This window comes from Jaculus jaculus, chromosome 4, assembly GCF_020740685.1.
Source record: "Jaculus jaculus isolate mJacJac1 chromosome 4, mJacJac1.mat.Y.cur, whole genome shotgun sequence".
NCBI classification, from domain to species: Eukaryota; Metazoa; Chordata; class Mammalia; order Rodentia; family Dipodidae; genus Jaculus; species Jaculus jaculus.
In genome coordinates this window covers 36,142,547-36,214,635 of record NC_059105.1, presented here as the reverse complement: position 1 = coordinate 36,214,635, position 72,089 = coordinate 36,142,547, and the positions used below count along the sequence as shown (strand labels likewise).

General features: G+C 40.7%; 1 protein-coding gene across 1 annotated transcript; it reads left to right on the top strand.

Moving 5' to 3' along the window:
• The first annotated feature begins 54,119 nt into the window (after positions 1 to 54,119).
• Icos (inducible T cell costimulator) lies at positions 54,120 to 71,662 on the top strand. Its single transcript, XM_012947742.1, has 4 exons — positions 54,120 to 54,177; positions 68,872 to 69,210; positions 70,236 to 70,342; positions 71,585 to 71,662. The coding sequence occupies exons 1-4, from the start codon at positions 54,120 to 54,122 to the stop codon at positions 71,660 to 71,662; spliced, it is 582 nt and encodes a 193-aa protein (XP_012803196.1).
• The last annotated feature ends 427 nt before the right edge of the window (positions 71,663 to 72,089 follow it).

Genomic DNA, 72,089 nt, shown 5'->3' with positions numbered 1-72,089 from the left:
ATTGACAGAGGAGTGTCCTCCCTGAAACATCTCTATCAAACCCTCCAAGGCTCATGCTCCAACGCACCTGTCCTGGCAGAAATTGGCCTTTATATCCATGACCTCGCAATGCCTAGCAATACCTTCATGAGACCCTCCTAAAAGGAGAAAAGGACAATGACATAAAAATAAAAGATAGACTAGTAGAGAGAGGGAGGGAATATGATGGAGAGTGTACTTGTGAAGGGGGAAGGGAGGGACTTATCATGGCTTTTTGTCTGTAAGTATAGAAGTTAGGATGACCTAGAAGGCACCATGGTGCTGAGAAGTGACAGAGGAGTGCTCAGCACTGAAATATCTATCACACTTTCTAAGGCTCAGGGACCATTGTGGAACAGTTGGCGGAAAGATTGTAAGAGCCAAAGGAAGGGTGGGACTCCTTACAATGTGCTCCTCCAGACACAAAATGGCCTGGATACCCATGAACTTACAGTGCCTGATAGAATACCTATTCAAGACTGTTGTAATAGGAGGAAAAGATGATGACATCAAAATAGAAGAGACTAGTTGAGAGGGGGAGGGGATATGAAGGAGAGTGGAGTTTCAAAGGGGACGGTGGGGTTAAGGAGGGAATTACCATAGGATATTGCTTACAATCATGGAAGTTGTCAATAAAAATAAATATAAAATGAAAAAAAAAAATAAATAAAACATGGAAAATGAGGGCTGGAGAGATGGCTTAGCTGTTAAGGGCTTCCCTGTGAAGCCTAATGACCCCAGTTTGAGGCTTGGTTCCCCAGGACCACGTTAGCCTAATGCACAAGGGGGCGCACGCATCTGGAGTTCATTTGCAGTGGCTGGAGGCCCTGGAGCGCCCATTCTCTCTCTGTTGGTCACTCTCAAATAAGTAAGTAAAAATAAACAAAAACATTTTAAAAAATATATGGAAAATGAGCAGTCAAGGGTGGTGTTTATTACATGTCTTGAGATGGAGAGGAAAAGTGGCCAAGGTGACCCCCTGATATCCTGCTGGGTGAGATACCTGAGGTCATTTCTGAGGAGCTCCGAAAAGAGTTGTTACAGGCAAGGGAGCTAGTTAGCCTTGTCTCTCCAGATACATGTGAGGAGTCCAGGGTTCTACTCTTGGCTTGCCTCCAATCTGTCCTGACTGGTTTATAGCAGCCCAGGCCATTGCTGGATTGCTTTGTTTAGCCACTCTGTTCTCTCCCCTGCAGCTCCAGCTCCAGCTGAACTCCCCATTCTTGAATTCATTCTTCTGTTGCCTCCTAATAATGCAATTTATTATTTCTAATGCTCACAATTATGTTTTGTGCATTATTATTATTATCTCCTCAAGCACATAATGAACTCCCTGGAGATGACTTTTATATTACAGAGGCTGTGTGGAGTGTAGTTAGCTCACTGTAGCCAGTGATTGGAGCTTGTCTTTCTCTGTATTGTATGTCTTCGAGTCCTTGTGCGTAGAATGAGATGGCATGAGTTAAATGCCAAAATATCAGTGAGTAGATGCTGTCTAGCTTGATTATTCATGCCCTCTCATTAGTATACTTGGTACAGTGCCTGGCAAAGAGTATTTGTACATTTTTCCTTCATGCCTTTCTTTCTTCATCCTTCTCTTCAGTTCTTTTAGTAGATACTTGTCAGGAAAATGAGAGCCATTGAAATGAGTCCCAGCCTTGTTAAAATGGACTTGCACAGTAGGCTGGGGCAATCTGCTGGTTATTTTCCCTTTGCTGCGTCAGATCAACTCTTAGCACATTCTGTGCCTGGAACACTGACCTGAAAGGACTGTGTACCTGCCTGTCTGCCCTCGGGCAGCAGGACAACCCGTGGAGCAGGAGCAGGAGCTGGGAGAGTGAGAGGCAGTGATTGGGCGCTGCTGGCTTTGACCAGCATGTAGGATATGCCTGAGTCGTTTCTTGAATATAGACCTGGTTAGGTGGCTCTTCATCTTCTGCTATCATTGAGTTCTGGTCATTATTTTCAACCCTTCTCCAGTCCTAGGGAAAGTAAAGAATTTCTACTATTGCTGGTCACCACAGGTCTCTGGATCCAGGTTTTCCATATTCTGGTATTCAAAGCCCCTTTATTCAAGTTTGTTGGGTGAGTGATCTGAAATAAATTTCATTTGGTTGTGAGTTCTTAGCTGGAACATCACATCTACTTGAACGTGTCCTTGTATGCCTGTGACTATCATTTCCTGTAGCTTTAAGGACTTAGTCATACTCCCTATCTCGAAGGTCTCCTGCAGGCTGGACAGTCTATAGAGCTGTCATAGAACTTGAAGGGACCTTGTCAGGCTGTAGAGGTTTTGGTTATAAACACCATGAATTTCCATGAAGAGAAATGTGCTTTGGGAGTGAAAACAAATTGTAGAATATCTAGGTGATAGATGTCCAGCTTAGAGTGAGTTTATCAATAGAATCACCACGGATGAGTAAACTGCAGTGACGGGGGAGGGTCAAGGCACAGGGTGGTCTGAAGGCATCACAAGGCAACTCCCCAGAGCTTCTTGCCCACTGCTCATGCCTGAGACCTTATGCTGTGATTTGGCTTGGCTCCATAACATAAAAGTTGGGAACTTAATAGATAGAAATCTAAAGTTAGATTGGAATTGAAAGATGGCTTATAGAAAGGTCCATGTTTTCCTTCCTTCTCTCCTCCTTTTGTTAAGAGCCCAGTGGTAAACTTAAGGAGCATTCATCATTTGTACAAAGGAATCTCAAGACCTTATGTCCCGCAAATGACTATATTGAATGTCTCAGTCCATGTTTTGTTACCATACTAAAATATTTGAGGCTGAGTATTTTATAACAAAGAGATTTATTTAGCGTACATTGTGGAGTTTAAAACGATCAAGCTCAGGTAGTGATATCCGGTGAGGAATTTATATTGTTTTATAACACGGTAGATGGAAGGAGTGTGTGCTAGAGAAGCCCATGTGTAAGAAATCAGACACCTGACGTGGACCCAATTTCTAAAAGCATGCCTATGTGGCAACCCATCCAGTCCTGAAGCATGGGCATTAATTTCTTCTGGTTATGGTGCCCCTAGTGATGAAATCCAACTTCCTCTTAGAGTTTCCATTACCTTTCAATACTGTGAAGTTGGGGACCAAGACTTTGGCACATAAGCCTTTAGGACAAACCATAACCAAACCATAGCAACAAGAAAGTGGCATCTCAGTTAATCACGTATGTAATTCTAGACATAAATTATGATTGCCGGTAATTAATATACTGTTAGTGGGTTTGTGACTGGTGGCGTTGAAGTATGAATCCATGTTCCTTTTCATGTACTCATGCCCCCGCTGGGATGGCATGGGTGGTGGCACAGTGACTGGCACGGACTAGGTTTGCAGTGAATATCTCTCCTGGAACAAGTGCCTGATTGAATATGGAAGTGAGGGCCTATGAAACCGCATTGTAGACTTAGGATGGGTAGAGGAGGAACTCTGAAAGGAGGAGGGTAGGACATTGACTTTATAAGTACGGATTACTTCTCAGGAAGTAATAGAAAAGCCATTGGTAGTCTGGAAGGCTCATATTTAAAAAATAAATTCCAAGCACAATATTCTATAGAAAGCCTCTCTCAGGTGGCCAGAAGCTGACCTGATTCATGTGGTCCACACCCGAGGAGAGGGCGGGGGGAAGAGAGGGATGGGCAAGGTTCCCGTGTCTGTTTGCTCCGAGATCTGGGGAGGAGGAGGGTGTGTCACTGAGAAGGATGAACTATGGCATGTCTACACGTTTCCCAAAGTAGGTTCCAGAGAAGAATATTTAGCTTTAAAAAAAAATTTAAATTAATTTATTTTAATTTTGAGACAGATTGGAAGGAGAGGAGAGAATGGGCACGCCAGGGACTCTAGTCACTGCAAATGAACTTGAGATGCATGCACCACCTGGTGCATCTGTTTTACATGGGCACTGGAGAATTGAATCTGGATCCTTAGGTTTCTCAGGCAAGTGCCTTTTATCTAGTCTTTCTAATTAGAAGGTGCTTTGAACGTATCTTCAGCATTTTGATGTCAAGCTCTTTTCAATTGCTATTAGGTGATGACAGCCTGGTGTGAAGTTTATTTATTTATTTGAGAGAGAGAGACAGAGGAAATGGAAGAGAGAAAGAGAGAATGGGTATGCCAGGGCCTGTAGCCACTGCAAATGAATTCCAGACGCATGTGCCTCTTTGTGCATCTGGCTTAAGTGGGTCCTGGGGAATCGAACCAGGCAAACACCTTAACCTCTAAACCATTTCCCCAGCCCTGAAGTTTATTTTAAAAACATGCATTTTAAGGTTACTATCTTGGTGTCATAGCTGGTTCACAAGGAGAAATTGGAAAGTCAACAAGGTCTAGAAAGGAGTGTCAGGAAAACAGACAGAGATGGCCAGCTCTGAAGCCCAGCCCCTTTACTACCTGCAGCTTTGTACAAGCCTTTTAACTAGAATTTTCTCATTAACTTTCATTTGAGGAAACACGTCTGTTTTAAAAGTGTTTTTCATGTAAATTAGTGAAATATAATAAAGAAATTCCTTTAACCATTGTAACTGCCCTACAAAATTAGCGCCACAAGTCATGCTCAATGATATAGATGAAAAAGGCTAAGAAAAAGAAAAAGAAAGTTTATTCTACCTGACGTGGTAGCATACAACTTTAATCCCAGAACTGAAGTAAGAGGATTGATGTGAATTCAAAGCCAGCCCAGGCTATGTGAGAACCTGTCCAAGAAAAAGAAACAAAAAGAAATAGATGAGCAAGTCAAGGTTTAGAGATAATAATTAGCTCAGTTAGAAGACAGGATAATATTTGGTTCTATGAATCATGGGATATTTTTCTGGCTCAACCTATTTTTTGCTTCATTTTGTTATGGAAGTGTCTCTGCTGTATTGTGTTCTGATAAGGAACACACGTGCTAATATAATTATTGTAATGCAAGTTTTGAAATTCCAGAGTAAACTTTATTCATCCCACTTGTCTTTGAATATACTTCTTTCCAGAACATTGATCTTTAAGACTCAATAAAAGGCAAGTCAAAATACTTTTTTATTTTACTCACTCATTTATTTCTTAATATTTTATTTTTATTTATTTATTTGAGAGAGAAAAAGAGGGAGAGAGAGAAAGAGAGAGAACAGGGCCTCCAACCACTGCAAACGAACTCCAGATGCATGCGCCCCCTTGTGCATCTGGCCTTGGAGCTTTGCTCTCTGGGAAGTACTGAATATATAAACTCCACAGCAAACAAGACTCGAGACCGTCCACCTGGAACAGTCAGAACGGGTCTGAGTGAGGTCTGCTAACTGAGAGAGGAAAGGAGTACAATTCATTTCTGAATTGGTTATCAAATTCTTCTTGTAAGTGACACGACTGAAACTGCCAATTGGCTTTGCAAACTGCTGAGTCTGTATTTGTACATCTGTGAAAGCTCAGCATGCACGAACTTCTCAGCAAAACAAGAGGGTTTCGCCAGCAAGGACTGTCACGGAGTCTTGTACCCTGTGGCCAACCATTTCTCAAGAGCTCTCTTTCTGTTTCACCTATTGATGTGCAGGGTGATTGACAGGCAGTTTCACTCATTACTCAGACTTGCCTCAGGTTATTTCTTAGCAAATCTGCTCACCGTGATGCTTTTATAAAGCAGAGTCACATTATTAGTATGGAATCATTCAACTCTACAGCTTAAAGGAACTCAATAAGGCATTTAGCTGAAGTCCCTTCACCTAAGAACAGCCATTGAATTTTCCCATGCTGAACCCTAATGTCTATCATAAGGTACTCTTAAGAATGCAGTCTTCATTTCTGTTGAAATATTTCTTGGGAATTTCTGTACAGTTGTATTATATACTGCTATTCAAAAGTTTAGGTTGCCAGCAATATGCAGTGATACCTACCTCAAAATGACCATATAAATAAACAATTGAATTTTAAAGCTTTGAAATCATCTGTAAGATTTAAAATGTTTGTAATTTTTAACGCTGAAGACTGAAGGATTTTTCTTAGACACACACACACATTCATGCAGAGAGTAAAAGAGAAAGACCATTCACAGACTTTACACAGTTGCCATTTTACACAAGTATATCACGTGTTTATTTATATGGCCATTGTGAGGTAGGAATGATTATTTTCACTTGTAAGATGAAAAAACTGAGACATAATGTAGTTCAATAATTTATTTATTATCAGTGCGTTAAGGAGAAGAGGGCGGGGGTTTAGGTCCATGTCCAAGGTGTTTCTAGAAATGATAGAGCTAAGAAGTTGAGGAGAGCACAGCACTAAGACAGATTTAAGCAAGGCTCAGGGAATGTCGCAGAAGAGGGGGTGGAAAGATTGTAAGAGCCGCGGGGTGGGGGGTATGTCCAGAAGCACTGCCCCCCATCACAATGACTGGCTGCTGCTCTCACAGCTCCCAACCCACAACTCCATGGTGAATGCCAGCGATCTCACTAAGGAGGGCCCTCAGTGGATTGGGGGCTGGGAGGAGGGAAATGATGGTGCCAGCACATGATGTGCCCATACAAAGTTTCAACTTAATAAGAAAAAGAAAACAACTTATAGCATTAAATTCACTTCTCAATAGTAATTTTTAAAAAGCTGGACAAAACAAAAAGGGATGGAAGGATATTCTTTGCAACTGGGGCTCAGAATTGGGGTCAGATAGCACACAGACAAGTCATGACCTCTATCACTATGTGGCCATCAGGGAAAAGGAAGCAGTTCTGATGAGAAGGCTTACTATTAAGTGAATGAAGGAAGCATTTGGGAGAATGTCTCCACACAGCAGGCTGAGATTGTGTTTTAATCTTTGCTGTAATATCTCTAACTTATCAGAAAATCTTAGGCCTGGAGTTTCTTTTTTTTTTTTTTAAACTTTTTATTTTTATTTATTTATTTGAGAGAGAGAGAGAGAGAAGAAGAGAGAGGGAGAGAGAGAATGGGCATGCCATGACCTCCAGCCACTGCAAACGAACTCCAGATGCATGTGGCCCCTTGTGCATCTGGCTTACATGGGTCCTGGAGAATGGAACTGAGGTCCTTTGGCTTTGCAGGCAAACGCCTTAACTGCTAAGCCATCTCTCCAGCCTTTTTTTTTTTTTTTCGAAGTACTCTCTTTGAAAGTAGAGCCGATGATGTCTTGCTAGTCATTTAATGTGTGCAAAGCTCTTGGTATTCTTCTCTGAGTTAGTAAAAAAACAACAACAAAAAGCAATGCCATGCCTTCATTCTTCTTTTTCTTTGTGTGTAAACATATATGGCAATCAACAAAATCATGTGCTAAGTGTAGCTAAGGCTTGAAGCAGCAAGAAGACAGGGACCCGGACTGAGCTGTGAAATGGACTCCAGTATCACAATGCTGCCATTTGTAATCAAGAATAAAATCATACACTGTTCCTGTGTTCTTGCTTTACACCCCAAAACTCAAGACATATTTAATATTTTTAAGAGCAAGAGACAGAATAGGGTTTGTAGGAGGTTGGTGAGCTGGAGCCCTTAAAGCAGTGACTGCTAATGAAATAAAATGTGAAATGATGTCACTTCCCGGAGAGCAGAGATGTGTAAGCCACTGTGTGAAGCGTGTTTTATCAGGGAGGAGAGAGCTTGTCAACAAGCAACGGAGCTCAAGACAGCTGCCCCTCACAGCCAGTCTGGGCCCTTCTCTGGATTCATCCTGAGCTTTCACGGGTGGTAGTTGCTACTCAACTATTTCTCACTATAATACCTCCTCTTCCGAATTATCAAAATGGAGAGGCTTAAGAATTACTTCTAAACAACACGAACTATAAATGTGAAAACTAACGGGAACCTAAGGCTGATGAAAGGCTCTTCTCTATTTCGGCTAACACCTTGGCATGCCTGGCTATAGCACAGCTGCCAAGGGCCAGCGTCTCACTTTGGAACATGGCATCCCAAATTTCACAGTTGTTCCAAGATGTCAAAACTGTTAGCACCTTCCCATGTCCTTGTAAAAAAATCGCACACAGCAGCTGCCTGCCTTTCAGGGTTAGCTCTGTAGTGAAAAGGACTGAGTTCTTTCAGGCTAGATGGTTAGAGTACTCTGAGGAAATGGATCTGGAAAAAGAAATTATTAAAGGCCTACCCTTCACTCCCATTTGACTGAATCAAATAGTTTTCTGTCGTTCTGAATTCAAACTAGCATAATATAGGGAAGGAAGGGTGTTGTTTTCAGTATTTCATTAAGAATGCTGGGCATTCAGTAGTAGTGAATAGGCTGCTGTGTGCATGCATTGTTCCCGGCACCTCCAGGACACCTGGTTCACAAGGAAGAATATCTCATGAACAGTCACTGGATTCCCACATGCTGTGAAACAGATTCCAAGTAAATTGCGTGTGCAGAATAAGGCCAACACAACAGGGCAGGTATGGCTTTGAGTGACAGATTATGCATTTGGCAATTTTCTTCATTTTGGCAACCCAACTTCTAATTTTAATTTCTGACTATAAGCTTTATTCTGCTGGTCTAGTGGAAAGAGACCTTAACCTCAATCCTTTCTGGGGTTTCCCCATTTCACTCTAGGATTGTGTCATATTTTTGGATCTTGTGCAATATTAAGCACTGAATCAGGTACTATCATGCCTTCTCGTATCTGTCCACTTCCATATTTCTGCCTTCCTCCCTTTTCAGGAATGGTGACTCTTATCCCCTGCTGCCAGGCTTAATTTGGGGCAGAGCAGTTTTGGAAGAGGCAGCTTTTCTCCCGTTGGCCTGTGGGACTCTGTAGCCAACATTGTTCCTTCTCAGAGAACTTGCAAGCACTCTGGGTGGTCTCACTGGGAAAGGAGGTTTAGGTCCATTCTGCTCCTTGACTTATTTGTTTTTGGAACACCAGGGGATTCTTTTGGGAGACTGAGGGAAGTCTTGCTAAATTCAAACTCTTTGTGAACCACCATAGTTTGTTACATGCAAGGCAATAGTTTTCCATTTTCCATTTTCCTTTTACACCTCTTCCTCTGGTGCAATGAAGAACAGGTGAGTTATAAGGCCACTGAGGAGGAGTAGAGAGAAATGAAAGGGATACTGTTAAGAAGAAGAAGAAAAAAAACCAACTAAATGATTACTTCAAAATATTATTACTCAAAGACCCTATGGGTATAAATATGTATATTCATCCAAATGACAGTAAAGAGGATGAGAAGAAATGATGAACTCAGCTCCTATAGGGTGAGAAGGTCTCTGGTGTGTCCAGGTGTACCTATGCATTCTCACTGGTGCATCTTTAAAACCAGGTGGCAATCAAGTGAGTAGCTTTTAAAAATGATTGGTTAGAGGCTAGAGAGATGGTTCAGTGATTATGGTACTTGCCTGCAAAGCCTAATGGCCCGGGTTCAATTCTCCAATACTCATGTAAAGCCAGATGCACAAAGTACCATAGGCATCTGAACTTTGCTTACTTATAGAGGCTGGAGGCCCTGGCATGCCTATTCTCTCTGTCTGTCTCTCTTCTCTTTATCTCTCTCTGTACTTGTACATAAATAAATAAATAAAAATATTTAGAAATGACTGGTTAGGGTGAGCAGCCCCATAGTACAGTGGGAAATGATCAAATGACTTGCCAAACAATTGGCTTAAGCTGGGCGTGGTGGCGCACACCTTTATTGCCAGCAGAGGTAGGAGGATCGCCAGGAGTTCGAGGCCACCCTGAGACTACAGAGTGAATTCCAGGTCAGCCTGAGCCAGAGTGAGGCCCTACCTTGAAAATGAAAAACAATAACAAAAATTGGCTTCTAGGGTGTTGATGTGGAAAATGAGCAATTGGATGCAAGAAGTGTTCTCTGAAACAACTCCGTTGCGTAAGGCAGGAGCCCTGACTCTGAGGCTAACAGCACCACAAAAGCTCATCAAAGCTTTCAAAGGCCAGGTAAATTAAAATTTTGGTCCGATTTCTCTAGTCATTGTAAGAATGGCTACAAACCTTACTTGGGGGGCTCCCTGTTCGGTGCCTCTATGATGTTCCCATATACTCCAAACATTTAACAATTTTGCCTATTTTGAAAAGAGCAAGCTGAAAGATAACATCTTTGTCAATGGCAATGCAACAGTATACTAATGGGTATCAAATGCCAAGCTCTTTGTTAATATAACTGTTGCCTGTACCCAGGAACTGAAGATGTCATCTAAGGACTTAGATGACATGAAGTGAATCACCATTGTGTGTTCCCAGATTCAGAAGCCCAGGCCAGCTGCAGTAGCCAGATGGCTCACTGGCCCGTGAATGTCTTCCTGCTGGCCTGAGAGAACCAGAAGCACAGTGGGTAGATAGGGAGAAGTGATGGCCAGTCGCTGCTACTACTCCAGCTGCTGGTCTGACTCCAGATATGAGCGCCGTGATGGTCTGGTTGCCACAAGAATAACACATATTCTAGCCAGAGAGAACCGCCAAGGACGGTGATGGTTTGTTTCAACCATGTGTGTTGTCTCGGGAGCTTTCAGAAGACACAGTTTAGCTATTTCCTTTTCAGTATGATTTGAAGAGATTCATTTTATGACTGCGGTAACTTTACTACTCAAAGTGTGGTTCACAGACCGGCAATATTGGTGTCATTAGCAGCAGGTTAGAATGCAGAATCTCAGGGCCTATCCCAAACCCAGGGCCTCAGACTATGTATTTTCTAACAAGATTACCCAGTGATCTGCATTCACTTTCAGACTCAAAAGCACGACAGAAACCAAACCATGTTAACTCACAGTGCAGGGTCAATAGGCCCAGTGAGAGAACTTGGCCGTGGTTATAACTGGGTGATGCCAAGCAGACCAGACTGATATAGGTGTGGTTTCCAGTCCAAATTTTGTCACTTCCTTCTGCGTGACCTAGGGAAAATCACTTCCTTTCTACAGGTATTGTTTTCTTTGTTTTGAATATTGTGAGAATGATATCTTAGTTACTTTAGGTCGTGGTGAGGATCAAATGAGATACTGTACCAGCAAAATTACATATGAAGTGTAGTGCACTTTCTAAACAAAAGGGGACCAAATTGTAGTTATTCGCAACTACCCAAAATGGAACTGGGCTTTTTGACTTGTGAAATGAGTCACTGAGCCATTCTAAGTTAAAATGTGAAGAGCATGATATATATGGATGCGTTCAAAGATGAACCCAGAATTGAGATTGTGAAATGGATTCAGGAAGGCACTGTTGTTGGAGCTAGCAGTGATTCTTATTCTTAACCTGAACTATGATTCATTTTAATAGTAAATTTTGTTGTTTGGGCTGAGTGCAGACCAACTACATCAAAACCCCCAGGGCTGGGAATCATTACTGTTTACTGAGTTCCCATGATTCCAAGCCGCATACAGGGCTGAGAATGCAGATAAAGTGCTAGATCAGAGCCAGTTGCTATGGACAACTGAACTTTTAAAAATAATCATTGCCAACTACAGGATTAAAGACATGAAAAACCTGTTTCCAGACTCCCTTTTAGAGTAATTTATTTTAGAATGTGATATTGTCCAATTTTACAGAAGGTAATGATTTCATTTTATAGCACCATGAACTCCAGCATAAGGAAGTTTTAAGATGTGATGAGGTATGGTGAGACATTGCAGTTCTGGCCTACTGGGCAAATGGGACCCATCAACAGAGGGATGCAAGGATCTATGGATTGGGCGTTTGGATTCAAGGGAAACCCAGGCAAAACCCACACATTATTAGGAAGAAAAGGGCTGAATACTGTGATTCAGGAAGCCTTAGGTGCTTGACGATTCCTCAGGCAACTATCTAGATGGGCAGTATGTTAATGGGTATCAAATGCCAAACTCTTTATTAATATAACTGTTGCCTGTACCCAGGAACTGAAGATGTCATCTAAGGACTTAGATGACATGAAGTGAATCACTATTGTGCTCTCAGATTCAGAAGCCCAGGCCAGCTGCAGTAGCCAGATGGCTCACTGGCCCGTGAATGTCTTCCTGCTGGCCTGAGAGAACCAGAAGCACAGTGGGTAGATAGGGAGGTCTTTGGCGGCCAGGTAGCATTCTGGGTGCTGAGGCCGCAGATTAGGGCCACTTCCTTACCTAGGAGAGAATAGTCCTTGGTTATTTTGTATTCCTGAGGAGTATGTTCAAAAAGTCTCCATCTTTTGAAAATAAGCAAGTTTCGTTAACATGATATGTCCAAAAACAAAAAAGAATGACCTATCGAGAGGGCAGGCCAGAGTATAATGGCCATACTCAGTGTGCTATTTAAAACACTCCACGCTACGATGCACGAGGCATGGGGACATTGACTGAGTCAAGTTCCACCCCCGTCTCGGATGTACGCAGAGAAGGGCTTCACTCAGTGTCCTTTTCTTCAACAGCCTTAACTTATCCCTCCGAAGACCCCGCTGACCCTAGGGATCTACTTTGCTCCTCTTTTATCAACTAGGTTATTTAGTGGGAGGGGACTCCATTCTCTCACCCGTTACTACTGTGTCTTTCTGTTCAAGCCTTCATCTTGACGCTCTCAGAACTGGCGCTGACTCAAGGCACGGGCCGCTCTGAAGGTGACCTGTCCACAGGGATGAGCTGCATCCCTTCCTGCTCAGGTGTTACCAACTCAGCACCTCTGTGTGTCTTCTCTCTTGCACCGGTTATTGTGATACTGCTACGGTGGGAAACTGGAACATAGTTATTAAAAAAGCAAAGGAAAGCTATGGCTTCATTTTCTCTACTCTTTTTACACTGAAAAGAGAAAAGGAATGAAAAACAGATTTGGGGCAAGTTTTTTTGTGGTTTTTAAATTTTTTCCTTCTGTCTCTTTCACTTATTCAGCTCCAAATCTTTTGCTTCCAATCTGCTAGTCACAGCTCAAAAGAAGGTGAAGCAAACGGGATGGCACTTCCGTGGCCTGGAGACTTGGATCACGGTCTTTCTTTATTGATCTATCACTAAAGAGCCACATGCTCAGGTAGGAGAGGGTCTTACACACACACACACACACACACACACACACACACACACACACACACACACCCCTCTTTGGAAGGTTTCCAGGAGCATAAGAAATCTTCAGTCTAGAAGGGTGTGACCAGATTTGACCTCCAAATAGTGACAATTAACTGACTTCTTTTTTAATTTTTAAAAACAGGATATTGCTGCTCAGGTGTGTTAGTCTTGCGGTATCACTGGGTGTTCTCCCCAGCTAGGGCTGCTGGCCCGAGCTGTAGAGTCACGCTCTCAGGGGAGGCTGTCGCCTGCCTGCTCCTGAGGAGGCTTTCTATGCTGTCGTCCGCCCGATGGTCCTCCCGTAGCCTGGGTGATGAACTTGAAAGATACGCTGTGTTGATCATTCGGCGATTCCAGAAGAAGTTTTAGCTCAATCCACTAGTGAAACCACCCCTTCATGAGGCCTCTCTTGGTTTCTTGAAATAGTTCTTCATCTGTCTTTCACTCCCCATTAGAAAGTGCTGACATCACATTTTTTTGTAATCTTTTTACTCTACATGATTTCTATAGAGTTTCTTACTTTTCCTTCCTGTTATTTTTCCCTTTGAACACTTATGGGGTGTTGGGTATCAGTGTCAGTGAGCCCCAACCAGCAGAGAGGCAAAATTCCACTTGATAAGGATGGGTCTCTTCTTCCACTCCGTTTTTACTGTGTCCTTTTCTCTCCTTGCTCCATGGCATTTGTGAACATAAGACTTGCGGGAATGAAATAAGTGGCTCCACCTTACCAAACCTTGAGGGTCCCTGCTTTCTAGAAAAACCACAAAGATGTAGTGCTTCTCTCATGAACCTTTCTGCCTTGGCAAAATTCTGCTTATGATATAAAAGTGGAAGCCCATGTATGACCCTTTAACTCTCTTCCCCAATTTCATTCTTTTTAAAAAGATTTTATTTAATTAATTTATATTTATTAGAGAAACAGAGAGGGAGGCACACACATACAGACAGACAGAGAGAGAGAGAGGGAGAGAGAAAGAGACAGAGGCAGAAAGAGGGAGAGAATGGGCACACCAGGGCCTCTATCTACTGCAAATGAACTCCAGATGCATGTGCCACCATGTGCATCTGGCTTACGTGGGACCTGGAGAATCGAACCTGGGTCCTTAGGCTTCACAGGCAGGTGCCTTAGCCACTAAGCCATCTCTCGAGCCCCCAATTTCACTCTTAATGGCTGGACTTATGTTTCGAATTTAATGTTAAAGGAGTTTATCATCTTTAGCTTTGATTTATCCACCTTCTCCCTCAACTCAATGAACAAGCTCTTCAAAGAGGCCTTGGCATTTCTTCTCTGTACCAAAAATTTCCCTAACTTGTGGGCTTGACATAGTTGTCAAGGATCGATACATTGGAGCTCTGTGTCTGTTTTGCCCAGATCCAGATGTCTAATGATGACAAACCATGATGACTAATTGTATGTTATAACTTGACCTGACCTAGAGTGTGTCTGTGAGTATGCTTATGAATGAAATACAAATTTACATTTGTAGACTGAGTACAGCAAGCTGTACTCCTTAATGGAGGAGGCTCTTATCCAATCAGCCTGCATAGGACCTGAAGGCTGGGTGCTCACCATGTAAGAAAGAATTCCTCCAGCCTGACATCTTTGAATTGGAAGCAGATTTTTTTTTTTTCTCTTGTTGTTGGACCTAAACAGAAATCTCAGCTCTTTCTGAGTCTCAAATTTGCTGGTTTTCAGAGAGAAATGATACCATCAGCTGTCCTAATTCTCAGGCCTTTGAACTCAGACTGGAGCTATACCATTGCTCTCCGAGGTCTCCAGTTTGCTGAGTGCAGCTCTTGAGACTCTCAGCTTTGATCATTGCATGAGCCAGTTCCAACTCCTGCCCTACTGTTTCTCTGGTGAACTCTTAAACATGGATATAAGCGTACTTTTATGTCTAAATATCACAAAAAGTCTTATGATGCAAAATAAATTTTGATATTTAGGTTTTCAACGTTATGTTGAATGCATTTAAGCCATACAACATAAATTTTGATATACTTATGTATAGAAATGGCTACTGTAGTCAAGCAAACTAAGGTACCATCATCTTACCTAGTAGTGTGTATTCCTTTAAGAGCACTTTAGATGTACTCTCTTGGAAAATAAATAGTATGTGACCACAGTTCTTACATTGTATATTTGACTTCACTTTGCACATTAGATCTGGAATACTCTTGACTTATCCTATACTGTAGCTTTGTACCCTATAGTTTTTGAAACTAAAGTAGTAAACACTTGTGTCACTGTTTTAATTTTTCTTTGAGACAGTCTCTTGATGTAACCCAGGCTGACGTTGAACCTCCAATCTTCCAGTTTCAGCCTCCTGAGTGTTGGGATTCTAAGTGTGTGCCACCAGGCTCAGCCACAGATCATTCTTATCAATTGAAATTTGAGGAAGGCTGGAGAGGAGGAAGGAAAGGGCAGGAGAATCTGAGTAAACATCTTTTTTTTTCCTTTTCTTTTTTTTTTTGGATAAGCATTCTCTTTGTCCTCTCTTTCCATCAATTCTCAGCTCTTTTCTCCCTGGATTAATGACAATGTTTTGGGTTGCAGGTAACTAAAAATGTTAATTCTTTTTTTTGTAATTATTTTTTGTTTATTTTTATTTATTTATTTTGAGAGTGTCTTCAACACATCTTTTCTCATGTATCACAAGCTAGGATAGGATCCTATATTTTCTTCCAAGTAATTATTGATAAGGGGAATACAGCTATCATGATTGGCTGGACAAGAGATTGGCAACCTATAACCAAATTTAGCCTCATGATCTGGTTTTATAAGACCAAGAAGTAGAAATGTTATTATATTCTTAAAGTATTATAGAGAATAAACAATAAAAACCAAAAAGAATGCATGACAGGACCTATGTCCCGAAAACGTGTCACGTACAACGAGGGCCAATCTGTCAAATACAAGCCCAGCAGACACAATATGTGAGAATATTGGGTTCTGGACAGAAATATATTTTCTTCCTGAATATTCCATTTTGTCTATAAATACATTTTTAGGTACTGGTCAGGTCTTTCTCCTGTGGAGATCTAAACAGAGTGGGACACAAGTTCTTAGATATATATCATGACACACAGAGGCAGACATACTGTACTGCTCCCTCAGAGGAAACCTCATGAAGTAAGTTAGAAAGCTTTCTTTAGGCTAATAATGGAGCAAGAAACAACAGAGTGTGGTAACAGAAAGCTCTCAAAATGAGAAAACAAAAGATATTACAGCTTGTTAAAAACGTAAGTTATTGAGCTGGAGAGATGGCTCAGTAGTTAAGCTTGCTTGCTTGTAAGGCCTGGCAGCCTGAGTTTGATTCACAAGTACCCACATAAAGGTAGATTTACAGAGTGGTATATGCACCTGGAATTTGGTTGCAATGGCAAAAGGTCCTGGCACACCCATTGCTTTCTTCTTTCTCTCTCTCTTTCTGCTTGCAAATAAATAAACATATTTCTTTAATAAATAAATTTTATAATGGTAAGTTATTGGGCTGGAGAGATTTCTCAGTTGAAGGTGCTTGCTTGCAAAGTCTGGTGGCCTGAGTTCAAATCATCAGTACCCATAGTACTCATATGAAGCCAGATGCCCAGTGACACATACATCTGGGATTTGTTTGCAGTGGTAAGAGGCCCCAGCATACCCATATTGTTGTTCTCTCTGTTTCTCTCTTTCTTTCAAATATATATATTATTATATTATGCATAAATATGTAAATATATTATAATGTTGTATATATTTATATATGTAATAATTTTTTTTAAAGTAAGTTAACCTTATTAACCAGGAATTTTGTAGACTCGTAAGTATATAAAGTAGGTGTACAAATCAAATGTTTACTGATAATAAGTCATGAAGAAATTTATTTTAAAGCAATTCTTTGGTATACATATAATTTAGTCATTTTTAAAATATAAAGTCAAATTTGCCTACTAATAAGATGAATATGCTTGTTCATTTTTGCATAAAGAATTAAATCTTGGCTGGAAATTTGATGCTGTAGTAGGCAGATCATTTTTAATGTTTTTCAGAATTGATAGATATTTTGATTTTATAATCATCAATGCTGAGATTACTGCTTTGCATAAATACATAGGACAAAGTGAGAGAAGCATGTTAAAGAGATCATTTCACAAATCATTGGAAATTTTGTCCTAATCCTAAATCAAAATTCATTTAACTTTAAAAAAATTATTTATTTATTTATTTGAGAGAGCAAGGGAGAAAGAAGCAGACAGAGTGAGAGAGAGAATGGATGCACCAGGGCCTCCAGCCACTGTAAACAAACTCTAGACGCATGTGCCCCTTGTGCATCTGGCTTATGTGGAATCAACCAGGGCAATTGAACCAGGGTCTTTTGGCTTTGTAGGCAAATGCCTTAACTGCTAAGCCATGTCTCCATCCCCCATTTAACAATTTTTTATGATATTCAAGTCAGCAACTTAAGTAACAATTTTTTGTTTGTTTGTTTGTTTTTGGTTTTTCAAGGTAGGGTCTCACTCTGGCTCAGGCTGACCTGTAATTCACTATGTAGTCTCAGGGTGGCCTCGAATTCACAGCAATCCTCCTACCTCTTCCTCCAGAGTGTTAAGATTAAAGACATGCACCACCATGCCTGGTTTAAATAACAATTTTTAAAATCAAATATCCTGGTATAATACAGTGCAAATTTGACATTTTTTGACACACATTGAGTGGCGATAATAGGAAAATATTAATAGCCTTAGTTTTCCATAATTCAATCATATGTTTCTGTAAGAGCATACAACTTTGCATGTGCAGTAAATATACTGACATTCATAATATGTAATAGTCTCAAATGTGAGCTAAGGTGTTTGGGACAACATTCTTTGGCATTGTGTGGAATGACAAGTATACAAGATGCAAACTGTGCATTTTGGGTGTTAGAATTAAAGCATGCTATAAGGATGGTTTGTGGAAGGAGAATTGTAGTGCTCTGCTCAGTTTGGACACATCAAGATAGTGTTAGCACCATCTGAGCCCATGTTTAGCTGACAATACTTATAATTAGACATTTGATCTTTCTGAGTGCCCTAGTGGCCTGCACAAGGCAATTGGTTATTAACTACACCCAGAAGCAAAGCCAACTCACAACCCCATTTTTTAGAGTGCGTGTCTCTGCACACTCTTTGTCCATCTGAAAGAGTCTGCGTTGGGGATTAGAATTCACAAGCAAGAAGAGCTGAAAATCAAAATCATTCAAATTCTTCAAGCCTGTTACTGACTTTGGCCTATCATTCCATATTCTGCAAAGCTGCAAATTCTTTACTCCAGCTCAGGACAACAACATCACCCACTCTACACTGTTGGCAGGGTAGTGAGAGTGAAATAGGCTGGCAGTGCCCCTAGAAATCCATAGCTGAAATTTATTCTGTATTTGCTCGATAATATGCTAAGCAAGGATATGGATTTTCCTTGCCCTCTAGCTAGACTTTCAAGGGGAGAGCAAATATTAAACACTTTCAAAAGATTATTCCTGAGGCAAAGCAGGTTCCAGCTATTTATGCATTCATTCAGCAAATAATGTGTTTGCAGTTTTCAGGCATGGAGATGCATGAGGGGAAAACAGAGAAATATCTCCATCCTCAAAAGGTTTGCATTCTAGTATACTGGAAATAAGATTTTGGAATTTCAGCGTCTACATGACATTCAAAGCTATGAGACAATATAAGAATACCAAGGAAGTGAGTATAAGTGGGAAGGAGACTTCTAGGAACCTAGGTGAGCTACACATGGCAAGAGAGATGTGAAAGAGACTTTAAAGGGTAGCTATTGAATATGGAAGAAATCCTGGAGAGTATGGGCTCTGTAAACAAAGTGAAGATTTTCACAGGAGGGAGTCTATTCAAATTCATGACAGACTGGATGGAAGGCTTCAAATGACTGCATTTCATTACTTGGAAGTCATCCTGCTAAAAGTAATTTTAGTAGAAGGATGGGGACAGGGCTTGACTGAAGTGTGTTCAGGAAAGAGTAGGAAGAGAAAAAATACTTTGCAAATAAAAGTCTTGTTAAAGCAGCATTCTAAAAGGATATTGCTTAGCTGTATATTTGACTTTTGTTTATTTATTTTTCAATTCAAATATCATGGTGATCACTGGAAATTACAGTCTATTATAGAAAAATAATCATCAACAGTATCTCCAAGTTTTCTTCTTTAACCTGGGCTTTTAGACAATGATTGTATTACTTAGGTTAAAATTTGACTGCAGTGACAAAATAGCAGGAGGCAAACAAGAAGGAAACTTTTTTCTATCTTACTTATCTGTGAGTGAAATGACTCAGGGAGAAGGAGGAGGCTGGGGCCCTGGGTTCCTTCTCATCTTCCCTGCTCAACTCATGGCTTCCATCTTCTGTCAAGATGGCTACTGTCATTTCAACTATGCTTTCCCACATGAACAGGCAGGGACAGGAAAGTGAGAAGATCATACTACTATCTTTCTAAGGGGCACAGACACTTAGGTAAACAACATATTCTCTTCCTGTCTGCCACAATCATGTGACTGTAAGGATGGCTGAAAAACATAGTTTTGGGCAGTACTATTACATGTCTAGCTAAGAAATTATTCTATTAGTGAAAAGGAGAAAAAGAAAAGTGGATTATGTAACAATTAGCAATTTTGGCCAGAAGGATTCTTAGGAACCAACTAAATATATATACACACACACACATATACTTACATATCTATTTAGATACCTTGAACATAATGATACTCAACAAGAAACAGCTGTGAAGTTTAATATTAAACTAGTCTTTCCCCATTAGGATTCAGTCATTGAGCCATGCTAGTTATTTTCTGTGCTGCAATAGTCATTTCCTTGTGTCTAGCTTGTACCCGGGATTTACCACTTGTATGAAATTCTGAGTTTTTGAAAATACATCTGCTTATGGTGTAGTTCACAGCTTCTTAAACTGTGAGCCATGACCCTATATAGGACTGTGTACTGAATATAAGGATCACAAAAGATTTGGCAACAGTAAAAGGTTTCTGAATGTGAGGTGACTAAAAAATAATACAAAATCAAATATACAATGAATTGAGGTGTTTCTGGAATGGATTTCCCATGATGCATTCTAGCTCCTCACTGTAGCCTTGGTGCTAACACAACATGCACATTTCACACCTTGTATGCTGTCATTTGATGCAATACCAAAGAATTATTGTCCATTTGAGATTATTGAATATTTTGAATTGCAGTATATTGTTACTGCACATGAAAAGTTTTATGCTCTTATAGAAACATAATAATTTAATGCAGAAAACTAAAACTATTAATATTTTCCAAATAACATAATTCAATGTGTAAGTGTCAAATTAATGTCAAATTTGCATGGTATCATATTAGGACATTTGATTTTAAAAACAGCTGTTTGATGGGCTACAGAGATGGCTTAGTGGTTAAGGTGCTTGCCTGCAGAGCCTAAGAATGCATGTTCAAATCTCCAGGTCCTACATAGCCAGATGCACAGTGATGTAAGTGTGCAACGTTGCATGTGCACATGAGGGGGTGTACGCATCTGCAGTTTATTCACAGTGGCTGAATGGCCTTGGTGCACCCATTCTCTCTATATATTTATCTCTCAGTCTCTCTCTCTCCCTGCTTCTTCTTTCTTTCTCAAAAATAAATTATAAAAATTTGCTGCTTGAGTTGCTGACTTGAGTTTCATAAAAAAAATTGTTAAATGGTCGGGCGTGGTGGCACACGCCTTTAATCCCAGCACTCTGGAAGCAGAGGTGGGAGGATCACCGTGAGTTCAAGGCCACCCTGAGACTACCTAGTGAATTCCAAGTCAGCCTAGGCTAGAGTGAGACCGTACCTCAAAAACAAACAAACAAAAAATTGTTAAATGTACTTTGGCTTGGGATTAGGACATAATTTCTAAAAATTTTTCACAAAACTCAACATTTAGTTGCCAGGACTACTAAGCAAAAAAGGGAAATAGAGTCATATAGGAGGAACCAGAACATATTGAAACATCTAAAGAATTAACACGTCCACACTATTAGCATCAATACATGAGTACGGCACGTTGAAGGATTCAAGAATGGTATCCCAAGATCAGCTGTGCCCCTCCAAAGTCTGCTAAAGATAGGCGGGTTTTACCTGGTGGGCTCAGAGGGTGAAGTGAAGAAGAGTCCACTCACTGTGCAGAGCCGCACATGCCAGGAAGTGGTCAAACCTTGTCCTTTTCTGGTTAATTTCATATCACAATGGAGTAACCTACTGGTCTCCAAATGCCAGGCCTGGAGGAGAAACACTTTTCTTGAACAAAGTTTCATTGCCTGTAGTGAAATGAGAAAAACACAGCTGATTAAGTGCACTTTTTTTTTTTTTTTTTTGAGGTAGGTTCTCACTCCTGCCCTGGCTGACCTAGAATTTTCTATGTAGTCTCAGGCTGGCCTCGAACTCACAGTGATCCTTCTACCTCTGCGTTAGAGCTGGGATTAAAGGAGTGTGCCACCATGCTTGGCCAAAGCGCACTTTAAATTCCATGTAAAGAACTATCATTTCTTTAAGTCTGTATTCTTCCTATCTCTTTGGTGTCAAATATATACTTTCTGTGATTTACCAGAATCATTTTTTTTGTTTTTAAATGTGCTTTTTTATGGGACAAAGAGAGAGAAAAAGAGAGAGAGAGAGAGAGAGAGAGAGAGAACTAGCATGTCAGGGCCTCTAAGCACTGCAATTGAACTTTAGATGTGTGTGCCACCTTGTGCGTATGTGCAACCTTGCATGCTTGTGTTACCTTGAGTGTCTGGATTACATGTGATCTGGAGAGTCAAACATGGGTCCTTAGGCTTTGTAGGCAAGTTCCTTAATCACTAAGCCATCTCTCCAGCCATAAATATGCTTTTTCAATATTTTATTTATTTATTTAAGAGACAGAGGGAAAGAGAGAGAGAGAGGATGGACATGCCAGGGCCTTTAGCCACTGAAAAGAAACTCCAGATGCATGTGCCACCTTGTGAAGATATCTGGCTTATGTGGGTACTGGGGAATAGAACCTGGGTCCTTAGGTTTTGCAGGCCAATGTCTTAACTGAAAAGCCATATCTTTAGCACTTATTTTTTTAAAAAAATATTTATTTATTTACTATTATCACTTGGAAAGCAAAATGCTAGTAATGAAGATTAATTTAGTTTTGAAAATTCACTGTATGCAATTTAAGTCTGGGAACCACATATGGAAGATACATCAGCTGTGTTTTCTGCGTGTTTAGGGCTCTCTAACTTTACCTCCCTCATATTTCCAGTGCTATCTTTTCTCATCTTTCTTGTTTCCTTTTGTTTTTCCAACATGTTTGTTTCTGTCTCAATTCTCTGACTTGTTATGAATTAGAAACATGTTGTGGTAGAAAAGAAATAGAAAGCAGCTTGAAGAATTTAGGATTGGGCTGGGAAGAAGGTTCCCAGTGGTTAAAGGCGCTTGCTCACAAAGTCTGCCAGTCCAGATCGATTTCCCAGTACCCACATAAAACTAGATGCACAAAGTGATGAATGTGTCTGGAGATTGTTTGCAACAGCAAGAGGCTCATTCATTCTCATTCCCTCTCTTTCAAGTAACTAAATTTAAATATTGTAAAAAAAAATGTAGGATTGCATGCAATTTTAATGTCATCCCTCAAAATTAGAGAGTTTGTAATGTGGAATGAAACTTGGGTATTTTTAGTGGTCAAAATAAGAAGAACTAGGTTAATATTGTGGAAAATTTTTGTTGAACAACAAGAAGGAATTTATAAAATGGGGCCGCTGTTAACCTTGGAACAGCCTACTGAGATCCAGCTTGGGGCTTCTATTCCTGTGGATGTTGGCAATGTCAACTCACATGTGTCCAAGCTTTAGACACTGAGGGGCTTGGTAGCCTCTGAATATTCATTCGTATTTGATTACAAACATTTTGATGACCTATTCAGAATTTTCATATGGTTTTTCCATCATTGTGTGTGCTCTTGAACTTGCCAAGTTCTTTTAAGAAAGTTCTATAAATAAGCATTGACCCCACGGGGTTAAAAAATATTCTTTGACCAATAAAAGTATGACAGAAAAGAGCCACCATGATTTGAATGACTTCATTTAAAAATATTTATTACATAATTCTTTCCATGTGCCAAACACTTTAAAAATCATTAATAATCTGTTTTTAGTGCAGTTTCAGGCTCACAGCAGAATTGAATGGAAAACACAGAGAGTTTCTGCATGCCTCCCCACATCCTCCATGCAGAACCTTTCCAACAGTTCACATCCTGCTGCACAGTGTGCATTACCTGCAAGAGAGGAACAGATGCCATACACCTCCCTAGCCCCTAAGCTCCTTCGTTGATGTTGACCCTGGGATGATGTGCGTTCAGGTGGATCCACCACTGAAATCATTTCCTTTTGAAAATCTTCTATTGACTCCAGTGATTTGATGATGTTGTTCACAGTAGTAAAAGCCTGTAAACATGCTGCAGGCAGCCAGCAAAGGTTCGGAAGAGCCTGGGGTGTTTGCACATTGGAATTCGAATCTTAGCAAGGCTAACATGCTCGTGCAGGCCTTTTCTTTTTTACTTATTAGAGACGGGGGGGGGGAGGCTGGGAGAATGGGTGTCTCAGGACCTTCAGCCATTGCAAATAAACTCCAGACACATATGCGACCATGTACATCTGGCTTACATGAAACCTGGAGAATCAAACCTGGGTCCTTTGACTTTGCGGGCAAGTGCCTTTGCCTCTAAGCCATCTCTCCAGCCCTCTCCTGAAGTTTTGATGGAAAATTGCTCCCCATTCCAAGCCCATTGATGTCTGCCTGGTATTGAAGTGTCTTCCTCAGAATTTCTCTCTGAATAGTCAACTATGAAGGAAACGTTCAAATGTGGCAGGAAAAATTATAGCTCATCCCTGAAGGCCTCTTCTGTTCTGATGAAGGATGTTATGGTTTAGATGATAGAATGAGAACCCAGATTGTAGATTTCACTGCTTGATTCAACTCATCTGTGTATCCTGCTACCAAAGACATTACAAGAAAGCTACAGACCAATATCGCTCATATGTGTCCATAGACTCTTGGAGTGTTGGAGCCTGGGTGCCTTGGGAAATGGGCTAGTCTAAAAGTTCCTAAGTGAGGCAAAGCTATAGAGTTATTTAATTAATTAATTTGACAGAGAAAGAGGGAAAGAGAGAGAATGGGCATGCCAGGGCCTCTAGCCACTGCAAATGAATTCTAGATGCATGCACCCTCTTGTGCATCTGGCTAACGTGGGTCCTGGGGAATCGAACCTGGGTCCTTTGGCTTTGTAGGCAAATGCCTTAACTGCTAAGCCATCCCCCCAGCCCAAAGCTATAGAATTCTTTCTTCAAAAGAAATGTCCCATAACTGCCGCCCCCTCCCAAGTAGCTCCAGTGGAGCTTCTTTCACAGAGGTGGGAGGAGAGGCGATCTTATTCCCTCTCTCTGTGTTCCCCACCTTCATGGGCCCCAGTACCTGGATCAGAGCATTGGACTTACTGGTGAGCAGTTTCAAGACCGAGGCACAACCTTTGACTCTCATTTGACCTTTGAAGAAGCTTTTAGGATATACCTTTTCCCTTTAAATTGAGTAATTTATTTAGAAAAAGTATGCGGAAGGTAAAAATTTGATCATTTTCAATTCTGAAATGCTTTCGTTTAGCCTCATACTCACCTATGGATATATATATGTTGGAAATGACTAACCTCTAGACCTTCGAAGGCACATCTTAATTGCCATTGGTGTCAGATGCCTGTGTGAGGTTACCATTCTTTTTGCAGAATGCATGTCTTTTTCCCCTTTCTGAACAGAATTTTGTGTTTTTTTTTAAATTTCCTTTTGCTATGATATTTGTCTTTTAATACTTATAGTTATTTGTATTACATGAAAAACACAGGCATATAGAAGGGCATATGTGCATGAATAAATGCATTTCTTTGCCCTTAACAATGAAATACCAGTGTTCTGCTTAGTCTTTATATTTCAGACTTTATTTCAATTACATAATTTAAAAAATATTTTATTTATTTATTTGCAAGCAGAGTGAGACAGCAAGAGAAAGGGAAAGAGAATAGATACACTAGGGTTTCCAACCTCTGCACATGAACTCCAGACGCTTGTGCCCCTTCGTGCATCTGCCTTTATGTGGGCACTGGGGACTCGAACCTGGCTTGCTGGACTTTGCAGGCAAGCGCTTTAATGGCTGAGCTATCTCCCTAACCCCTCACTTAGCTAGTTCTGCAAAGAAGTGGCTTACCTCCATGGCAGCCATCATTGCCAATCCCTATCCCATCTCTAGAGGTGTGAGCTCCTTGCTATTAACTCTTAACATACTGGGAAACAACCTGTTTGTTTGCACTTTTATTTTCAACATTTTCATTCATATATATTACATTTTGATCATGTGCACCATGCTTTTCCTTCCCTTACCGCCCCTCATCCTCACTATAATCTTGTCTTTTACTAGTGTCTATGCCATGGAAGTGAATGACTCCCTTCCCCAGCAACCCTTGCTTGTCTTTAGCTCATTATCTGCATTTTAAAAGCATTCTTTTTGTTTCATTGGATGTAATCCAATCAATCATTGTCTCACTTAGTTTAATAATCATTATTTTCTTTACAACATAAAGATACGGACTTCTGCTTTTTGGTCCAGAATATCAGGAATTTAGAAGTCTATACTTTATTCTAGCAACATGTAAAAAGTTGAGTATACTAAGCAAACAAACACACAAAAAACCCAGCAAGTCTTCCTAGACTTCCAGAGAAGTAAGGTCACAGGGTAAACCACAGAGAAGTGGAATCATAATATAAATCAGTATGCCGAAGTTGGAGACACAGACAGGAGGTCAAAGCACCATACTTTTCTGGGGCAAAAATTTCTGCGCAGAAACCACGAAGGGTAAGAAAACTGGTGACTTGCCAGATGTCAGTAGAGATGCCCTGCTTTCTCCCAGTGAAGGCAAAAAGAACCCTTTGTGATATGTCACAGCATCCTGTTATTTTAATAAGGGAAAGCTATTTTACAAACATATAACTTCCTGTCATTTTATTAGAGCTTAATGTATGAGGGGCAATTCGTAGCACTGAATGCATACATTAGAAAGTAGGATTTTTACATAATCTAATTTTAATTTTAATTTTAATTTTAATTTTACATAATCTTTTTTCATGCTAGAAAACTAGAAAAATGGGCTGGAGAGATGGCTTAGCGGTTAAGCGCTTGCCTGTGAAGCCTAAGGACCCCGGTTCGAGGCTCGGTTCCCCAGGTCCCACGTTAGCCAGATGCACAAGGGGGCGCACGCGTCTGGAGTTTGTTTGCAGAGGCTGGAGGCCCTGGCACGCCCATTCTCTCTCTCTCCCTCTCTCTGTCGCTCTTAAATAAATAAATAAATAAATAAATAAATAAATAAATAAATTAATTAATTAATTAAAAAAAAAGAAAACTAGAAAAATAAGAACAACTTAAATCCAAAGTAAGCAAAAACCAGAAAAATAACAAAAACTAGAACAAAAATTCATGAAATTAAAACCAGGATATTAACAGATAAAATCAAGAAAATCAAAGCTGATTCTTTTAAAATATCAGTAACATTTATGAGCCTGTGCCAGACTAAGAAAAAGAGAAATTAATATATGAGAAATGAAAGGGGAGACATCACTATAGGTCTCATCAGTAACATTAAAAGGTTAATAAATCAATATTGTAAACAGCTATATAGCCATGAATCTGATAATCTCACTGACATGGGCCAATCAATTACTTCATGGATTCAGTGAATTCTACAAACATTTAAGGCAGACATTATATCAATTTTCTGAAATTTCTTCCAGAAGAGAGAAGCAGAATCTATGAGACCAGTATTAACCTGCTACCAAAGCCAAAGACATTACAAGAAAGCTATAGACCAATATCTCTCTAAATATAGATGCACTTTATTAGAAATAAGTGCTAACTTTTTTTTTGAGGTAGGGTCTCACTCTAGCCCAGGCTGACCTGGAATTCACTATGTAGTCTTAGGGTGGCCTCAAACTCATGGTGATCCTCCTACCTCTGCCTCTCGAGTGCTGGGATTAAAGGTGTATGCCGCTACACCCAGGTCTAGTGCTAAATTTTAAAAATAAAATATCTATTATTAATTATTTTGAGTATAACTCTTGTAAAATGTCTTCCCCCCCCCCAAGTTTAAAAAATTTGCATGTGCAGGCTAGAGAGATGGCTTAGCGATTAAGTGCTTGCCTGTGAAGCCTAAGGACCCTGGTTCCAGGCTCGATTCTCCAGGACCCAGATGCACAAGGAGGCGCACTCATCTGGAGTTCATTTGCAGTGGCTAGAAGCCCTGGCATGCCCATTCTCTCTCTCTTTCTGCCTCCTTCTCTCTGTCTGTTGTTCTCAAATAAATAAATTAAAAATAAACAAAATTATATTTAAAAATTTGCATGTAGGGGTGTGTGTATTTTTGTGTGTGTGTTTGTGTGTATATGCGTTTGTGCATATGTGTTTGTGCTTGTGTATGTATGTTTGTGTGTGTGTATGTGCATGGACGCATGTGCCATGGTGCACACACACAGGTCAGAGAACAACCTCAGAGTTTTTTTTTTTTTAAATTTTATTTATTTATTTGAGAGAGAAAGATAGAGAGAGAAAGAGGCAGATGGGAGAGAGAATGGGCATGCCAGGGCCTCCAGCCACTGCAAATGAACTCCAGATGCATGCACTGCCTTGTGCATCTGGCTTATGTGGGTCCTGGTAAATCATACCTGGTTCCTTAGGCTTTGCAAGCAAGCACTTCAACTGCTAAGCCATCTCTCCAGCCCAGGATTTTTTTTTTATCCTTTCTTCTACCTTCCCTTTTTTGACACAGTTTTATTTTTTTGGGGGGGGGCATTGATTGCATGTGTGCCAGTCTAACTGGTCAGCAAGCTTCTGGATTCTCCTGCCTCTGCTCTCCGTTGCCATAAGTGCATTGGCATCACAAATATGCACACCACCTTTCTTACAGCTTTATGTGGGTAATGGAATCAAATTCAGGCCAGCAGGCTTACAAACAAGGGCCTTTAATGCTCAGCCATCTCTCTAGACCTTCTTCTTCTTCTTCTTTTTTTCTGGAAGCCTAGTCCCATGTAGCCAAGGCTGGCCTTGAACTCCTGATTCTCTTTGCTCCTTCTCCTGAGTGCTGGGATTATAGAGATGTGCCACCAAACCCTGGTTCTTCTTCTATTTTAATTCATAATAATGCAATTCTTTACATGTATAGATATCTGTCCAAATTAAACAGATGTTCCATTTTAGTGCTGGCTCTGCTATTTATTAATGGCGCATCTTTGACTAAGTTAAGTAATCTTGCTGGCACAAGTTTTCCCACATAAATATGAGAAAATGTATTACTTTTTTCCCCAGGACAATTGTGAGAACAAATTGCTGTAATGCCTCCAAGGCTCTTAAATAACAGACCTAAAAAACAAGGTTCTAGGCAAGAATTGTCTAATTGCATTGCAGGGACAGAGAAAGAAAGCCCCTTTCTTTCCTTTTGGGCACCAGTGGCTTTTGGCCCAAAGATTGCTGACCCAGCCGATGTCTGAGTACCTACGGGGGCTCATAGGCCCTGTTCACTGGTGGCTTGGTTCAGAGTAACAGTTCTGTAGCTCTGGGTGGGAATCTGCCCCTCACTTTCTGTTACCTTGGAAGCGTTTCTTTACCTGAGCTTTAGTTACTGTATCTTCAAGTGGGGGCAACGACAGTGCCCGGATTAGGCTTATTGTGCTGTAGTGAAATGAGGTGCGTGTCATGTCTGGTACAGTAAAGGTACTCAGTGAGGAGAGAAACACAGGGAGGCCAAGGACATTGAGGATGATGAGCATAACCCACCCATTTGTTGTCTGCTCAACTTTGGGCAAATTATTATAAATGTCTAGATTACCAGTATTTTTGGAAACAAGGTATCATGTAGCCCAGGGCTGTCTTGAACTTGCTGTATTGCTGAGGTAAGCCTTGAACTCCTAACTCTCTTGCCTCTGCCTCCCAAGTGCTGAGATTACATGAGGACGCCTCACTTTATATATATATTTGGAGGCAGGGTCTCGCTCTGGCCCAGGCTGACCTGGGATTCACTATATAGTCTCAGGGTGGCCTCAAACTCAGGACAATCCTCCTACCTCTGCCTCCCAAGTGCTAGGATTAAATTAAAGGCGTGCGCCACCACGCCCGGCAGACGCACCACCATATTTGGCTTTGGATTTCAATCACTATCTGGTCCACCAGGAAAATATTCTTTTTTTTTTTTTTTTCCTTTGAGTTTTCAAGGTAGGGTCTTGTTCTAACGCAGGCTGACCTGGAACTCACTGTGTTAGTCTCAGGGTGGCCTCAAACTCTCGGCGACCCTCCTACAAGGCTAGGATTAAAGGCGAGCGCCCTGTGGAACATTTTTAAGCCTTACTCTGAGAGCAAAATGTGGCAACTTCTGAATGGGGGGGGTGGCCTATAGGAAGCGGTCCACGCAGCCCGGTCCCTTCTCTCGCTGCCGTAGCCCAGCCTGTGGCATGACGGTGCTTCGTTGAATGTCCCAGGGCTGCAGATTTCCTTCCAGTTCTCTCACTTCTGAACACGGTCCTACCGAAGAGCGCGGGAGACAAGTGTGCGGCCGACCGGTGCACACCTGCGTCTTGGCTGTCCACGCTCTCCAGCTGGTCATAACGAAGCCCAGAGGGTGCTGGGGTCACGCATTTTTCTCAGCCACCCGTGTCGCCGTGTCTGGCGCCTTCTCCGTGCTGGGGAAGAGCATTTAAAGTCAGCAGCCATCCTCTCTCCAGAGCGCAGATCTACCTCTGCCCCGGCAAGTTGGTAAGGTGGCTGTGCGGCTCACCTGCACTTAGAGGACGTGGGGTCGGGGCCGAGAGACGATGCTGAGCAATAGCTCTCAATTCGCTGGCCCACACAGAGGTTTTGCAGTCCTCCACAGACATCTTCGTGTCCTTCTCGAATGTCTGTGGGAAAGCGCTTCCACTTTCCCCGGAAGCAGGGCAGGGACGGCGCGCCACGCTCCAGGCAGACATTGTTTTCGAGGCTAAGCCCAAAATTGAGGAAAGCTGTGAAGAGCAGAAGTCATTTCATCAGATACCTGTCTTTTCTTGCTGAAGTTTCTGTTGGTAATACAAGAATTAAATAGTTTGCTCTCTGGGCCCGTGCCTAAAATTATTCATTCATTCATAGATAGATAGATAATAGATAGATAGATAGATAGATAGATAGATAGATAGATAGATAGATGATAGATATAAAATACCTTTCCTCATAGGTCACTGTATGCATACCTATGATGTCAGTTCATGTCCCCTTCCAGGAAAGGAACAAGCATTTGCGCAGCTGTGTGTGGCTTTTGGGTGTTAAGGATGATTCATCACTGCCCTCTAGTGGCTACATCTGGTAAATGCAGGAGGCTCTGAGATCTGAAGGCATCTTAAGAGCATAGGGCGGGAAACCTTTAGAAATGGCTTGGATCTGGGCTGGAGAGATGGCTTAGCGGTTAAGCGCTTGCCTGTGAAGCCTAAGAACCCCGGTTCGAGGCTCCATTTCCCAGGACCCACGTTAGCCAGATGCACAACGGGGCGCACGCATCTGGAGTTTGTTTGCAGTGGCTGGAGGACCTGGTGTGCCCATTTTCTCTCTCTCTCTGCGCCTTTCTCTCTCCGTCTGTCGCTCTCAAATAAAAATAAACAAAATTAAAAAAAAAAGAAATACCTTGGATCCCAGCACTCAGGAGGAGGAAGTAGTAGGAAGAAGTAGGAGACCTTCTGCCTTACAATGGATACTAGGTAATTGAACCCTGGTCCTTAGGCTTCACAGGCAAGTGCCTTATCCACTAAGCCCCATTTCAAAATTTCAATTCCCTCCTTATCTACCTCCCTTTTTATTTATTTATTTTTATTTATTAGAGACAGAGAGAGAGAGAGAGAGAGAATATGAGAGAGAGATTGGGCACGCCAGGGTCTTTAGCCAGTGCAAACCACTTCCAGATGCATGCACCACGATGTGCATCTGGCTAACGTGGGACCTGGAGAATCGAACCTGGGCCCTTAAGCTGGGTCCTGAAGCTTCTCAGGCAAATCTTAACTGCTAAGTCATCTCTCCAGCCCTTCACCTCTCTTTGTAAAGCAACCTAGTTGAACTAATAACCATTTCTGTGTGCTGTCCTTTGAAATCATTGGGAGATAACAGTTGGGCCACATTTCTGTCTGGCTCCATTTGGTGGCACAACTCTGGGAAGTGGAGCCCAAATCTATCCTTTCATTAAAGGAGATTCTGCCACGGGGGCGCTGTTGATTGACATAATGAATTTCATATTCTGCCCCAGGCAGATCCATCTGGACATCATTTTCTTCTCTTAAAAATTTATTTATTTAAGAGCAACAGACAGAGACAAAGACAGAGAGGCAGATAGATGGAGAAAGAATGGACGTGCCAGGTTCTCCAGCCACTGCAAACAAACTCCAGATGCATGAGCCACCTAGTGCATCTGGCTTACCTAGGTCCTGGGGAATCGAGCCTCGAGCCAGGGTCCTCAGGCTTCACAGGCAAACGCTTGACTGCTAAGCCATCTCTCCATTCCTGGACATCATTTTCTATGATCTGGATACCAAATGTTTGCACTACATGTAAAAGGAATTAGCTAACTGCAAATAGGTCAGTGCTTTATCTGTTGATCAGAGAGACGTGCTGGGAAATGGAGTTACTTTATATGGATCAACAAGCCTTGTGACCAGATAGCTAAACACTTATGTACTTCATACTAAAGGGATTTTCTTTTCCTCTTTGGCAAATGCAAATGGAAAAATAGGGTGATAATTATCAATTTTAATAAAAAACTAACAGGCTGAAGCGCTACTGATGGATCCAATCCCTGTACCAGAACACCAAGTTCTGTGAACAACGAAGCATAGTTTATTCAATGGAACTTGTAGCCAAACAAAAGTCTGTGAAAGGAATCCAGTTCTGCTGTTTTCAAATCAATTCGTGTTTCATTAGAAAAATAATTTCAGCACTGGGAGTCATAAGAACCACATGTAAGACTGCAATGAAAGTGTTGATTTTATGTAGTTGAAGGCAAAACTCACTAGTGTGAATTATAGTTAGGGGTATGGTGTCTCTGTAAATCAAGCTAAAACAAAAATCTCTGGTTGGAGGGCTGGAGAGATGGCTTAGTGGGTAAGGCACTTGCCAGAAAAGCCAAAGGACCCAGGTTTGATTCCCCAGTTCCAACATAAAGTCAATACCCACAAAAGCACAAGATGGCACATGTGTCTGGAGTTTGTTTGCAGTGGCTAGGAGGTCCTATGCACCCATTCTTACTCTTTCTTCCTTTCTCTCTCTCTCAACTATCTGCCTCCCTCTTCCTCTCTTTCTCTCCATCTCTCAAATAAATAAATAAGTAGATAAACATATTTTAAACATCTTGAGCTGGAGAGATAGCTTAGTGGTTACGGTGCTTTCTGGAAAAACCAAAGAACCCAGGTTCCATTTCCCAGGACCCACATAAGCCAGATGTACAAGGTGGTGCATGCACCTGGAGTTCATTTGCAGTGGCTAGAGGCCCTGGTGCATCCATTTTCTCTCTATCTGCTCCTCTCTATCCCTCTCAAATAAATGAATATGATATTAAAAATTACTTAAAATCACTTAAAAAATTAGGGAACAACATCTGTGCATAATGAAAGACATGGCACCAAACATCATGTGAGTGCCAGCCTTTGCCACCTGTGCTGCTGAGAGACTTAGTTTTCTTATCTGTAAACAGAATTGCTCTGAGGATGAGAAGAGAGGACATGTTAAAGGGTTAGCACAGTGTGGGGAAGCTTAGTAACGAACAACATTTCTCTCGCTCTATGTCTTGTGGATGTGGGTAAGGAGAGACAAGTTAGAGCAGAACATTTCATTCATGAAGCCTGAGCTATGGAATTGGCTGAGCTGTAGTTTTAAAAGTGTGGTGGTTATAAGTCCAGGCTCCAGAATTTTCTCTTTGCGTTTCAATTCTGGCTCTGTCACGTAAGCTGAGTGAGGACCTTGTGCGACTTTTCTTCTTGTCACACCTCATGTTCTGTCACCACCTACCTTTTCAGGCTAAGTGACAATTGGAAGATTTAATACACAGGAAATTGTTCAGAGTCTTCTGCAGGGTGAGTTGTCCATAAACACTCAGTATTATTAGTATTGAAAAATGGGGGTTTAAGAGATGGCTCTGCAGGCGATAGTGATTACTGTGTGAGCCTGAGGACCTGAGTTCAATCTGCACCTACTTAAAAAGATGGGCATGGCTGAGCATGCCTATAATCAGCACTGAGCGAGGCAGAGGCAGGAGGATGGCGGGGGCTTACTGATCAGGCAGCCTAACCAAAAACTGATGAGCTTCAGTTCAATGTAAGACTCTGTTTCAGAGAAATAAGGCTTATGAGTGATAGAGTAGGGCACCTGATGCCTACTCTGGCCTGTATGTTACACACACATACACCCCCCCCCCAACAACATACACACACTACAAGTTGGAGTACAAGAGTCTAATTGTGGTGGTTTGATTCAGGTGATCCCCATAAACATTGGTGTGTTGAATGCTAGGTTCCCAGCTGATGGTGATTTGGGAATTAATGCCTCCTGGAGGTGGTGTATTGTTGGGGGCGGGCTTATGGATATTATAGCCAGTTTCCCCATGCCAGTGTTTGGCACACTCTCCTGTTTTTATTGTCCACCTTGTGTTGGCCAGGGGGTGATGTCCATCCTCTGCTTGTGCCATCGTTTTCCCCTTGAGCCTATCTGCCAAAATAAACCTCTTTTTATCCCATGAGCTGCTCTTGGTTGGGTGATTTCTACCAGCAATGCGAACCTGACTGCAACACTAGTAAGTAATTAAAACCCTATTTCTATTAGAAGCATGCTTTTTAATGTCATACTTTGATTACAATGGAACCTAAATTCAAGACATACATACACACACACACACACACACACACACACACACACACACACACACATATATATATATATATATATATATATATATATATATATGGTTATAATTTTTGTAGTAGAGGCATTAATTAAAAGTAGGAGCCACCATGAGCACACTGTCATCATGATAGATGCACTGCTGACATTTCCATCTGTGACTTGTCCAAATTGGCATGGCCTGCTCTCATCACACAAAAACATTGGATAGATCCAACTTGGGGAACATTCTACAAAATGACAGGTCATAATTCTTCAAAAGTGTACGTTCATGAACAAAAATAGACCAATGAACTGGCATACATTGAAAGATATTAAGGGGAACATAGCAACTAAATACCATAAGAGGAAAGCCAGTCAAGGGGCTGTATTCTTGCAATCCTAGCACTTGGGAAGTGGAGGAAGAAGGATCAGGAGTTCAAGACCAGATTCAGCCACATAGGGAGTTTTTGAGGCCAACCTGAGATACACGAGACTCTCAAAAACAAACCAAACCAAAAGAAAAAAGTAAAACAACAACAACAACAACAAAATCATATGGAGTCTTAAATTAGATTCTGAGGACGTGACAGGACATCAATGAAGTTCAGTGAGTAATTTATCAGTGTTAATTTCTTGCTTTTGATTATTATAGTTTGTTTATATAAAATATTAACTCGAGGGGAAGCAAGGCAGAGTAATTTTGTACATTTTTTTTTTAAGAGAGTAAGAGGGAGTCAGGTGTGGGGAAAGGAAACTGGCACTTCAGGGCCTCAGCCACTATAGTTGAACTCCAGATGCTTATGCCACCTAGTGGGTATGTGTGACCTTGTGCTCACATCACCTTTGTGTGTTTGGCTTTCGTAGGATCTGGAGAGAGATCAAACATGGGTCCTTAGGCTTTCTAGGCAAGCACCTTAACTGCTAAGCCATCATTCCAGTCCTGTACACTTCATATAAGTCTAAAATTAACTCAAAATAAAATAATGTAAACATTAAAAATATTTTTCCTTATTATTTGTGAGGCGAGAGAGAGAGAGAGAGAGAGAGAGAGAGAGAGAGGGAGAGAGGGAAACAACGGGCATGTCAGGGCCTTTGGACCCTTTCCAAACAAACTCCAGATGCACACACCAGTTAACTTTGTGCCTCTGGCTGCATATGGGTTCTGAGGAATTGATCAAAGGCCAGTAGGCTTTTCAAGGAAGCACATTTAACCACTGAATCATCTCCCCAGCCCTAACGTAAAATTAAAAAGGGAACAAGTGAACTGAATTTTATTATGTTTTACTTAATTCAATGTATATAAAATATTAATAGTTTCAACATTATTGTCAACATAGCAATGAGAGATTCAAACAGAGTTGTACCATCTGCAAGTATCTGGTGTGTGTTTTAGGCGCACATTTCAGTTTGGACTGGCTGCCTTCAAGTGCTCAGTAGCCATACGTGTCCAGGGCCGCATGTTAGACCTCACAGGGCGGATGCTGTGATGGGAATGACATGGGGGGTGGGCACAGGCTTCTTGGCAGTGCTTTCCTCTGGTCCCTGTCCTTTCCTAGCTCTAGTTCTGGTCCAGCCCCTGTAAGCCCTTAGTTTTCTCAGAGGTAGCTTCCTGAAGGGGGCTCGGGTTATCTCACATGTGGTAATGCTGGTGGCTAATCAAAGACAAGGAACGGATAACAGCGTGGCCCTTACTGGGGCATGGATGCTCACAGCCCTAGTGCTTCCTGAGGTGTGGAATAGATGCTGTCAGTTGGGGAGGTTAAAGCAAAAATTACTTCAGGGGATATTTGGACATGACATTCAATAACATCACTTGCAGATAAAATATTTTTCCCATTTAAAAGTATTTATTTATTTATTTGAGAAAGCGATAGAGAAAGAGGCAGATATATAGAGAGAATGGGCATGCCACTTGTGCATCTGGCTTAACGTGAGTATTGGGGAATCAAGCCGAGGTCCTTAGGCTTTGCAGGCAAGTGCCTTAACCATGGGGCCATCTCTCCAGCCCCTGTTTTTTTTTTTTTTTGCCCCATTTTGATTCTTTTTCATTTCTTTTGATTATATCAAGTAACATGACTAATTTAGAACTCCTGCATCTCCCCATCGCCTCCTCAATCACAGCCAAGTGGCATCGGGAGATGTCAAAACCAGAAGCATGGACAACAAACAATACCAAAAGTTAAAGTAAACAAAATATCTAGCCAGGGGGGACAAGAACCCTTACAGTTGGGAACACCAGGTCATTTCAGCCTCGCTCCCTTGTGGAAGCCCCTGACAGCAGGGGGAGGAGGTGGAGCGGGCGCCCTCAATAACTCCGCTGCCTCCTTACATTTGTTGGCACAGAGAGGTCGCTTTTCTTCCCACACTCTCTCTTCCCGTGGCTGCTTGTGCCTCTGTCCCCCTTTCCCTTTCGCAGCTCTTGGCCCCTCCTCTGCTTCCTCTCTCTTTTTCCTTTTCCTTCTCTCATCTTCTCGCCCAAGAGAGGTCTGGCTGCTGTGACCCGTGGACCAGGGCTCGCCTCTAATCAGGGCGCCGCATCTTTCAGCGTGTGCCTCCTCGGCTGCCTGCAGAGGGCAGGTGCTCTTCTCTCTCTCTCTCTCACCCAAGGCTCTCCTCTGGGGAGTGTGAACCCCTTGCACGATTGAGCTCACGTTCTGAGTAATCAAGGGAAACATCAATGCCCTGGACCACACGGGTGGGCTTTGCAGGCCTCCTGCCCACTTCAAGCCCTGATTGGGCACAATACGAAGCTTCTAAGAGGTGATGCGGGCTGGAGAGATGGCTTAGCGGTTAAGGGCTTGCCTATGAAGCCTAAGGATCCCGGTTCGAGGCTCGATTCCCAGGACCCACGTTAGCCAGATGCACAAGGGCGCATGCGTCTGGAGTTCGTTTGCAGTGGCTGGAGGCCCTGGGGCGCCCATTCTCTCTCTCTCTCTCTCTCTCTGCCTCTTTTCCTCTCTATGCCTGCTGCTCTCAAATAAATAAATAAAAATAAACAACAAAAACAATAACAGAAGAGGTGATGCTGTTGCATTCATTCTGGGGCCACTTAAGGGGTAGCACTCCAAAGTGGCAATCTAAAAACACCCAAACACAGCACTTTGGGAGCTATTTGAGAGAAAAGCTATCACTATTTTCATCTTTCTCACCACTGTTGTGGATGGAGTTGGACAAGAAGGAATGGCTTAAGGGAGCTTTTCCTCAAGTTCTGCGTGGCCTTCGTTTACCTTCTAGTCTACTTCACAGTAGCTCTCCTCTTTCTACCTTCAGTTTCTGGGACACACTTAAAAAGGTGTAGCTTTCACTTTTCACTAAATCTTACAGGTAGAAGGTTAAAAAGAAAGGTGAGTTGTTTTTTTTTTTTTTTTAAACAACCACTTCATCTGCAAAACAAAACCCACCAGACACCCTATGCCTCACAACTTCATCCCACCGCAGCCGCAGCTCAGGGCCCTGAAGAGCTGGAGCTGCTGGCCTGCTAACCATTGAGGGCCCCCTCAGCTGACGGTGACCCTCGCTGGCTGTGCAAAATGAAGTGACAGAAGTGGGGTGTATGTGTGTGTGAGAAGTCTGGTACTGTTTTTAGCTACAGTGGCAAGTAATACTTACTGAGGAACTAAAACATGTCAGATACAAGTTGAGGCGTTTGCCTTACGTTCACTTAATTTCGTCAGCGAATGTGTGAGACAGGTGCTGCCAATGACCCTGGCTTTTCAGATGGAGAAACTGAGCTCTGGACTCTTGTCACCTGCTAGGAAGTTGGGAAGCTGTGTCCCCTCCTCTCCATAGCAAACCCCTCTCTCTTAAGGAGGCTCCTTAGTCCCAACAGAATTTGCAGCCCAGCAAGGGTCTGTGAGCCGCATCCAGTTTTTCTGTTTTGAAATCTAGTTACATTTCACTGGGAAGAAAAAATCCCCAGCCCTGAGTGTAATAAAAAATCCCATTTAAGACAGCAACAAAACTTCCACTTTTATATAGTGGAAGGAAAAACCTCACACATATAAACTATGATTAAGAACATGGCATCTCAGTAAATCAACTAAGAACAAAAACCAAAACAGAAATCTTAAGGCACTTTAAACCCAAATGGCTCCATTAATGGGATCTCTATTACCTCTAATGTTCCAATTTTGAGGCTGAAATCTTAGGGATTTCACGATAGCAGTTTGGTTTTGATTTACTTTGAGTTTGTATCTTAATCAGTCCCAAACCCACTTGATTCTTCTGCAGTTTTCTGTGCAGTGGGTTCCCAAACATAAATTTCAGGAGAGCATTTTGTTACCTTTGGATGACTGTAATAGGAACATGGAATATCCAGCCAGAATTTATTCCTATGGACAGGAAAATGAATGGGACTGCCTGGGCTTTTGCTTTGTTTTGCTCTCCATGGCTGGTCAGGTTTTCCTGGTCAGACAGGGCTGTGACTGTAACTGCACAGATACCCTCGTCCAGAAAAGCCTGCAAATGCTGGTGGTTGTGTTGGGTTTGGGTGTGGGTTCAGAGTGACTAAGCAGCCACTTAGAAGTTTCTATAAATAACCTTGGTTTGAGTGACAGTACCTAGGAGTTTCCTAGGGGATTGACTTCCATAAATTCAAGGTTTTGTTTTTTAATTTAAAAATTTGACTTTTAAATATTTTATTTATTTATTTTCAAGGAGGGAGGGGAAGAGAGAGAGATAAAGAGAGAAAGGAGAATGGGTGTACCAGGGCCTGTAGCTGCTACAAATGTACTCCAGACTCCTACACCACCTTGTGCATCTGGCTTGGGTCCTGGGGAATCAGACCTGGGTCCTTTGGCTTTGCAGGCAAGCCTCTTAACCACTAGGCTATCTTTCCAGGCACATTATTATTATTATTATTATTATTATTATTATTGCCATGTGGCCTGGCTATTTTGCATAGGCTGGCTTCAAGCAATCCTCCTGCCTCAGCCTTACTAGTAGTTGGGACTATAGGTTTGTGGCACCTCACCCCATCACAGCACCATTCTCTAAATTTTCATTAAATTCAGATTTCAACTTTAAATGGTGTGTGTGTGGGGGGTGTGCATCCTCCTATGCATGTGGGAAGAACACATGCCTGCAAATGCAAGGGACAGCCACGGGTTGATGCTGGATGTCTTTCTAGATTGTGCTTTAGTTACTGAAGCAGGGGACTTCACTTGTATCCAGAGCTCCTTCAGCGGCCTTGTCTAATGAGCCAACCTGTCCTGGCCCCGCCGCCCCCGCCCCATTTTACGTGGGTTCCAGGGCCTGGGCGCCGGTCCTCACACTTGCAGGTCAAGTGCTTCATCACTGAGCAACTCCTCAGCCCCGTGCTTTTCATTTTGAAAGCTTGACTCATGACTAATTATTCCAAATTATTTACTGAAATTTTTTTTTTCTCAGAGTTGAAATTCTATGCATCTAGCGTTTTGCTGAATTCCTGTGATATTTGGATTTCATGATCATTTTAACTGAGTTTCACACCAGTTCTGAAGCTCAAGCCCCTTGTCATGTCACCTTCTGGGCCATTACTTGTTTTCGTCACTTCCAGCTCCATTCTTCTAAAGAACTATTCACTGTTGAGATTACCAAATATGAAAAATTCACTTGGTATTTTATTTGGAAAAACCACTTTCTTTATAAAGTAATTTGGAGAGAACTATTATTCTAACCTAGTCTCTGTATTCAGAGGCATTGCAGGGCTACCTAACAGTTCAAATCCGTTTTTATTTCACTCAGTAAATTTTGCAGCTTCTTTGTTTCAGACTATGTATATTTATGGACAGTTCCCACTTACAGCTTTGGTTTGTTTTCTTCTTTTTGTGTGTGTGTTTATGTGTTTGCAGGCATGTGTGTGCACGTGGAGTCCGGAGGTTGATCTTGGGTGTTTTCCTCAATCACTCTCCACTTTATTTTATCTTTTTGAGACAAGATCGCTAGCTGAGCCTGGCACTCACTGACTAAGCTGGTCTACCTGGACAGCAAGCCGCAGGGCTCCCCTTCCTCCCTGTGCAGGGATTGCAGGTGTGTGTGGCTCTGACTGGTTTGTGTGCGTGTGCTGGGGTCAAACTCAGATCCTCATGCTTCCATGGCAAGCACTTGATCCCTTAAGCCACCTCCTTAGCTCTCCTCAGAGTTTTCTAACCCCTGGTTATATAGAAAGCTAATAGCATCTCTCTTACCTATTTTCTTATTGAAACCCTTACCAAACTTTATTATTAATGACAATAACATTTCAGTTCATTTTTTTTTGTAATCAGTTACATTAGAGAAAATATCTGATAATAGTTTTTCATCTTTTAAAAAAGCTTAGCAGGGCTGGGGATATGGCTCAGCAATTAAAGGTGCTTGCTTGCAATGCATGCCAGGCAGTGCCCATGTAAAGCCAGATGCGCAATGTAGCACATTCTTCTGAAGTCCATTTCCAGGGACAACCGGCCCCAACATGTCCATACTATTGTCTTTGTCTCTCTCTCTGTGTATAAGAAGTTAATAATAATATTTTAAAAAAACAATTATTTCTTTTGACTATCTCTCTGAGTATTGAAAAACAGGAAGCCTAGTGTCTTCCTCCTAACCTCTGGTGAACCCTTCAGTGCTTTGTAATTGAACTTGATAATGTCCAGTGAGGTGAGGTGATGGCTTTTCATGTGGTGGAGAAGCATCCTTCCTTCTCGTTCTTGTGCACTTCTTTCTTTAAAATGTGTGCAAGCATTCCAAATTTATTGAAGAGTTTTTTTTTTTGGCATCTTTTGAGATGAATGTCTACTTCTTGTTAAGGACACATAGGTTTTTTTACTGTTAAGAATACGTCCCAGTCAATGGATTGCACAGATAAATCACTGGGTGAGATTTTTTTTTTCTTTTGGGGTATAGGGTCTCACTCTACCCCAGGCTGACCTGGAACTCACTCTGTAGTGTGGTCATAGCCCTCGTATGTGGCCTAATTTATTAGTTCAAGAGTTGTTAGTCTATTTGGTTTTTTGTTTCTCTGTCAGTTTTTTGTGTCCCAGAGAACTGAGTATTTCAGATATTTCAGTCATTTAAAATTTTTTTTTTAACATTTTGAGACAAGATCTTTCCTTCATTTATTTATTTATTTATTTTGAGGTAGAGTCTCACTATAGACCAGGCTGACATTGAATTCACTATGGAGTTTCAGGCTGGCCTTGAACTCATAGCAGTCCCCCTACCTCTGCCTCCTAAGTCCTGGGATTAAAAGTATGCACAACCACGTCTGACTCAACCATATTTAATTTAATTTAATTTAATTAATTTATTTGAGAGAGACAGAGAAAAAGAGGGAGAGAGAGAGAGAGAGAGAGAGAGAGAGAGAGAGAGAGAGGGAGAGAGAGAGGGAGAGAGAGAGAGAGAATGAATGAGCTCACTAGGGCCTCCAGCCACTGCAAACAAACTCCAGATGCATGCACCATCTTGTGCATCTGGCTTACATGGGTCCTGGGGAATCAAACCTAGGTCCTTTGGCTTTGTAGGCAAGTGCCTTAGCTGCTAAGCCATCTCTCCAGCCCTCAACCATATTTTAAAAAGTTACATTCTCATTAGTACTTAGGTTGTTTTCTTTTCTTAATATCAGAATGCATCCTTTTTATCCTCCTGCTCAAGAGTCTTGCTCAAATTAATAATGCTTGAGGTAAAAATGGTACTTTTTATTATTTATATTTTCCTGTTTTCTGACTCAACATTAATTGTTTTAAGATACAAATAATATATTTCTGATTTAGGAAAATGCTATTTATTTATGTTTTGTGAGTGCATGTATCTGTGTGTGCTGTGTGAGTCCACTTGTGTGGGGTTGGTGTCCATGCCCGTGTGTGCCCATGCTTGCAAACGCAAGATGACCATATTGAGTGATCTCAGGAAGGTCATTTTTTTTTTTTTTTTGAGACAAGGTCTCTCACTGGCCTTGAACTTCACTATCTTGGCTTAGATTGACTGGCCAGGGAGCCCTACACTCCTGTTTTCTCCTCCACAGGGCTGAGGTTACAAGTGAGCACTACCATGCCTGGCTCTTTTTTTTTTTTTTTTTTTTTTTTTTGAGGTAGAGTATCACTCTAGTTCAGGCTGACCTGGAATTCACTATGTGGTCTCAGGGTGGCCTTGAACTCATGGTGATGCTCCTACCTCTGCCTCCCGAGTGCTGGGATTAAAGGCGTGCGCCACCACGCCCGGCATGCCTGGCTTTTTAAATGTGGTTTCTGGGGTTTCAACTCAGGTCCTCCTGCTTGCAAGGGAAGTGATTCACCAGCTAAGCCATCTCCCTAGACCTTATTTAGCTGTCCTTTTTGTATCAATTTCGAACTATTTGTTCATTAATGCCATTTTAGTCTTCTAAAATGTTTCCCATGAATCAGATGCACCAACACAGCGCTTTCTTCTGAATTCTCATTAAGCAGAAGGCACCTGTTCTGTGAACACACATTATGGCACAGAAACAGCCTTCAGGGGGTGACCATGATGCCATTGTGGGCATGACAAACCCGGGCAAGTCTAAGTGCAGGGAGTTATTCCTGGAAAGCAAACTCAGAATCAGATTCTCTTGCTCCTCTGAAGATTTGGTCACCTTGAAAGAATGGCTTCTGAGACCTGCGACTGAATCCACTGAGTACCCTGACTTCATCAAACTTATATTCTTGCATACAGAGGTGCCTGGTTCTGCTTATATATTCTGTTACATTGAAGGATCTACATTTTTACCAGTAAGATATTCTAATCAACATAACTTTATAATGTGAGGGCTTCGATAAGCCTAATGATTAACACTCCATATTTATATAGAAATATATACTTACATGGAAATAGAAATAGCTCGGTGGGTAAGAGCCCTTGCTGTGTAAGCACGAGGGCCTGAGAGGGCCCAAGTTTGAACCCCAGTAGCTATGCAGGTCGACCCACATCTGAAACTCCAGTCTTAGAGGAACTGGGGAATCTCTGGGGCACACTGGTTAGCCATACTGACTGAAAAATGGCACTCCAGGTTGAGTGAGAGACTCTTTCTCGAGGAAATAAGTGGAAGAGTGATGCAGGAAGATACCAGACTTCCTCCTCTGGCTTCTGTACCCATATTCATGGGGCACCCACATCTGTACACTATACATGCATATACCACACACATTGCACCAGACAAATTAGTACTAGTACACACACACACCCCATAAAGATAGTCTTCAGGATGAACTTTAACATCACTAACACTGCCCTCATAGTTGACACTCTTGCTCATTGATTCAACATGTCATTTGCAAAAACTGTTTATACCCTGAGCTGGGGGGTGTCCAACTTGGACTCTCAGGGTCTTGATAATAAACCTAGTAATTCTCGTCATGAACTCGTTCTAAGATTTAAGTTAAGGAGGTGGATAATTGAGTGTGACATTAATATTCATGACTTCATAATTGAAAGTGGTGAACTTTGGTTATATTTTTATTTCAAATGGTGCATTAATAATTAAGAGGATGATGAATGGTTAGCTGCATGCAAGGCTATTTGCAATTGTAGCCTTTAGGCATAGGAAAATGTAAACTCTGAGAATGAGCTACAAGGAAGCTTCTGGGATCAACTCTTGCACGTCTGGCAAGTTTGTCTCTTTTTATTCTAGAGATGTGAAAGAGCATTAAGGTAGAAGCAAATATGTCTGAGTTCTAGTTGTGACTCTGGTTTAGGTAGTTTGGGTAGAACAGGCAAGTTCTTTGGGATAGGCTTCCATGTTTATAAGATTTTATATATATATATATAAATATTTTGCACAAACATTCAATTTTTAGTATCCAACATATGTAGGAGTTGGATACACTGGACTATGCCATAACAGTATGAATCTTCTGCCTTCCGTCATTCCATCTCCCTGCCTCACTCAGCAGGGCACTCTGGTCTTTCATTTCATCTTCACTAAGCATTCTAGTCACCTCTCATTTTCTTGACATAACATGAGCTCCAAATAGCTCTTGGTTTGCCAACTTCAGCTATCTTTTTTCATGATTTTCTGTTAAACCCCATGTGGCAGTTTGATTCAGGTGTGCCCCATAAACTTAGGTGTTCTGAATGCTAGATTGCCAGCTGATGGAGATTGGGGAATTAATGCCTCCTGGAGGCAGAGTATTGTTGAGGGCGGGCTTATGGGTGTTATAGCCAGCTTCTTCTTGTCAGTGTTTGGCACACTGTCCTGTTGCTATTGTCTACCTGATGTTGGCCATGAAGTGATATCCACCCTTTGCTCATGTCATAATTTTCCCGGCCATCATGGAGCTTCTGTAAGCCAAAATAAACCTTTTTTTCCCCCCACAAGCTGCTCTTGGTCAGGTGTTTTCTGCCAGCAATGTGAACCTGATTGCAACACCCCACTAGCCTTTGAGCAATCCTTTTTTTGTTCAAGTGGCTCAGCACTTAAGAATGGGGAAAACCTTGATCCATTCTTGTTGTGACCAAAGTCTATTCAAGTCATGACAAAGTGGCTCACAATCAGAGGTGGATAGAGATACAGACCATGAGGTGGAATTAACATCAGGGCATTTTTATAGCCCTCACAACTTTATCTGTTAAAGCTTCACTTGTGTTTTTAAGATAAAATTGCTTCTGTAAACTATGGATTGATTTCTAGGGTATTGATGGGCTTGGAATTTCTAAGTAGGAATATAGCAGTTGAGGCACTCGGTACTTTATGGAATTAAATTCCAGTGGGAGTTAAGGGTTGGCTAGAAAGAATTTGTGAAAAATGGACAATGAGGCACAGGTTCATCTGAGCACACACAATGGGAATTCAAAACAAGCTGACAAGAGCTTTGTCTGGCCATGCTATCAAGCTCCCTATCAAGCCATTTCTCTGCATTTACTCTTTGTGTTTTAGGTATTTAGCTTCTCTGTGCAAAAAGTGATTTCATGGCTGGAGGGATGGCTTAGTAGGTAAGGCATTTGCCTGCAAAGCTAAAGGACCCAGGTCCAATTCTCCAGGACCCACGTTAGCCAGATGCACAAGGGGGTGCACATGTCTGCAGTTCATTTGCAGTGGCTGGACGCCCTGGTGCACCCATTCTCTTTCTCTTTCTCTCTCTCTCTCTTTCTCTGTCAAATAAGTAAATAAATAAAAACATTAAAAAAGTGACTTCATAAAACTGTAAGGAAGAAAGGCAATCACACATGCAGTGTTTGCTTATTGCTATTATTAGAATGATACATGGTCCTAGGAGAAAGTTTCAAAAGTACAAAACACACACACACACACACACACACACACACACAGAGAGAGAGAGAGAGAGAGAGAGAGAGAGAGAGAGAGAGAGAGAGGAAAAACAACCAACTAGCAAGTTAGTTACCAAGTTAAGAATTGTGTACCTCTCCTCTTATTCGTTTCTGTGATTTCCATATATATGTACTCATTTTGTATAAGAATTTAAGCATTAAGCTCAAGTACCTGCCGCTCATATCACTGATCTTCCCCTCCTGCTGCGTCACCAACACTTTCTTACGATCCCATGAAGCCCTTGGCTTGTACCTCTGACAGTTACACTTCTGACAGTGTGGGCTCTAATGCATGTGGCTTCCTTCATCTTTTCCTCTCCTGGGAGGAAAGGCAAATCGGTGTCTTTCTTCCTTAAGAGAAAGCAAACTTTCAGTTCATACCAGTAGGTGTCATCCACCGACACAAAGCATACTCTAAGAAGTCCGGTGTAATGTGACCTAACTTCTAATGTCTACCATGTTGTAATAATGTGTCCTCACCTGCCCAAGCTTCTTGTGTGAGGGAGCTTTAAGCCTTAGAAAAATTTGGAGTTGTTTTTGCCATTGAAGGTATTTGCAAAGAAAAGAAAAATGAACAGTTTTTGAAGTGGAATATAACTCTTGTGTTTGAAATTATAGCTTCAGGACTGGAGAGATGGCTTAGCGGTTAAGCGCTTGCCTATGAAACTTAAGGACCCCGGTTCGAGGCTCGATTCCCCAGGACCCACGTTAGCCAGATGCACAAGGGGGCGCACGCATCTGGAGTTTGTTTGCAGTGGTTGGAAGCCCTGGTGCACCCATTCTCTCTCTCTCTCTCTATGTGCCTCTTCCTCTCTCTCTCTGTCACTCTTAAATAAATAAATAAAAATGAACAATTTTTTTTTAAATTATAGCTTCATATCTAAAAAGTGCATCAATTGCTGGGGAGAGCGTTTTAGCATCTAACTTTGAATAGTCATCCAAAGCAGGCTGATGATACTGTTGTCATGGTGTTCTACCAGAGGGTCACCGGTCTTGATCCTGTCTATGGATGTGAGTCAAAATGTAAGAATAAAAATATTATTAAAAAGTAACGAAAAATATAAATCATAGTGACTATGTTCATGTAGTATCTTTGAAGAATGTCTATATATTTTGCCTTTTCATCCTTAAAACAATCTTCTGGGGTTACAGATGAGTGAACTTCTTTCTGCTCAGAGAGGTAAGGCATCTTTCTTAGAGTCACACAATTAGTGAATGACAGACTTAGGCCTAGAATAAGAATCTCTTAATTTTATATAAATTTGAGTGATAAGCATTATGTCTTAAAGCAGATGCTGAAAATGGATATCTGGCCGGGCATGGTGATGCATGCCAATAATCCCAGCAGTCAGAAGGCTGAAGTAGGAGGACCAAGAGTCTGAGAATAGCCTCGATTACATAGCAAGATTCTGGAGTGGGAAGAAGGGAAACAGAAAGGGAGAGAGAGAGAGAGAGAGAGAGAGAGAGAGCGAGAGCGAGAGTGAGCGAGAGTGAGCGAGTGCTCATGGAATAAATTGAATCTCTAGATTTTGTTTATCATTCATAAGTTTGATTCAACTATAACTAATATTTTTGATATATTTTGCAAAATATAAAAGTCAACATTCTCTCATAAAAGCTAGATCTTCATGTGTTTGGGACCAAAACAGAAGACACTGGATTCATAGTCCTTGTGTTAATATATGGCTGGAGCTGATTGGCTCCTGTGTGTGGCCATTTTGCTCGGGTCTTCCGCACCCTACTGCTGTATTCCAGGCCCACTTCCTCTGGGGGATCAACTATGTACTCATCCCAACTTTTCTGTGCAGAACACATAGAATAGTTTTGACTTAGCTAAAGAGATACACAGAAAAATGGTGTCAGTATTTGAGCCCATTTTATTTAGTTATTTTACTTTTTTATTTTTATTTCTTATTTGAGAGAGAGAGAGAATTGGTGCACCAGGGCCTCAGCCATTGAATTGAACTCTAGATGTTTATACTACCTAGTGGGCATGTGTGATCTCACCTTTGTGCATTTGGCATAGGTGGGATCTGGAGAGTTGATAATGGGTCCTTAGGTTTCACAGGTAAGTGTCTTAATGGCTAAGCCATGTCTCTAGCCCCTATTTGAATTAAAAAAATATTTATTTATTTATATACTTATAAATAAATATTTGTTTATTTAGGAGAGAGAGAAAGAGAGAGAGAAGCAGAGAGAGAGAAAGAATGGATGGGCCGGCCAGGGCCTCCGGCTACTGCAAAACTCCAGATGCCTACACTACCTTGTGCATTTGGCTTATGTGGGTCCTGGGAGTTGAACCTAGGTCCTTTGGCTTTGCAGGCAAGGGCCCTAACCACTAAGCCATCTCCACAGCCCCTATGTGAATTTTTAATTAACAATGCTCTCATCTTCTGGATCACTTAGGGATCTTGGACAAAACAAGGAGTGCAAAGAACCAGAGCTGTTGTTCTAGGGACACCACCATCTGCATTCAAGTGAAGAGAGGAATTAGAACTGGCAAAGGGGTCCAGGCAAGGAAATCGAAAAGAGCAGAGGAAAGCAATGACTCTGACCATCCCTGGGGATCATGCAATACAGATACCTCATTGAAGTGTTTATATTGGATAAAAGGTTGATATGACTTAGTTGACGTACATTTGTGTAAAAATCTTCATCATAGAACCTAACATCACATCTCATGCTCTTATTTATTTATTACATGAAATGAAAATGTATAATTAATGTACATTTATAACATGAATAACCTTTAGATGAGCAAATGTCAGGCTATTAAAGTTGAATATCCTTTTGTTTAATAAGCAAGGATGGGCAGTGTTGATGAGATGAGAGCTGAATGAGGTGAACGAATTATTGTAAATGCTGCAAAATGGTCATTGGTGAGAATTCCTGAGATAACACGGTTCTTTCAGGGACAGTGCCATAGCACATTCCTGTGTCCTAGACACAGGGTCAGGTGCTGTGCATCTGTGGTTATGAGAAAGGCATCTGTAGTTCTGGTTGTAACGTTGTTCATAGTCCAGGAGGAGTTGCAACAAAGTGTGAAAGAAAAACTGAAGCTGTTATTGTCAAAACGGTGTCATTCCTAAAATAAATAAATAAATAAATAAACAAACAAACAAATCCATCAATCAATCAATCAATCAAGCCAGGAGGTCATAAAGGAGGTTTTTTTCTTTAAACAATATTTGTATTTATTTGTGATGGGGGGTGGGAGAGAGGGAGGGAGAGTGTGTGCATGAATGCACCAGGGACTCTTGTTACTGCAAACACTAAATGCCTACACTACTTTGTGCATCTGACTTTATGTGGGTATTGGGGAATTGAACCTGGGTCCACAGGCTTTACAAGTAAGCACCTTTAACCTTTAAGTCCTTTCTCCAGCACTAAAGGAAGGTTCTTATAATAGTTTCTATCAGGTAATCGTGCATAAGAGGATCTTGCTGAATCACGAGCTTTAACAGCTGTCATATAAAAAAAGTCATATAAAAAAAGGACTTCCTTGAGCCCAGCAGCTGCCTGTCAACCTCCTGCTGATGGCTCTCTTGTTACTAATCGTCATGGCTAGGACATTTATCTTACAATATCTGGAGCCCTCTGCAATTTTGTCTTTAGAAACCTCCTCTTTATCGCACGGCTCTTGAATATGAGCATAATATAGCATGTGTGTTCCCATTGCAACACTCTGCTATTTCCAAATGAATATCACTATTCTTTGGAGAATTTCTCTCTGTTTTCTCATCTACTTTTAGATGGACAGAAGAAAACAGGCCACTGCAATCATATCATAAGTCCTAGGATGGGGTTTTAGGAAGATATGTAGAAAAACATCACATGGATGCAGAAAGGCCACCAAAAAGTTTGGGAATGCAATGAGTGGGCCACATCTTCAATGAACTTATAGGTGTGACAGCAAAGGATTGAAGAATGGCAGGATTTCTGCAGAAGAAGGAGGCTGGGAGGAGAGAAGGGTGAGCAGGGATAAGAAGAGGGTTCCTGGTGCAGGAGGAAGCATATTTTTTTGTGGGGAACTGGTTGAATCCCATTCAGAACACCATTCAGTGGGATGGAGGCATTTGATGCAGGAAGAGGAAAGATCAAACTGGGCAAGAGATGAGGGCAACAGGGGACGTCGTTGCCCTTGTGAAGTGTCATGTGAGGAGTCTGAGCCTAATCTCACAGCCTCAGGAAGCTGTGGCGATGTTTAACAGGCAAGCACAGATGAACTTCATTTATATTTACAAAGACCACTTGGGAGACATTGAAATAGGACAAGAGTAGAGAATGAAATACAAGGAGAGAGACCCTGGAGACTAAGCTTGTGAGTCTAATGCAGTGGTCCCGACGAGAGGAAGAGAGGAGCGTAACTGTGGCTTACTGTGAATCCGTGGGAGAGGGGAGAGGGCAGGTTTAGTGTGCACCAGCCCAAAGAGCACGTGTAGAAGGAGAAATTAATTTGAGTAGAATTGACATGTTTCTTTCCATGACTGTCCATTTTATAAGCATTTTTTACAAAAAGATTTTAAAGAATATTTTATTTTTATTTATTTATTTGAGAGAGAGAGAGAGAGAGAGAGGGAGAGAGAGAGAGAGAGAGAGACAGAGAGAGAGAGGGAGAGAGAGAGAGAATGGGCATGCCAGAACCTCTAGCCACTGCAAATGAACTCCAGGTGGCATGCACCACCTTGTGCAATGGCTTGATGGAGGTCCTTTGGCTTTGGACGCAAGTGCCTTAACCGCTAAGTCATCTCTTCCGCCCTTAAAAAAAGATTTTTATTTATTTATGGCAGAGAAGGAGAGAGAGTGAGAAAGAAACACGGGTGGCTGGAGGGGAGAGAAAAAGTATGGCTGTGCCAGGGCCTCTTGCCACTGCAAAGTAGCTCCAGACACATGCTCCACATTGTGTGTCTGGCTCTATGTGGGTCCTGGAGAACCAAACTCAGTTGTCAGGCTTTACAATAATGCACCTTTCACCACTAGGCAATCTCTCCAGCCTGACCATTTTACAATGGCAAACCAAGCTTAGAGGAATCGTACATACTTTGGAGGTGATTATTTTAACCCCACATGTTTGGGCTCAGTGGTGAACTCCTCTCTTTACACAAATACTGCTTTTAGTCAGTTGTAAACAAGGCAAAAGGAAGGTACTTACCTGTAGATTGGGAGAGAAGCAAGCCTACTGCTTTAGGAACTTGGAGGCTCACAAGACAAGTACTTATAAGCATTATGCCATTAATGTAACAAATTTTCCATTCCCCACCCTCAGCCCAGGCATCTGCACACACAAATCAAAACCTTCTTAAGTCATGGAATGTAAAATAACAAAAAAAAAATGTACAAACAAGAAGTACTTCCTGTGGGGTGAGTGGAAAGTTTTGCCCAGTTTGTTTTCCAGGCACAAGCAAAGCAATTCTGAATTTTTAAAACAACAAATACCTGTGTTCTTGATTGAGGATTTTTTTTGTTTTTTGAGAAGGCAAAGTATGTGAACCATCACATCGAAGGGACTTTGGCATAAAACATCATTTCCATAGAAGCCAGCTCTACTCCTTTCCTTGTTAACAAATGTCCTACATACCGAGAAGCAGGATTTGGGGGTAAAAGCAAACAGATTCATATCAAATAAAAACATACATGTCCAGTTGAAACTAAAGTTGAATTCAACCATAACTTGCACAACTTTTGTCCCCGTGAGGTAGAAACACTATACTTAAATTTTATTAGAAAATGTTTTTGTGCATTCAAGTAATTTGGAACTTCCTCTGGGATATAAGTATCCTCCATGAAAATATGAGGCCAATGGGGTACTGTGACTATAAACTCACGTCCACTGCTTGCAGCAGAAAAGGCCAGTGACTGACTCAAGAAAAATCTATTGGGGCGAGGAGGGAGATTTGTTTGGAAAGTGAGGGAATCAAAGAAGATGGAGGGGTAGAGGCTATTGCCAACCAACACCATCCTGCCTGGGGGCTGTGGGTGAGAGGCTTATATGAGGACTTGTGGGGGGCACGTCACAGAGGTGAATGTAGGGTAGCAATGTTGGCTAATTTGTTTTTGTTAATGTGTGGGCTGCCGTTATCAGTAGGTTACTGGAAATTCTGGACTCTGCAAATCTGAAGAAAAAGCCTTATGACTCATGCTTTCTTTATGTCTACCACGAATTATTAGGATACAAAAGCCATCTCCCCCACCCCAACAAGGGAAGATAGCAAAAGGCCACTTTTCCTGGAAGATCCTGGTAGGTAGCTCTGGCTAGAGAACAGTTCTCAATGTGTTGGCCGGCTTCCATGAGAGCCCATCTTCAGCAAAACTTGTGGGAGACGAACAATGTCTTGTTCAGTGATGTGGAACTTCCACAATGAGTGATTTTTTTTTTAAGTCAACTATGATCAAGTCAAGGTAGAGGGTTCATTTAGGATTTTCCTCCACAAATGTCACCAGTAATTTTTGGCCAGAATGAGGACCACCATTAGCATGCAGTATAGCTATAGAGAGTATGGAAGCCAATGTTTGTTTCTGCCATGTGACTCTGGGCTAATTACTTAATATCTCTCACTCTGTTTTTTCATCTATGACCTGTGACCAATGATAAGATCTTCTGGTAGACTTTGGAGAACTGAATGAGTGCACATGAAATGCAGCATTGGTGCTCAGGAAATTCCCACCATTCAGTCTTGCCTTGGGCCTTCTTCTGTGAAATTGCAACTGAGGTCCAGAATCTGACCCATTGGTGCTCAAGGCTTGACAGCTCTCTACACTTGCTTCCATAGCTCAGTCACATCTAGGTCAGAGAAAGTCACTTCTCCACTACCTGTGTCTTCGCTGGAAGAGGACTCCCATAATGCCTGTGGGCTGAAAGTGTCTCCTTTCAAGCTGCTGGGGAAGGGAAGGAAATCGGAGTAGCAAGTTCTGAGGGGTTCCTGCGGCTCTTTTGCTCAGGCTCCTTCTAGATGAGACTCTTTCATACCCCCTGCGGAGATACAGATAGGAGAGTCCTGGAAATGAAGCTTAGGGGTAGCCCTGGCAGCTTGGGTCAGCCATAGGACCAGCTTTCTTCTGGCCTTTGTTTGAACCCCCTTGGCTAGGGTTCAGCACCTATAATTGTAGGGTTTTCTGAACTTAACCTCAGTTGTCCTGGTCAACTGATGGTACTTCTCCTTTGGATGTCACTTCTGTGGGCTGAGAGTCAGTCACCTCTCAGAAGACCAGGCTAGATCCAGCCCCCTGGGAGCCAGATCAGACCCCTGGGTGGGCAGGATCATAGACCTTGCCATGAATGGCAACTTCTGCTTCCATGAAGAGTGACGACTCTATAGTTAAGACTTCCTAAGCCCTAGCACTGATGTTAACTATGGAAGCTGGGTCAGCTCAGGTCAGGCACTTTAACCTCTCCATACTCTTTCCCTCATTTGCAAGATGGGGAGATTAGTGACACCCTACTTCACAGAGTACTTAACAGGATTAAATTATTTAATACATATTTAAAACCATATGACTATATATACAAAAACTATTTAAATACATGCATGATATTAGAATAATACTAACTATATTTAGATTACATTTTATATAATATATGTATCATTCTACACTTAATTTTGTATATGTTTTGCATCAAGTAGCATTTAATATAAATGTTAAGTGCTGTGTATGGTGGTGCATGCCTTTAATCCCAGCACTGAGGAGGCAGAGATAGGAGGATTGCCGTGAATTCCAGGCCACCCTGAGACTACATAGTGAATTCTACATCTGGGCTACAGATGAGACCCTACAGTGAAAAATATATATATATATAAATGTTAAGTGTCTATAACTAAAATTATTGTTATTAACATTCTTGTTATTTTGCCTTCTTTATCTCTCAGTAGGGATAGAGAGGCCCTGAGAAGACTTTAATATTTTACTTTATCTGAGCCTATGCATACAGAAGCACTAGTTTCTACAGACTGATGTAACATGCATAGCAAGGGTTGTCAGTTTAAATATGACCCCATTATTTGGATAATTATAATGCAGGGTAAATGCTATTTAAACATTATTTCTCAAATTCCTAGGATGGCCTTCTTCCAGATTTCTTCATTTAAAGTTTTTCAACGGGGGGCTGGACAGATGTCTTAGCAGTTAAGGCATTTGCTTGTGAAGCCTCAGAACCCAGATTCAATTCCCCAGTACTGCCATAAGCCAGATGCTCAAGGTGGAGCATGCATCTGGAGTTCATTTGCAGTGGCTGGAGGCCCTGGCATATCCATTCTCTCTCTCTCTCTCTCTCTCTCTCTCTCTCTCTCTCTCTCTCTCTCTCAATCTCTCTCTCTCTCAATTAAGTAAATAAAAAAATCTAAAACTAAACTAAAATAAAAATAAATAAATCTCTTCAATAATTTCATTTATTTCAAAGCCTTTCTCATTTCTGGAGCAAGTAGCTCTGGACTATGTGTTAAAATATACATCTTATCCATAGTGTGGGTGTTTGTGAATCCTGTTATCTCTGGTAGCTGTTGACCCCAAGGCATTTCTGAATGAAGTGCTTCTGAAAAGCATCGCCTTTGTTTCTTTAACTTGCTTCCTTGGAACCAGGACAAGGGCAAGGCTTTCCTCTTCATCATGTTCATCAGTGAACAAGTCAGCTCGTAAACAGTAATGTCTCCCTTAGAGCCACTGCCATCAATGGCTCGTGAAAGCTTAGCAGCATAAAGGATACAAGTAGAGCTTTGAAACAGAAATTCATTCACTCCTTCCCCCATTCATTCATCCTGCACTGGGCATTTGCCATGCAGGAGGAGCTGTGCTGGCTGCTGTCTGTACAATAGTGCCCTTTGACTTGATGGTAAATGTGACACTACATCAGCTCCCACAAAACCCACTTCCTTTCCAGCAAATAGAAAACAAGCAAGAAGAATGCGCATTCACTGTCACCTCTGAACCCCAGAGGAGGAGATTGCAGCTGTTTCTGGCAAACATGAGGCCACAACTATGGTGTCTCTTTGTCTTCTGCTTCCAATTTGAAGCTCTAACAGGTGAGTGACCTACTGAATCCATCTTATTAAGTTATAATTCAAATGAGTATTAGGAGAAATCCAAAGTAGAAAGCAGAGGCATCAAATAGAAAAGTGGGTTTGTCTTTTGAAAGCAGGAACAATTTCAAAAGAGCCCAAGCCCATGGCTAAGGGCACAGTGTCACCCTGTCAGGGCACATGGCACTGAGTTTGCATTGCTGCCTTTGATACTGTGTTTTAACATGAAAAAATTATGCTGGAGCAGGCCATTAAAATTTTAAATTACTTGCTTGGAGTTACCTGTCAGTAGATAAAGTAGAAGAGAAGCTGACTGTACTCAGAGAAAGATGAAAGGCAAAATACTTGTGTCAACAGAGTGAAGATTAAATAGCCCTGGCGTTTAGTCTAGGAATCCTCTTATGGTAGAAAATAAAAAAGGATGGGCTTCCAAGAGAAGATTTTGATTTCACTTCTACCAAGATTAAGTCTGAACATATAGAATGCCATAGGGTACCCCTCCCTCTGTTGTTAGGTTTTTTTTTTTTTTTTTTTTTTTTTGAGACTAACTCCAGCTGCGATCATGGGATTTTTATGACTACTGAAAGATCAAGGACAAGTGGACGATTGAAAATACTCCCTAGCCCCTATAGAACTTGAAACATTCTGGAGTCTTTGGTTCTTTCTCTTGGATAACATCTATCTGACTCTATAGGAGCAGTTCAAATAGTGACATGTATGTATATGTGTCTTGCTAAAAGCATTTATTTGACTCTATATGAGCAGTTTCAATAGAGATGTGTATGCATGTATTGCTGCTGCTTATTCTGTATAGTTACATATCACTTCCTTTTTACTTTAATTGTGGATTCTGTTCTTGAGTCTAGAATAAGTCATGTGAAATTATATTAAGTAGGGGAAGTTCTATTAGTAGGGAAAGTCAAGACAGGACTTTTAGTGGGTATATGCATACCTGGAAATGCAGTTTCCAGCGGTACAGAGAAATAGACATTATTCTTCAGTCTGAAAATTCTCAAATCAAAATTGGATTGATACAACATTTGAGCTCATGCTATCTCAAAGTTACCCAAATGCTCTTAAGAATAATGAGAAATGAAGGATCAGGGTCAACTTGGAATAAGTACTAAGAGTGGTTTTGGGCTCCTTGATCATTTAATTATGCCTTTCCTACCACCTTATGAAATCCTCAGCAGCATGAGTGACCCATGAATCACTTTGCAATGGAAGTTCATTCACTCATTCATTCATTTATTCATTCATGAAGCTCTGGGCACTTGCCATACTGACAGTGCTGTGCTGGCTGCTGTATGTACAAGGGTGGGCAAAACGCAGGTGTGCCTGCTCTCCTCAATCCGACAGAACACAAGGAAGAGAAATTCTCATTAAATAAATCCCATGAACTGGTGATAATTACAGGCAAGAGTAAGCTCAACGAGAGAGCTCAGCCAGATGGGATGGGTTTGTAGCTGGAGGTGGAGAACAGGGTTCTGAAGTCTACTCTGTGGAATCAGCACTTGGGAGTTGAAGGACAAGTGGGAATCAAAGGGAAGAATCATGAGAAGGTGGGAAGGGAATTCCAGAGCATGGAAAGAGTTGGTGCAAAGCATCCATGGGAGGAAGAAGGGCAGAGGCACTGGCCCAAAGAGAGGGAAGAGCTCAGGAGGGTGCCAGATGAGTCTGGCAGGGAAAGCAGAGGCCAAAGCATTCAGGCCACTCGGCTGTGTTAAAGATTGGCGGGTTTTCCCCCCAAGAGCAGTTTTGTACAGTCATTGCATATTTGATTTGTCCTGCCTCCTATCATTTCAATAGGCCAAGTTCATCTAAGCATTTATGCTGGTGGCATTACACCCAAGATTTGACTCAGTGGGATTTGAAGCAGTGGGATTTGAAGCAGTGGGATTATTTCTGTATATGGACAGAGCCAGCCCTAGGGTTGTTACAATTTTCCAGACTAAGCTGTTGAATAAATCGTACTTCTAGAATAATACTCACCTGAGATTCCCAAGGAATAAAACCATGTTAGTTATTTGCATAACCCATAAAGCCATATTATGGTGGCATGCTGTTTTCTAATGACTGGTGGCAACCCTGACATCTGAGTAGTGGAAAGGTGATAATGAACACACTTATAATCATGTTCACTCAACATACCATCAGGATGCACATGCCCAGAAACTCCAGTTTCCAGCGCCTTAAACGTAAAGGACCAAACTCAAGTGTAATAAGCACTCCAGGTCATTTGTCATGGTGTCTACCCTCCTTCCCCAACTTTCTCATTCCACAATGACATAGGTATTCTTTCAGCTAATGCTGAAGGAAGACTCAGATGAGGAAAGGCTAAGCAATTCTTCCATTGGAATTATCGGCAGAACCATCATTAGAACCTTGGTGTGACTGACTGTTGAGGTAGCAGAGAGTTAGCACAAGTCTTAAGGAGAGAAATTCTGTTCAACTTTGTCATTTAATCAAGGTTAGGAATCTTGGAGGCTCCCAGTCTTCAATGATCTCAATGTAAAATTTATCAAAATCCTATTTGTTTTTTGATTCTGAACCAGCAGGAAGATCTTTATGGAAGAATGTGGAGAAAATGTGACACTCTACCTGTATTGAGAAGAGCTTCTTTTTAGGTCTAATGAGCAGGGGGGCCATGCGGGTGACCTGATATAGAGAGTGAATTCTCACGTTAGAAAGATCGCTCTGAAAGCAGCCTACAGAGTCCAGCCAGTGAGAATGACTGGTGGGATATAAGAAGTGCCAGCGTCTCATGAGGTGTTGCTTCAGGAAGCTGGGACGGTAGCTCTTAGCCCTGCTTGCCTTGCCACTGTCAGTGACTAAAGCAGCCATTGCAGAATCCCACTGTCTCAGGGAAACAGCCCCTTGGTGTTTCTAGGACTGCATCCTTCCACACAGAGCTCAGAGAAAAGCGTAAAGACATAAGCTGACCTCTGAGTCACCTGCTTCCAGAATTCATGCTTCAAGACAAAAATTCAAATGTTAATCTTTCCGCTGGATGGGTAAATTTAAGCAAGCAATTCTTAGCACAATAAGCCTGTACTTGACTTTATTCCTCCAGTATTACGTGTACTTACCACTTATTTTCCCTTGTTGATTCCTTCTTTTATTCTTGTTGGAACAGTAACTTAAAATTCTTTTGATTGTTTTAAAAGTATTAATTTAATTTAATTTCTTTATTTGATAGAGAGAGAGGTAGAGAGGGGGCAGTGAAATGGGTATGCCAAGGCATCCAGCCACCGCAAATGAACTCCAGACACATGCGCCATCTTGGGTACTGGGGAAGCAAATGACTTAATTGCTAAGCCATCTCTCCAGCCAGAGTTTTTAAAATTTACTTACTATTTTGGTTCTTCGAGGTTGGGTCTCACTCTAGCCCAGGCTGACTTGGAATTCACTCTGTAGTCTCAGGGTGGTCTTGAACTCATGGCGATCCCCCTACCTCTGCTTCCTGAGTGCTGGGATTAAAGGTGTGTGCCACCACGCCTGGCTCAGACTTCTTTTCTTTTTGACTCTCTCTTGCTTTTGGTGAATTTGAAAGATTAATAAAGCTTCTTAACTTATTGTCATTATCATGTTGAGAGGATAATAACTAAATATTAACTAATTTATACAATGTTAAGGATAGAACCCAGGGCCTTGTGCATGCTAGGCAAGTGTTCTGCCCTGGGCTACATTCCCAGCTCTATGACTTATTCTTGTGCTACAATAAATATGATGATCTCCTGGCTGATGGGCCTAATCCCCGCCTGCACTGACATGAGACCTTCCAAGTGTCCTTCCTTTCTCTCTTCTGCTAGTCTGATTCTCATTCTATTTATCTTAGGCAGTTTTTAAACAACAGCAACAAGAAGTCCCTCTTAGAATTCTGTAATATTGAAAGCTGTTTATTTCAATATTGGAATTCTGGAATTTCACCACCATTGGGTGGTTCTGTTTCTCCATGTGTCACTTTTTTTTTTTTTTTTTAAATTTAAGGAATGGGTACATTTTTTCCATCCATGGACTCAAAGCTTTACACTTGATTTTGGGCCTTCTTCTCCTTTTTCTTCTTGCAGTTGTTTAATCATATTTTCCCCACTCTGTCCTCTCATGCTCCATCTCTTTCTAGCAATCCCTATTACCTTCCTGTAAAGGTTTGAAGCTTTTTTTTTTTTTATCAGTATTGAACAAAATTGCTTTAATTTTCTGTGTGTTAACCACAACTTCCTTAGATGCAATAAAGCAAGCATTACAGTTGCTAAGTTACTAATAGCATATTCCTATTTCTTGATAATAAACAGAGAGCAGGTATGTAGGGAAGACTAAATTCTCATCCCAGGTTTGCCTATAATAAAATCCATAGAATTATCTGATGTAAAGATTTCACACCAGTATTCACAGTCATACATTGATAAATTCCTATAACTTATGCTACCTCATGTTTTTAAAATATTGAATTTAATATATAAAATGACTTGCTGGGCTTTCCCAAATTTAAAAATATTTTTAAAAAATTTGTTGCTTGCATGAGCTAAAGAAAAGGTCATGTTTTCACTATAAGCGGTACCTCTAGCTCTTTTAATAAAATGTCTGTCAAGTGGCATTTTTTGATTATTCCCAATAAGATATAAAATTTGAAACCTCACAGAACTTGAAAGTTATACCTTAAAAAGTGGAACATAAGCGTGTGTAGACTGTGGAACATAAACTGAATCTGTTAGGGAAACATGACCTGGTTTTATTGGTCTTGTCTTTAATACTGACCAAAACAGATATAAAGATTTGCAAGTTTAGATGAAGAGTCAGAGGCTGGGGCTGTGCAACTCCTGTGGACCACTCAATATACAGCGATGTTCCAGTCTTTCCTTAAGAGAAACTGGAGAAGAGCCAGGTTGTTGCCAAGCAGAGTGACAGGCTCTTGGGAAGCTGGATTCACTTGACCACTAGTGATGACATATCTGGTCTTCCTGAGCCATGTTTACACAGGCAAAGCTCTTTCCACAAGCAAGTCAAGATGACTGCCTAGTGACCTTTTTTGCCACTTGAGAAATGAAGTCTTTTTTTTTTTTTACCGCAAATGTTTACCTTGTCCTAGAACTCAACATTGAGGGATCCATTCATACAGTAATAACAACACAATCCCTTTACTACAGTCATCTCAAAGTTTTGTCTAGGAAAAAATCTCAGAGGAGTGCTTGCTTGTGCTTATTTAGTTAAAATGAAGTTTCTTGTGCATGCAATTCCATTTTAATAATTTCTTCATGATAATAAGTTTACAAGGTAATCATGAGGAATTTAGACTCTGAAATCAAGGACCCACACTTCTCACAGGGCAGCTTAATATTCAGTGGTAGGTAAATGAATATCCAGGGAAATGATATTGTTAAGCACAAGCAATTGCATATGTAAGACATTATTTTATAATATTTTTGGTGTATGATAACACTTCAATTACAGAACATGTATGTGATATCAGTGTGAATCTCAGCTTAAGTGTTTGGGGCAGTAGTGCATCTTAAGGAAAAATGAATAAGTGAAAATAATTTCCATATCTAACTTACTGTGAAATGCTTCTTTTGTACCTTCTTTCACAACAAGCCTTTTTTGATCCTTTAGTTTCTTTAAAGTGAGGAAACTGCACTAGAGTACTGGATTAGGAGATCCATTCAGCATGTGAATGCTGGTGTCAGATGGTCTAGGGTTCAAGTTATGGCTGTGCTACATATTGATGACTCTGTCAACTTGGGCCCATGATTCAGGCCTCAGTTTCCTCAGCTACAAAATGTGGATATAAACAGACAATCTGACTTAACAGGCTGCTATGAGGAAACAAATGATATATTTCATAAAATGCAGTTAGCACAATATTTATACACAAAAGACATTTAATCTTCACAAGCTAGTGTTTCTATGGCTGCTATTATGTGGAAGCCACTGAAAACTTGGATCTCAAGGAATGGGGTGGTCACCATTCAGTTTGGGTCTTTGATTTTGCGCTAGGATATAAGTGTTATCCACCAAATATCTGGCAAATAGGGTCTCTTGTTCCTTTCTTTGGTCCATGTTAAGGACATCTGTGAATATCATGCTGACTATGTAATTCAATTCATCTATTTTAAAGATATTATTGAGCTTCTGTTATGTTCAAGATCCCAGGACTATTTAGGTAACGGTGACATTGCCCTTATCCGTTTAGACTTCATAGTGAAATGAAGGAGTAAGACAAACTAATCACGGTTTAATATGAGATATGCTATAAATACATTGGTCCAAATAAAGCATTATAGAGAGCATGCATGTAGGAGCCTTTGGAGATCTCAAAAATACCTCAAAGGACAGGACATTTAAATTAATCTTAAAGAATCAAGAAGGGTTTCTAACCAGATGCAGGGGAAAGTGGCTATTTCAGTTTGTGGCAACAGCAGTACTCATGTGAAAAGAAAGCTCCAAAACTTCAGTGTGGCTTGAGCAGATAGATGTGCTCTGGGACCTTGAAAACATTTTGTGTTATACCAAGGAGATTGGCTTGCTGCCTTATCAACAATAGGGGACTAGTGAAGACTTTCAAGCTTGGGAGTGAAATACTCCTTAAGAACCCAGTTTGAGAGGCAGCACGAGGAAAGAGCAGAGCCTCAGTGTCAGGGGGCCAGCCAAGAAGCTAGTTCCATTCATGAGCAAGACTTGGGAATGTAGAAGAGATGCTCAGTTCAAGGGGTATCATGACCTGAGAGGCCCCTTGGACTTGGTGACTAATTGCATGAGGAGAGCCAGAGAGGGAGAAATAAAGAGGGAAGGTTCTGGGACCTAACCAGCGACTCCTTAAATGTATAGGAAAGGGTGGGGTTGGTGAGTGAGTATTGAGCTCAATTTGGAAATGTTTCACTTGATGTGCTAGTTAGAGTATGTTCAGACAGAGATGCTGAGGAGAATGGGAAGTGACTGAAGGCTGAACCGGCATGAAGTGCGCTGTTGTGAAATAAGAGCTGCAGCCATTGATGTAAATGCTTCCGCACAGCACAGGTTGTCGTCCGAGTGAGCAATGTGGGGATTTAGAAGTGCCAATAAAACACTTTCAGGCTCTCTCTCTGGAATAGAGCTGGTTTTATTTAATCTCACGTGATTTCTCTCCTGTGATAATTTTAAACCAATGGCAATGAAACCACTGGCAGAGTAATTTATTTGCAAATTAATTACTTTGTGGCTATTGCTACAAAGTTTTATAACACCTTTGGGTTTTTTCCATTTTCACAAGGAAAATAACTTTTAACTAGGAGAAAATGGATCTTTCAGTTTTCTTATTACATGTGCTCAAGAACCAAAAGTTGTTTTGGGTCCCTTACTGGTTTTTCTTGGTGAATAAAAACAATTTACACATTTTTGTATGTGTTGTGTGTTTTGTGTTTTGAAGTTTTCCCCTCCTTTTCTTTAAATTTTTGGCTTTCTTTTCTCTGTTAGGGATTTAGGTTGCATTGCATTTATTTTACCTATCATTCTTACTGAGAAACTCAGTCAAAGTATCAGATTAAAAAATTAGACTATGGATGCCTTTGAATTATAATGTGAGTACAGAAATGATGAATATATAGAATTCTACTAGCCAGAATTCTAAAGTTTTAGCTATAGACTCATAAGAAATAACATTGTTTTATTAAAGGTTAAAAATTGGCAGGAAGCATACTTTTTCTTAACAATGCCAGAATTTTCTTTCAGAATTTCTTAGTAAAAGATCAAATGTAATAAAACCCTAATATAAGTATTGTAATTTTTGAACTTCGTCTTTTGCGTCACAGTCTTGTGCTTATCATTGTTGGACTATAGAACATATTTTAATAAGCACTTATCAATTATTGCAAACTCAGGAGATCTTATCTTCCTATCACTCTGGGGCCTTTGTAGAGGTTTGTGGTTAGAAGTCTGAGCTAAAAAGAATACAATCACGTTGATAATCTATTTTTCACCCTCTGCACTGTGTGGGGTCTCTCTCTGCATGTTTTCTTCAAAGAATTTTTAACCAGGAATAATACAACTGCTTACAAAGGGTCCTAGCTGGATATGTCCTAGACAGGGTATCTACATTGTAATGAGAAGTGACTTAGTTCATATATTAAAAGAATTGACTCTTCTGAACTGTGATGAATTCTTGAAGGATAGATTTTCTCCAGAGATCCTCCTCTTCCTCCTCTTCTTCCTCCCCTTCCCTCTTTTCTTCCTATTTTTGTTCCTCAGTTTATTGAGATAGTATCTTACTCATAGTCTTGGCTTGCCTTGGACTTTTCGGCAATCCTTTTGTTTCAGTCCCCTGTGTGGTAGAATTGCAGATGTGCACCTCCATGCCTAAAAGCACCCTAAACAGTAAGTGCAAAATACTCTTATGTTAGAAAAATGGGGACACCTAAAAAGTCACCCAATATAAAATCCTGATTTTATTCTTGAAATCATTAATCTATTGATATAAATAATACTATTGGAAAAATTATAGTATCAGTTAACAGCTTTGAGCTTCTGCTGGTAAGAATATGTCTTATTAGACATAGTACACAATGTTATTCAGAGAATATACTATTTGTTCAATAGAGTATGACTGTGCCAACAACAAGTAAGTAGATGTGGGTATTAAAGGAAGAACTTATACCTAACACTAAAATCTTAAGACTCAGTGCCAGGATGTAAGTAAGCATAGTCTTTTTTAAAAAAATTTATTTTGACAGTATATGAAGTGCTAAAGGGCAGAGTACTGTTTATATTTTAAATCACTAATATGTTGTGTTTGTTTATATCTGGGTATATTAGCACAGTCATTGGTCTAGGGCCCATGTCCTGGCCAGACATTGGGGAAATTTAACTATTGTGCACTTTGGAAGATTTATAGAATCCCCCAGGTTTAGACCTGTCTACCCCTCTGTAGTTATGAAAAGGCTAAGAGAATCATCAGTAAGATAAATAAGACTTATGAACCTGGTAGGTATTTGCAGGCAAAGAACCTTTTTCTCAAGAAGATCATTTTTCATTAGAACCAGACATCCCAGTTGGGGTAGAAACTTGCATGCACAACTGTATCTTTGCAAACTTCTTTCCCAAGGAAAAGTAGCATGATGTAGCTATCCCTGGAGTCATGTTCTAGCCATGTGTTATGTAATCTTTGGTAAGATACTTTTCTATCCTCAGATTAACTTAATAAAGGTAAGTGTAAAATAAATGTGAACACATGTACTTATTGATATGATGAAAATTATTGTAATTCACTATCTACCAGGTATTGTTATAGACATTTGGGTTGGATTGGTGAATGACCAACAAGGTCCCAAATTCTGTGCTTATTTTTATGAAGGGGTAGTCAGACAATAAACAGGTCATCAAAGAGTCCAGATAATTTCAGACAGTTGAAAATGTCTTATCTCACTATGATGGAAAATTGACATGTATTTTGGGCTAGGTGACTAGTAATCTTTGAGGAAGTATGACTACTAATGAATTATGAGAACTAAGTAGTCATGTGAAATGGAGAGGCTGTATATAATGGGCAAGAGTGAGAACAGAAAGTTAACCAGTAGCCCTGGAATGAAATGATGGTACTTTGGATAAGTTATTAGATGTAAGAGAGAGGTACACTATATGGGGCCTTTCCTCTGCTGACATAGTTTAGCAGTGGTTTTAAAAGACTTGGTTGTTAGTGACCACCGTCTCGCTTCACATGGTTACTGGCTCCCATCAGCTGGTGCTAGTGGCACTTTGACTATGGAATGAAACAAAAACTTTTCATATATCCAAGAAGTTTTATGACCTAAGCACAAAATTGGGCCTTTGCTTGTCTGTACAAAATAGACCTGTTTGCTTGATGTTTAAGCTCACCAGGTCTGATAGTGTGCAATGCTGGGAGGCATTCAATGAAGTTACAGAAAACAAGCAGTGTGAAGTGAGGGAGGCTATATGCAGGGTGCCTGAGACATAGACAGACAGTGCATATAAGAACCCAATGGGCATGGAGGAAGTGTGGGGAGCATATCACAGATAGTACTGAAAAAAAATTCTGCAGGAAGATTTTCTCTTAAGCTGGAATGTGAACAATGTAAATGTGAGGGTGATGAACAAAGAGGTAAGTGTGTGAGAGATTAACAAATGTTAGTTACTTCTATGGCAGAGGGATTAACCAACTAGATTTGACATAGCAGCGATCCAAGCAGACTCCGATGCACACATTGGCACTACCATACCAGCCCTGCCAGTTGAGAATCAGAGCTGGAGATAAGGCTATCTAAAGGGATTGGAGAAAAGATTCTAGCTATTTCTGCAATTATGGAACAAACACAAATGTATTCACATTTCCCCTGAATTGTCAGTTCATTAAATGCTTGCTATTGTTATAAGGGATGTTCTCTTGTTGACATTACTTTACAAAATGTTCCTAAAGGCTGAGAATGTGTGGGTATTCAGCAATCTGTTCTCTAGATGCCAAAGTAATTTTGAGGTAATTGTTTAACTACTATGGTTAAAAACATTCAAATTGCAGACTTAAAATTGTCAAATGGTTTTCCAGATGGAGTGCTTAAGCTGAAATATTGCCTATGTAGAAACCTGAGGCAGCCTTGTTATCCCTACATTTAATAATAAAAAAAAGCTTACCTAGGAGGTTTTTAAGCTAAAATGATAAACTAAGTAACTATGAATGCTTGATGAAAATGACACATGGAGCCCCCAGTTGGTTTCAGTGACACACAGCTTGGCATTGTCATTCAAAAAGCTGAACTCTTCCCAGTTTTCCTAAGTACCTTTTGTAGATGAAGAAGATAATTTTCCCATTCTAACTTTTTCCCAACTTCTTGGAACTTTCTTTTATTTTATTTTTTTAAATTTATTTATTTGAGAGAGAGGGGGTCAGATATAGAGAGAATGGGTGCACCAAGGCCTCCAGCCACTGCAAAGGAACTCTAGACTGATGTGCCAAATTGAACCTGGGTCCTTAGGCTTCGCAGGCAAGTGCCTTAACTGCTAACCTATCTCTCCAGCCCTCAGGAATCTTCTTCTTCTGCTGTTTTTGGCTTTTCGAGGTAGGGTCTTACTCTAGCCCAGGTTGACCTGGAATTTACTATGTAGTCTCAGGGTGGCCTCGACCTCATGGGGCTCTTCCTACCTCTGCCTCCCAAGTGCTGGGATTAAAGGCGTGCGCCACCACAGCTGGCTAACATTCTTTTTTAAAGAGAAAATCATGGGACAATGGCTTCCTCCAACCCTTCTCTGGGAAACGCAATCAACAGTTTTCCCTCAAGTTGTTTGTGGTCTTCTGTGGATATGTTCTGATCCTGAACCCTTAGAAAGCAAGTCCTGGGAGAAACTTTCAAGATCTGATTTTCATTTCCTCTTTCACAGATGATAGAAATCCAGGGCTTCCCCAGGCACACTGTATGCTAAGTCATGGGGCAGAGCCAGGGCTTCACCCTGGGTGGGGTTGAGGGTCCCAATGTGGATGGGGAGGGGAACCTTGCTGAGAAGATGAATCTGCAGAAACGGAGACGGTGCTTGTACGTCTACGTGTGTATCCAGTGGCTGCAGACAGTTTTGCCCCATGATCTGTGCGGTTCACTTGCTAGCGTTCTAAAGTGTCTGGGAGATGCACTCTCACCCTTAGTAAAGGAACCGAGGACCAGTCCGCTGATCTTATCTTCCTGGGCAGACGTTGGAGGCAAGAGCATCAAAGCAGAGCGGCGCCGCGCAAAGCCCTCTCCCACAAACACCCAGCCCCCGCCCCCAGCAGGCGCACCTGCTCTCAACCCGATTTTCCTTCTGCACACGTCTAAAACTGTTTCAATTGTAAAACGAACATCTGATATGAAAACGCGAGCCATTCATGTACACTTTAATGAATACTGCTCAAACATACTACCTCACCCCCACCATCACTAGAGGTCAAGAAATCAAACACTGACAAGGACACCTCTGCCTTCTCACCTCTCTGCCTTCCTTCTGGACTCAAGCGGTACCCACTTTAGACGAAAGTGGTAAACTGGATTTTATGATATTCATTTAGGTTGTATGTCCTATTTCTATTTTTCTGGTGATTACCCAAGAGATCTCTGCATGTACACATTTACTTATGGCCTGCTATACATGTTTGCCATCTACCTCCATGCGCCTTGTAAATTGACAGGTGGCTTCATTCACCACATTGAAGACATTCATCTAATTCCACTGCCTCAGAGCTTTTATTGCTGATGCCATCATGTGACCACCTACTAGCAATTTCTTTTTGAATGTAGTCCATTTCCTTTCCCTAACATGCTTTAGTATACTTATTCTACATGACCATACGTTTAGGTGTGCATATCTTTTAAAATCTGCATATGATTTGTGCATCCCTGTGTTGTTCCTGAATTATGGATAATTTATTTAACCTACCCTCATAGCCCTATCTCATTTGCTTTTAAATCTACTTGTTGGGCTTTAAATCTGTTAGTGCATTCTTTGTCAGTTCTAATTGGTTCTTTTACAAATTAGTTGGCTTGAAAATTTTTCCTGTACTCTGCAGATATTATTACAAGTTTGTCTTTTATTTATTTATTCTTTGTAAACCTAAATGAGCTCAGTGGTATTATCTTGGGAATCTGATAATGTTAAGAAATATAATGTTTGTGATTTGCTTTGTTATCTGTCATTTTTGTTGTTGTCTTTTGGTGAGCACCTCATTGTTTTTATTAGCATACTTCTCATTGTATTCAAGTATTATTTGTAAGATTGATTTTACATCTAGAATTTAAATCTTTTCTTCCTTGTTTTAAAACATAGGGGGTAAGAATAGTCTGAGATTACTTTATAAAATCTCAGGATTGAGATTTTTCTGGATCACTGAAGCGATTAGAAAGTCAGTACTTATAGTTTCTCTGTACTTCAAGAATGCTCAAGATTCTTTGGAAACAAAGAGAAAAAGTTCTTCTATTTTCCTCACTATGCAGCTCCTGGGAAATAAACCATAAAAACAGAGGTTTGAACCTGGGAGGACAACATATGTTCTCAGGACAAAGGCAGCTTTTAAGCTCTCCTCATCTCCCTGGTTCCTGGATGTCTTTTCATACTTAACTTGATATTTTCTTTTCTTTGGCAGAAAAATTAATTAATTCTTTTTTATATCCAATCCTTTTAGCATTACCTTCAGGCACTTTACTGACCTTTGTTGGTGTTCTGTTGTTGAGTGATCTGCTCTGCCACATTTGGGAAGTGTAGTATTAGTATTTATTTTCACAATCAAGTCTCCCATTTGGAAATCTATTCCCTGGGCATATGAGAGCTATAAATTATAACCTAGCTTAAAAGAAGTTAAGGCAACTAGTGCAAATAGAGGTATGATAATTAGATCCTCCTGCATGATGCTAGTCTTAATATAAGTTGGAGTATTTCTTGAAGAAAGCAATATGATAAAACTTGTTATAATAATATTTACATAGAAACCAAAATGCTGAAAATAATCCTGGTATGCAACTTAATAGATTAGTTTTAATAAATCATGACAGATTAGCATGATGGTTCTCTAATCATTGGAAAAGGCAATTATAGAAAATATAAAATAAACTGAATTGTTATGCTATGATACTAAGGGACAATAGCAGAACATCAAATAGTATATTATCTATGTCAAATAAAAATATCTCTGGAAGATCAAAAGCAAAAGTACACACTTTCTGTTTCACTGGGGCTAGGTATTTTTTCAAATTTCGTATGATTGTTTAATCTCTGTAAGAAAAAAGAGATTCCAAACACTTAAGTAAAAGTCACCATGTTAATAATTACCCCCACATTTACCATGAAAGTTAGTCATCTATTTCTTTTAAATGAAAGAAACAGAAGAACAATTTGCCCTTACAAACTAGTCGTTCAAAATCCACAACCAAGCTAAAGCCAGTTCAGTTCCTTCCCTATAGGAACTCTATGTAGCTTACAAAAATTGCCATGGCTGCCTGTGATCTCAAAGTTTGTTTAAAAAATGAAAAAGTCAGTGAAAATCTGGGGCCCTGCCTTTTATCATCGGGCATTGACTCAGTTCTCAGTGAATAGGTTCTTAGAAGACACAATACTCCTGCTTGAGCACAATTGCTCTGCTCTTTTGCTTTTTGGCAAGAGAGTATAATGTGAATATTCCATTAGATCATTTGATGTTAGCTTCAGTAATTTTGTTTAAAAAATTTAAAGCTTCCCTGTCCCTCCTTAACCAATATCTTTCTGTAAATTCTTCCTTGTTCAGCAAAGTAATACTCATGTTTTAATTTCAATTTAAAAACTCATTTCTTTAAAAGGCCACTTTCTGATGTGTCAATGAAAATTATAATCCTCCATCCCAGCCTCTCTACATTTAATCAAATAGTACTCTGTGCCAACCGTGAATTCATACATTCATTTACTATCTGCCTCCAATGTTGAATGCTGAAAAAGTGCAGGGACTATCTCTGTTTAATTCACACTATCTAAATATGATACTTAATACTATTGTACATATCGTCTACTCATCTAAAATGCACATTTCTGGTGTTAGTCTTTGTATAGGACACAGTTTTACTTTTTGTCACATTCTGCTTTTATTTCCTTGGATCTGAAATTCTTTTATTTTGGTACCTTCCAACTGACTTTGTAAAAAAAATTCTTTCGTATATATGCGTAATTTTCAGGGCAAACATATTCATAAAATACTACTTTTGTTTTGCTTTCTTTGTTTTTATCCAGGAGAAATCAATGACTTTGCAAGATATGAGATGTTCTCATTTCACAATGGAGGTGTGCAAATATCGTGCAAATACCCAGAGAATGTTCAGCAGTTGAAAATGCAGTTGCTGAAAGGGAAAGAAGTACTCTGTGACCTTACCAAGACCAAGGGGAGTGGAAACACAGTGTCCATTAAGAACCAGAAGTTCTGTCCATCTCAGTTATCAAACAACAGTGTCTCTTTTTTCCTAAATAACCTGGACAGTTCCCATGGAAGCTACTACTTCTGCAACCTATCGATTTTTGACCCTCCTCCTTTTCGAGAAAAGATCCTTAGTGGGGAATATTTGCATATTTATGGTAAGATGTTGCTTTTAACTTTAGGCCTTCCGAGTACATACATATTTTGACAACTTCTTTTTTTAACTAATGAAAACAAACAATAAGTATCTTTTGTGTTGAAGTTCATTTAGGTGTAATTGACAACAAAATATTTTTGATGAAATCTGCAAGGACTGATCTATTATTAATAATAATTGATATTCATCAGTAACACACATTTTATTATTATTATTGTCATTATTATTTTAGTTTTTCGAGGTAGGGTCTCACTCTTTCCCAGATTGACCTGGAATTAACTTTGTAGTCTCAGGGTGGCCTCGAACTCATAGCAATCCTCCTACTTCTGCCTCCCCAATGCTGGGATTATAGGCGTGCACCACCACACTCAGGTTAGTAACACACATTTTAATCACACGTTCTGTTGGGTTAGAAGTAGTTTACATTGCCTTTAGAAGATCTAAATTATGACTTAGTGGTCATGATCTCTATTCACCTAAGGTATAAAGTGGTTTGTACAATGAAGTGAGAGGACTGAAGAGTTATACCTTTACTTTTCCTATTTATTATTTTGTAGAAATGTAGCAGAAAGACCATTTTTTCACATGTTTATGCATGTATTGTGCATGTATGTGTGTTCATATGTGTGTGGGGATACTACTGTCTGCTCACTGAGCATTGGGATTGTGGGTATGGGTTATCTCACTTAATTGTTACTTGGATGTTGGGGATCTGAACTCAGGTCCTCATGCTTCTGCAAGCAAGCACTTTACCTACTGAGCCATTTCTCTCCTCCCAGAAAAGGCCTTGGCTACTAACCACATTTAAAAGCATGACTGCATAGTCTTTGAAATTTTGCTTTCTGGATCCTTGCTATAATACCGAGGTGGATGTTAGTTACTGTTTACTGGATTTCATCACTGTAACAAGAAAAGCTTTACTTGATTAAACAGCTTCCTTAAGTTTTACCAAATAACCTGCAATTTAGCACTGACACAGGAAATTTTATTTTCAGTCTTTTATTAATGTATTTTTTCCCAATCCAGAATCACAGCTTTGTTGCCAACTGAAGTTCTGGCTACCCATAGGATGTACAGCTTTTGTTGTAGTGTACATTTTGGGATGTGTATTCATCTTCTGGTTTACAAAAAAGGTGAGTAATTTGTATCTTTCCTTACATCTGTTTTCTTGGGTGGTTTTTTGCTCATCAGCAATATAAATATATGGAGGCTGAGGATATAGAGGGTTTGCATAGCACATACAAAGCTCTGTGTTCAATTCTCAGTACCACCTAAACTGGGCATGGTCCTGAAGACCTATAACTGCAGCCCTCGTTAGGTACAGGCAGAAGGATCATATGTTCCACGTCATCCTCAGCTGCATAGCTAGTTTGAGGCCAGCCTAGAATACATGAAACCCTGCATTCAAACAAGCAAGCAAACACAATACAACACAGTATTCTTCCCAGAGTAACTTTATTAATAGTGATTCCCTTTCTCCAAGCTATGTGATTCCCTTCTCCAAGCTATATCTACTAATTAAACTAATAATTTGGAACAGAACTTATTTGTCATAGCTTACTTCATTCCAAAAGGGTTTGATAGTATATATAGACACGTTATTATCACTATTATTCAAAAAATATGGGACACTGGGGCCAAGAGAAGACAAAGGTTAGGAGAGGGGGTCAAAGCATAAAATTAAATATCTCAGGTTTTTAAAGATTATTAAAATTTGGTTGAATGTTTGAATTTAAGTTTCCTTAGAGCCAGTGCAAAGATGAAACAATTAGTTATATGTTTTACTTAACCGGTAAGTGAAAATCAGTGTGAATGTCTTATAAGCTGCCAATAGTAGCTGAGAGGAAAATTACTTCTTTGCGTGGTATGTAATTAGATTCCTTGGTTTTGAAAGAATCTCATGAAAAGTTATTCAAACAATAAAACAGTGACAGCAAAAAACCCCCTAAACTCTCTGTGTTGTATAATATTCTTTTCAGTTTTTCACATTGTAGATTCTTAAAGAATTTCTAGCATTCCACATGAAAGTGCATGCTACTGTGCCTTTGGCCAGACCATATATGTATCTGTGCCAGACAAGTGTTTGAAAAGGAGGTAAAGAGGGGAGAGTGAGGTTGTGTCCACATCTAAGTCTGTTGGGGAGGGAACAATAAAGGCAAAAGTGTGGAAGTTCCACAGAAAGCTTGCTTTATGGAAATCATTTTGCACATGGTGCTGTAGAGCCTACAGTCAAGAGCATGTCTACTATTCAACTTTTGTCATCTACCACTGAATGAAAAAAAAAAAAAAGGAAAACAGTAAAAATAAAGTAAAATGAAACAGGCATGAAGATGGGAAAGAGTAGGTAAAAACTGATTTCTAACTTTCTTTTTCAGAAGTATGGATCCACTGTACATGACCCCAACAGTGAATACATGTTCATGAGAGCAGTAAACACAAACAAAAGAACCTAACTCACAGGTAACAAATCCACTTGAGGGTGTGGAAAGAAAAGAACATTTTTCATGTTAATCCTGGAATCTATTTTTTTTATTTTAAAAGAAAGGAAGATGGTCCATAGGCCTAATTTTAGGAAGTGTGTATGCCTGTGTGTGTGTGTGTGTGTGTGTGTGTGTGTGTGTGTGTGTGTATGTGTATGAAAATCTGGATTTTCCTTTAAGTTGATCTATGCTCTTTGCAATATATTTACACTAATGTCTGTAATTCACTATTGCAAATAAATAAAGAGACTGATGTAGGAGGATCATAAATGAAAATTCAAGCCCAGCCTGAGCTACAGAGTGAGTTGAAAACCAGCTTGAATAATTTAATGAAACAACCTTGTCTGGATATAAAAGGTAAATACAGGTCTCGATATGGGTGTTGCCCAGTGGTAGAGCA

Excerpts from the sequence above, each read along its gene's own strand:
- Icos (XM_012947742.1), top strand. The coding sequence starts at position 54,120 with ATGAGGCCACAACTATGGTGTCTCTTTGTCTTCTGCTTCCAATTTGAA. Across the intron at positions 69,211-70,235 it reads GGAATATTTGCATATTTATG|AATCACAGCTTTGTTGCCAA; the intron begins GTAAGATGTTGC and ends TTCCCAATCCAG. Across the intron at positions 70,343-71,584 it reads TCTTCTGGTTTACAAAAAAG|AAGTATGGATCCACTGTACA; the intron begins GTGAGTAATTTG and ends TTTCTTTTTCAG.